Here is a 72,089-nt window from a genome sequence, read left to right as displayed (position 1 = left end):
CAATAGTATTTGGCAGTTCCATTCTTGGTGTTGTGCTCATTTACCATTTGGTGAAAGGATCTACACGGTTGGGTTGGTTTTTATATGCTGGGCTATTTGGTTGGTTCATAACAAAGCAACCTTCAAAAAGAAGATGATCAAGTCTCCTTTTAAAATTGTTTTCGTCTCATGTTCTCTCTTGGTGTATTGGGTAGGTATTCATAAGGGAGATGACGCGGAGGAGCTGAAGTAGGGAGCGGACCTGCTCAAGATCAATGCACCAACATACTGAGGCTTTGCCAAGGAGCATTTCAAGGAACTTATGAGGATGGTGCACTGAGATACGTCATTCTAGAGTCTGGGGTCATTGTCGGGGCTGCTGTTTTTTGCTGATGGTGTCTCCTTGTTGGTTGTATGAACTATCTTGTTGTATATTATCTTTCTAGATGTTGTTAGGTCTAGATTAGTGTCTTCAGGTTATTGCCTGGTAGTGCAGGAGCTGATTGCGGGCGTGCGCGGCGGGTTTCTTGATGATGCCTCGAACTCGCACTCTCCCTTCTCTCCTCCGGTTTCTCTTGCTGTGTCATGATTGTTGTATTCTCTCCTTCTGTTTCTCTTGTCATGTTGAACTCACATTCTCCTTTCTCTCTCCTCATGTTTCTCTTGTTGTGTCGAGACTGTTGTATTTAGTATCTTTCTGGATGTTGTTAGGTCGAAAAAATTGTGCACATAACAACAGGGGGATTCAGTTATTTTGACTTGTAAGGATTTAGTTTATGTACTACTGCTCCTAGAAGGTGTATTTTAAGGACATGAAGGTGAGTGTTAATAACTTCAAAGGATGATCTCATTTTCCTGTGAGTGACTTTTTTGTTTCCATCTGATAGGCTTGATTACTATGAAAATACATGGTTAATGCTCGCAGTTTATGCATGCAAGGCGTTGTTTTGTCTTTGCATTTGATGGGCAAAGTTGTTTTTTGGGGGTAAAGTTATTGTTTTTATTAGCATGGTAACCTTCAGATGTTGATGCAAAAGACAAGTGTCGTGTTACCCCAATGCAGTTTCCATATGCGTCACGTTACCCCAATGCGGTTTCCATATGGTTTATTACTTCAAGCGTCGCATTACTTTTTGTCAATATCTCTCGGAGATAGTCGGTTCACTCATGATTGATGACAAATATATTCACTGAATTTTTACTTCGAGCTAGATTTCTTCTGTATTATTACAACAATGTTCATTATAAGTTTTTTTTATTTTACTAACATATTATTTTTCTAAAACGTATGATGATTATATTCACATGGTACTCATGAGTTGCACGTGCATGTTTACTAGTTAGCTCAAAGTGGTCTAAATTTATGTGTTTGGTCTCCTCCAACCTCTCATGCTATGTAACACTTGATCACTGGTAGAAAAAGGGCCTGTTGTCCCGGTTCGTAAGGGCCTTTAGTCCCGGTTCCTGAACCGGGACTAAAGGGTCGGTACTAATGCCACGGCGCTTTAGTCCCGGTTCAGTCCAGAACCGGGACTGATGGGCCTCCACGTGGCCTGTGCGCGGAGCCCAGGCAGGAGACCCTTTGGTCCCGGTTGGTGGCACCAACCGGGACCAATAGGCATCCACGCGTCAGCATTTCTGTGGCTGGGGTTTTTGTTTTTTTTGAAAGGGGGGGGGGTTGGGGGTTTTGGGGGTTTTGGGGGGTTAATTTAGGTGTTTCATATATTGTGTTAGCTAGCTATAATTAATAGAGATAAGTGTCCTCTCTTATGTCCGTGCTTGGTCGACGCTACGTACTATACATACGTATAGAGAGGACTAGACACGCTAGCTAGCTAGTAAGCAAACGAAGGAAACAGAAGATCGTCATGAACATATATGCATACAGAGAGAAGTGATATCGACCACCTCTCCTTCTCCGAGAGATTGGTCGAACAACAAGTTCTCGTATATCTATCCGACACTACCGGCTACATATATACAATAATTATCTCTTACAAATATAATCATACGGACTCATGGTCCACATAGTATTCTCCGTCTTCAGCGATCACGTGGTCAAGAAAGAATGCCGCCAATTCCTCTTGAATTGCTCGCATGCGAGCTGGTGCTAGGAGTTCATCCCGCTTCCGAAACATCTAATTTGAAGAAGGGGGTCAATACATATATATATGAATGAATGAAACTGAACACAATTGATGGTAATAAAATAAAATTGTGAATGTTGTTATTTATGTACTTCATATTGTTCGTCAGAGTACCCGCCCCGCTCACAGGTCGTGTGGCGGATGGACTCGCAGACGTAGTATCCACAGAAATCATTTCCTTGTTCCTGCCACAACCACTTTATAATAAATAGAGGTCAATCAAACTGATAAGCAAGAATGCTAAATGGTATTGATGAAACTAGCGCTTGAATCACTAGGAGATGCGCGGAATATGCTACTATAGTACTTACTTTCGGGTGTCTAAATTCCAGCTCCTTCGGCAGTCCCGGAACTTTTCTGGTGAATTTTCTCCAAACCCTGCCGGACAAAGAAAACAATTACTTGATATCAGGAAATGAACAAAGTTGCTGATATGGTGGATAATGATCGATTTTAACTTACTTCTTGAGGATTTCAGTCATGTCCGCATACTCCTGGGGATCTTTTCGTTTAGAGTCCAAGACAGTTACTACTCCCTGCTCAAGCCTAATCTCTAGGAGAATATAGTGGTACCTGCGCATGCATGCATAACTCATCAATTACATTACTATAACCTGGACTAATATATAAGGGAAACCGAATATGCACAAGACAGTAACACTCACTTGAAGTTGTAAGGAAAGAGTATTATATCTTTGTTTTCATTTTTTTGAATGATCGTAGCAAGTTGGCCTCGGTATCTTCGGGACGATGTTCAACCTCAGTTGCATCTATGAGATATGTGTTAACGAACCCAATATCACCGATTTGTCTTTTCTTCAATTCGGCGATCTTCAATCTGCATAATATAGTGAGGATAATTATAAATACATGCAATGAAAGAGATGAGCTATATAGAGAGACTTAATGACAGAAGTAGTAGTACTTACAGACAGTAGCATGTGACCGTTGTTTTATCGAGGGCCAATTGATTGAAAAACTGATAGAACTCCTCAAATGGAATAGGCAACAGTTCAATTCCAACGAGGTCATGCTCCGGTTTAACTCTCGCATACAAAGTACTCCTCCTCCCCCAGACTCTCTGCAGATTTTCAAGTACCAATCATGTAATCTTCGCATCATCGTTGTTAAAGATTTTTCATCTTTGACGAGAGGCTTCCCGTACTCGTATCTGTGTATCTGCACTTCCATGGGATCATAATGTACATCGTCGGTCAGGTAATTGTCAACATTGCAATAACCGGACACCATCCTCGGATCGACGATGTCGCTAGGCACCTTGAGCGGGGGGCACGATTGCTTCGCTTGTTCGCCGAGCTGGGCAATTTGTTTTCCAGCTGCTCATCGTTCTTTCAGCCTTTGATCACTGACTGTACTTCCCGACCGCTCCGCTTCGGCCCATGTCTTTGCAATAATGCGCTCATAGTTGCCTTTCGGCGGAGACTTGGGTGGTTTTGCCAGGGCAGCCAGAGTGCGCTTCACTTTCACCGGATCTACCTTCTCCTCCGAAGGTGGATGTCTCTTTGCTTTCAACCCTTGAAACCAGTCATCCACTTCGGTTCGCGCGATCTTCGCGTTCTCCTCCGGGGTCCTCTCGTATGGTAACTTCTGTGGACTCTTCAGAGAAGGACCGAATCTGTATGTCCTCCCGCCTCTGGTTGTACTATTAGACGCCGGCCGAGCAGACGGAGCGGTTGTCTTCTTTACTTGCTTACGAGGCGGAGGAGAAGGACTATGACGCGCCGGAGCAGCTGCCGGAGCGGCGGCGGGTCTCTTCCGCCCTTGCTGACGAGGCGGAGAAGGAGGAGGCTGGCTGCTCGGGCGCGCCGGCGCAGGCGGAGAAGGAGGCAGAGTGCCGCCACGCGCTGGAGAAGGAGCCGGCCGAGGGCCCTGATCGTCACTCACTGGAGGAGGAGGCGGTGGAGGAGGCGGAGTGCCCTAACTCGCCGGAGGAGGAGGAGGCGGAGGCGTCCAGTTCGGAAGGTTGATGAGCTCCTTCCGCCATAGGCATGGAGTCTTCAGAGCAGACCCCAGCCGAGTCTCCCCTTCACCGGTAGGGTGGTCAAGCTGGAGGTCCTCAAATCCCTCCGTTATTTCATCCACCATCACCCTAGCATATCCTTCTGGAATCGGCCGGCAGTGAAAAGTTGCACCGGGTTCAGTAGGATAAACAGAGCCAACAGCCGCCTTGACCTTCAAATTCATCCATTGCGTCATAAGGTGGCAATTTTGAGACTTCGTGATAGCATCCACGGGATAGCTGGCAGGAGCCGTCAAGGCATGCTCCGGCTGAAGCAGCTCGTTGGAAGCCACGCTGCTTCTGCGCTGAGATGGCGGGGTAGCTTCGGGGGAAGCTTCGGCAATACGTTTGCTGCGATTTGCTTCTCGTTCCTCTATCGCGTCTACCCTTGCTTGCAGCGCCTGCATTTGGGTCTGCTGCACTTTTTTACTCCTCTCATGGGATTTGTAACCGCCTGCGTTCGGAAACCCAACCTTCCATGGAATGGAACCTGGCGTGCCTCGTGTCCGTCCAGGGTGCTTAGGATTCCCGAGGGCCATTGTGAGCTCGTCGTTCTCTCTGTCTGGAAAGAACGTCCCTTGCTGCGCTGCTTCGATATACTGCTTAAGCTTCCTGACTGGTATGTCCATTTGATCGTTCGTCCAAATGCGCTTCCCTGTTACAGGGTCCAAGGTTCCGCCAGCCCCGAAGAACCAAGTCCGGCAACGGTCTGGCCAGTTAATTGTCTCTGGTTCGATCCCTTTATCAACCAGATCATTCTCAGTCTTGGCCCACTTAGGCCGGGCTACGAGGTAGCCACCTGACCCCGTGCGATGGTGATGCTTCTTCTTCGCAGCATTTTGCTTGTTTGTCGCCGACATCTTCTTACTCTTTTCCGATATCTTGTGGGCCACAAATGTGGGCCAGTGATCTCTGATCTTCTCATATCTGCCCTTGAATTCTGGTGTCTCATTATTTTCGACAAACTTATTCAGCTCTTTCTTCCACCTCCTGAATAGTTCTACCATCCTCTTAAGAGCAAAAGACTTGATTAATTGCTCTTTAACTGGGTTCTCTGGATTATCCTCTGGCGGTAGGGTGAAATTTGACTTCAGCTCAGTCCAAAGATCATTTTTCTGCATATCATTGACATAAGACACCTCAGAGTCTTCTGTAGCCGGCTTAAACCATTGCTAGATGCTTATCAGGATCTTGTCCCTAACCAGAACCCCGCACTGAGCAACAAATGCATTCTTTGTTTGGATGGGTTCAATCGGTTGGCCGTCGGGCGCGATTGCTATGATCTCAAACCTTTCATCCGAGCTCAACTTTTTCTTCGGGCCTCGTCTCTTTACGGAAGTTGTGCTCGATCCGGAGGGCTAGAAAAAAGAACAAAGACTTAATTAATATGTGTACATACCAAAACAATGAATGCATCAATCAGCTAGTCAGCACAGGCTTAACTAATATATATACCTGGTCGGACTCGGTTCGGTCACCGGAGCCGTCATCACGGTCTCCTTCTTGCACCGGCATTGGGTCATCGGAGCCGTCCTCATGTTCTTCTTCTTGCACCGGCATTAGGTCACCGTAGCCAGCTTCTTCACCCTCTCCTTCCAGACCATCAGTGTCGTTGAGAAACAACGAGACGGCATCACTTCCTTCTGCGATTATGTCCCTCAACAACGCTTCTTTTGCTTCGTCTCGGGCGGTGTCCATAGTTTCTACAAATATTTACAATATGGCAATTATTATTCAAACATGACAGATGGATATATTAGTGGCAAACGTAGAACTAGCTACCTAATCATAGTAAGGAATCATATGTATTAATTAGTGGCCTCGACACTGCTTCTCTAGGGTTTGGGGTGGCCTCGACAACGCTTCAAGGGTTTGGGGTGGCCTCGAGAACGCTTCAAGGAGGGGGTAATATCGACCCCCCCACATGTTGAAGCTATCGGGAGGGGGTATATATCGACAACGACGACACTACATCTATGTCCCTCGACGATCCTCGTTCCCGATAAAAAAAGAGGAAGAAGAAGAAAAAAAAGAGGATAAGAAAGAATAGAGGAGAAGAACTCCTCTATTCTTTCTTCTCCTCTTTTTTTTTCTTCTTCCTGTTCTTTTTTATCCTCTTCTTCCTCTCATGTTCGAGAGGATCGCCGAGGGGTCGGGAGGTTGCCTAGTGTCAAAGGATTCAACAAAACCATGTCTTCATCATTAGGCAAAAGTAACAGGTGCATGATGGTACGAAGCTCTCCAAAGTTATTTTGGAACGGAGTCCTAGATAGGATAATTCACTTTTTGGTACAAAGTTCAGCAAGAACCTTCCAAATATTGTTATTTGGAAGGCCTTTGCTGAAATTCATACAAAAATGCAAATTATTCTATCCGGGACACCATTCCAAAATAACTTTGGAGGACTTCGTCATGCCCTGGTTACTTCTGGCTAATGATGAAGCCATGGATTTCTTCAATACTTTGACACTAGGAAATCTCTCTCTCGACCCCTCGGCGATCCTCGACCCCTCGAACCCTCGACGACCCTGGAACCCTCGACCCCTCGGCGATCCTCTTCTTCCTCTCATGTTCGAGAGGATCGCCGAGGGGTCGGGAGGTTACCTAGTGTCAAAGGATTCAACAAAACCATGTCTTCATCATCAGGCGAAAGTAACAGGTGCATGATGGTACGAAGCTCTCCAAAGTTATTTTGGAACGGAGTCCTAGATAGGATAATTCGCTTTTTGGTACAAAGTTCAGCAAGAACCTTCCAAATATCGTTATTTGGAAGGCCTTTGCTGAAATTCATACAAAAAGAAAAATTATCCTATCCGGGACACCATTCCAAATAACTTTGGAGGACTTCGTCATGCCCTGGTTACTTCCGGCTAATGATGAAGCCATGGATTTCTTCAATACTTTGACACTAGGAAACCTCTCTCGACCCCTCGGCGATCCTCGACCCCTCGAACCCTCGACGACCCTGGAACCCTCGACCCCTAGATGACCCTGGAACCCTCGACCCTCGATCCCTCGACCCTATAGAACCGTCGAACACTCGACCCTGAAACCCTCGACCCTTGACCCCTTAACGACCCTCGACCCTCTACCCTAGTTCCCGACCCTCGACCCCTCGGCGATCCTCGACACCCTCGTTTCCGATAAAAATTAAGAAGAAGAAGAAGAAGAATAAGAAAAGAGGAGAAGAAGAAAGGAATAGCTAGAGGAGAAGATCGAAGAAAAAAAAGAAGAAAAAAAAGAGGAGAAGAAGAAAGGAATAGTGGAGAAGAAGAGAAAATAGAATATATTCTATTTTCTCTTCTTCTCCACTATTCCTTTCTTCTTCTCCTCTTCTTTTTCTTAGAATATATTCTATTTTCTCTTCTTCTCCACTATTCCTTTCTTCTTCTCCTCTTCTTTTTCTTCTTTTTTCTTCTTCTTATTTATTTCTCCTCTTCTTCCTCTCCTCTTCTTCTTTCTAAGTCCTGCTTATATACACAGAGTATTGGTCCCGGTTCGTACCCCTCTCGACCCCTCGTCCCTCTCTCGACCCCTCGACGACCCTCGTCCCTGATAACATTTTTTTCTCCCCTCGACCCCTCTCGACCTCTTGTCCCCCTTTCGACCCCTCATCATCATCTATCACCCCCCTCATTTTCTTTAGCATATATCCATGAACAAAAAAATAATTCATATATAGAAAAAATGCTATATGAACATACATACATATGAGCATATACAGAGAGCATATACATAGCCAAATCCATATACAGAGAGCATATACATACATACATACATACATACGACCATATACATACATACATAGCCAAATCCAAATACATATGAGCATATACATACACATATGAAAAAATTTATCACACACAGAGAGCAGCGGCGGCGGCGATGGTCAGAGCGACAGGGATCGATGGGAAGGGGGGAGCTCACTGGGGGCGTGATGGGGAGGAGGCCGGGGACGGGGAGGAGGCCGGCGACGGCGCGGGGAAGGCCGGCGACGCGGCGCGGGGCGACGGGGAGGGGGCCGGAGATGGCGCACGCAGCGACGAGGAGGAGGCCGGCGACGGCGCACGCAACGACGGGGAGAAGGCATGCGGCGGCGCGGGGCGACGGCGACGGGGAGCGGGCGACGACGGGCTCGAGGCGGCGACGACGACGACGAATGGCCTGGCGGCGTTGGGGGGGAATGGGAGCAGTTGGCGAAATTTTCACAAGTGCTACCTTATATACCCAGAGCAATGGTCCCGGTTCGTGGCACGAACCGGTACCAATGCACACCTATGGTCCCGGTTCGTGCCACCAACCGGGACCATAGGTCTCTTTTCAGCAGCTGAAAGGGCAGGAAGCAGAGGCCTATGGTCCCGGTTGGTGGCACGAACCGGGACCATAGGGGGGCATTGGTCCAGGTTGGAGCCACGAACCGTGACTAATGCACCCCTTTAGTCCCGGTTGGTGGCACCAACCGGGACCAATGGCCTTGTGCTGCCCCGCGCCCAAAAGTTTAGTCCCACCTCGCTAGTTGAGAGGGCTCGGGAGCCCACCCTCCCGAGCTCCTCTCAACTGCAGGCTTTCGGGCCTAATCTGTCATTGCAATGCCTGTGGGCCTATTAGGCCTACTGCGGGCCTGAATCCTGGCCCATGGTAGGGTTTCTAGTCGTATTCAGGCCGTGGTGGCCCAGTAGGTGGCATTTTTTTGTTTTTTGTTGCTTTATTTATTTTCTTTTGTTTTTTGCTTTATTTTTTAATTCTTTATGCTTTTAGTTTTAGAAAAATTATAAACTTTTTGTTAATGCCATTAGTTTTCAAATTTGAAAACACTTTTTTAGTTTTTTTGTTTTCTCTGTTACTTTATTTATTTTATTTTGTGATTAACTTTACTATAAAAATAGTTTTTCCTGTTTTTTGATTTGTTTTTTTGCATTATTTATTTTCTTTTGTTTTGCTTTAATTTTTAATTCTGTTTGCTTTTAGGTTAGCAAAATTATAAACTTTCTGTTAGTGCCATTAGTTTTAGAAAAATTATAAACTTTCTGTTAGTGCCATTAGTTTTCAAATTTGAAAACACTTTTTTATTTTTTTTGTTTTCTTTGTTGCTTTATTTATTTTATTTTGTGATTAACTTTACTATAAAAATAGTTTTTTACTATTTTTCTAATTTGTTTTTTGCATTATTTATTTTCTTTTGTTTTTTGCTTTAATTTTTAATTCTATTTGCTTTTAGGTTAGCAAAATTATAAACTCTCTGTTAGTGCCATTAGTTTTAGAAAAAATATAAACTTTCTGTTAGTGCCATTAGTTTTCAAATTTGAATAGTTAAAATTTGAATTCTTTGAAAATTGTTTGAATCACAAGTTTGTGATTAACTTACTAAAAAATGAGAATAGATGCGCTTATAGAGAAAATTCAACCTAAATTCCTAGTAAATTTTATGAATTTCAGAGAAATTCACTATGAATTTAGGTTAAACTTTTCTCTATTAGGGCATCTATTTTTCACTTCGAGAGGAGCTCAACAAGGCATAGAGGGAAGGGCTTATAAACCGGTGTGAGCCCCCTTCGGTTGGCGAGGTGGGACTAAACTCTGCCCGCAACGAGGACCAACCCTTTAGTCCCGGTTTGTGGCACAAACCGGGACTAATGGTCATGGGCCAGGGGCGAAACATAAGACATGAAAGCATTTCAAATGAACTCTGAAAAAGTTGAAAGTTGGGATGGTATCATAATTTCACCCACATAACATGTGCATGTACAAAACGGACAATGGTAGCATGTTCGTGTGTTACAAAGTTGGCATGGTATCATCATAATAGTTGCGGGAGAAAGTCTTCACTTTTTCTTCACTTGTGTCATTTTCTTATTGCGCCGTAACCATGGATAATCTTCATTATTTATCAGGATGCTTGGGTTAGCCTTGACATTGAAGGGAGGAATTTCATGAAACTTTTCATAATCTTCAGACATGTCTGTCTTGCCGTCCACTCCCAGGATGTCCCTTTTTCCTGAAAGAACTATGTGGCGCTTTGGCTCATCGTATGATGTATTCGCTTCCTTATCTTTTCTTTTTCTCGGTTTGGTAGACATGTCCTTCACATAGATAACCTGTGCCACGTCATTGGCTAGGACGAACGGTTCGTCAGTGTACCCAAGATTTTTCAGATCCACTGTTGTCATTTCGTACTGTGGGTCTACCTGTACCCCCCTGCCTAACAGATTGACACATTTGCACTTAAACAAAGGGACCTTAAAATCAGGTCCGTAGTCAAGTTCCCATATGTCCACTATGTAACCATAATATGTGTCCTTTCCGCTCTCGGTTGCTGCATCAAAGCGGACACCGTTGTTTTGGTTGGTGCTCTTTTGATCTTGGGCGATCGTGTAAAATGTATTCCCATTTATCTCGTATCCTTTGTAAGTCAATACAGTCAAAGATGGTCCCCTGGACAACAAGTACAACTCATCACAAACAGTGTTGTCACCTCTGAGACGTGTTTCCAACCAACTGCTGAAAGTCCTGATGTGTTCACATGTAATCCAGTCGTCGCACTGCTCCGGGTGTTTGGAGCGCAGACTGTTCTTGTGTTCATCGACATACGGGGTCACCAAGGTAGAGTTCTGTAGAACTGTGTAGTGTGCTTGAGACCAAGAATATCCGTCCCTACATATTATTGAGTCTCTTCCAAGAGTGCCTTTTCCAGTCAGTCTCCCCTCATACCGCGATTTAGGGAGACCTATCTTCTTAAGGCCAGGAATGAAGTCAACACAAAACCCGATAACATCCTCTGTTTGATGGCCCATGGAGATGCTTCCTTCTGGCCTAGCGCGGTTACGGACATATTTCTTTAGGACTCCCATGAACCTCTCAAAGGGGAACATATTGTGTAGAAATACGGGCCCCAGGATGACAATCTCGTCGACTAGATGAACTAGGACGTGCGTCATGATATTGAAGAAGGATGGTGGGAACACCAGCTCGAAACTGACAAGACATTGCGCCACATCACTCCTTAGCCTTGGTACGATTTCTGGATCGATCACCTTCTGAGAGATTGCATTGAGGAATGCACATAGATTCACAATGGCTAATCGGACGTTTTCCGGTAGAAGCCCCCTCAATGCAACCGGAAGCAGTTGCGTCATAATCACGTGGCAGTTATGAGACTTTAGGTTCTGAAACTTTTTCTCTGGCATATTTATTATTCCCTTTATATTCGACGAGAAGCCAGTCGTGACCTTCATACTGAGTAGGCATTCAAAGAAGATTTCTTTCTCTTCTTTCGTAAGAGTGTAGCTGGCAGGACCTTTATACTGCTTCGGAGGCATGTCGTCTTTTTCGTGCAAACGTTGCAGGTCCTCCCGTGCCTCAGGTGTATCTTTTGTCTTCCCATACACGCCCAAGAAGCCTAGCAGGTTCACGCAAAGGTTCTTCGTCACGTGCATCACGTCGATTGAGGAGCGCACCTCTAGGTCTTTCCAGTAGGGTAGGTCCCAAAATATAGATTTCTTCTTCCACATGGGTGCGTGTCCCTCAGCGTCATTCGGAACAGCTAGTCCACCGGGACCCTTTCCAAAGATTACATAGTGTAAATCATTGACCATAGCAAGCACGTGATCACCGGTGCGCATGGCGGGCTTCTTCCGGTGATCTGCCTCGCCTTTGAAATGCTTGCCTTTCTTTCGACATTGATGGTTTGTAGGAAGAAATCGATGATGGCCCAGGTACACATTCTTCCTGCATTTGTCCAGGTATATACTTTCAGTGTCATCTAAACAGTGCGTGCATGCGTGGTATCCTTTGTTTGTCTGTCCTGAAAGGTTACTGAGAGCGGGCCAATCGTTGATGGTCACGAACAGCAACGCCTTAAGGTTAAATTCCTTCTGTCTGTGCTCATCCCACGTACGTACACCGTTTCCATTCCACAGCTGTAAAAGTTCTTCAACTAATGGCCTTAGGTACACATCAATTTCATTGCCGGGTTGCTTAGGGCCTTGGATGAGAACTGGCATCATAATGAACTTCCGCTTCATGCACATCCAAGGAGGAAGGTTATACATACATAGAGTCACGGGTCAGGTGTTGTGATTGCTGCTCTGCTCCCCGAAAGGATTAATGCCATCCGCGCTTAAAGCAAACCATACATTCCTTGGGTCCTTTGCAAACTCATCCCAGCACTTTCTCTCGATTTTTCTCCACTGCGACCCGTCAGCGGGTGCTCTCAACTTCCCATCTTTCTTTCGGTTCTCACTGTGCCATCGCATCAACTTGGCATGCTCTTCGTTTCTGAACAGACGTTTCAACCGTGGTATTATAGGAGCATACCACATCACCTTCGCAGGAATCCTCTTCCTGGGGGGCTCGCCGTTAACATCACCAGGGTCATCTCGTCTGATCTTATACCGCAATGCACCGCATACTGGGCATGCGTTCAGATCCTTGTATGCACCGCGGTAGAGGATGCAGTCATTAGGGCATGCATGTATCTTCTCCACCTCCAATCCTAGAGGGCATACGACCTTCTTTGCTGCGTATGTACTGTCGGGCAATTCGTTATGCTTTGGAAGCTTCTTCTTCAATATTTTCAGTAGCTTCTCAAATCCTTTGTCAGCCACAGCATTCTCTGCCTTCCACTGCAGCAATTCCAGTACGGTACCAAGCTTTGTGTTGCCATCTTCGCAATTGGGGTATAACCCTTTTTTGTGATCCTCTAACATGCGATCGAACTTCAGCTTCTCCTTTTTACTTTCGCATTGCGTCCTTGCATCGACAATGACCCGGCGGAGATAATCATCATCGGGCACATCGTCTGGTTCCTCTTGATCTTCAGCAGCTTCACCCGTTGCAGCATCATTGGGCACATCGTCTGGTTCCTCTTGATCTTCACCAGCTCCCCCCATTGCAGCATCACCGTATTCAGGGGGCACATAGTTGTCATCGTACTCTTCTTCTTCGCCGTCTTCCATCATAACCCCTATTTCTCCGTGCCTCGTCCAAACATTATAGTGTGGCATGAAACCCTTGTAAAGCAGGTGGGAGTGAAGGATTTTCCGGTTAGAGTAAGACCTCGTATTCCCACATTCAGTGCATGGACAACACATAAAACCATTCTGCTTGTTTGCCTCAGCCGCATCGAGAAACTCATGCACGCCCTTAATGTACTCGCGGGTGTGTCTGTCACCGTACATCCATTGCCGGTTCATCTGCGTGCATTATATATAATTAAGTGTCCAAATTAATAGAAGTTCATCATCACATTAAAACCAAAGTGCATACATAGTTCTCATCTAACAACATATAGCTCTCCAGAGCATCTAATTAATTAAACCATACATTGAAACTATGTAAAACATTTCAATGCGAAAACAAATGCGATCATAATCCCAACCAAGGTAACAATTGATCCAACGGCATAATGATACCAAGCCTCGGTATGAATGGCATATTTTCTAATCTTTCTAATCTTCAAGCGCATCGCATCCATCTTGATCTTGTGATCATCGACGACATCCGCAACATGCAACTCCAATATCATCTTCTCCTCCTCAATTTTTTTTATTTTTTCCTTCAACAAATTGTTTTCTTCTTCAACTAAATTTAACCTCTCGACAATAGGGTTGGTTGGCATTTCCGATTCACATACATCCTACATAATTAAAATCTATGTCACGTTGGTCGGCATAATTTTCATAAACAATAAGTGAACCAATAGTTATAAAGATAATATATATACCACATCCGAATCATAGACAGGACGAGGGCCGACGGGGGCGGATACCAAAACCATCGCACTATATAAGATGCAATAATAAAAGTAAGAAAATAATACAAGTATCTATATAAACATACGAGTAAGAATATTTTTCCTTTCAGAAAGAAGATAAAACAAGAGGCTCACCATGGTGGTGCCGGAGATGAGCTCGGCGCGGGTGATCGACAACGGTGAAGACGGGGACGGGGCGTGACGGACCGCTAAACCTAAACAAATATTATGGAAAATGGAGTTTGGAGGTCGAGCTTGGAGAGGAGAAAGCTTAAGTAGTGTGGCTCGGGCATTCCATCGAACACCTTGTGTGCATAGGAGGTGAGCTAGAGCACCACCAAGCCCTCTCCCCCTCGGCCAGAGAAAAACAGAGCACTGGGGTGCTCTGCTCGCGAGCGAGGGGTATATATAGGCACCTCATTGGTTCCGGTTGGTGGCATGAGCCGGGACTAAAGGGGAGCCTTTGGTCCCGGTTCAAGCCACCAACCGGGACCAATGATGGTGGGCCAGGAGCGAGGCCCATTGGTCCCGGTTCATCCCACCAACCGGGACCAAAAGGTCCAGATGAACCGGGACCAATGGCCCACGTGGCCCGGCCGGCCCCCTGGGCTCACGAACCGGGACCAATGCCCACATTGGTCCCGGTTCTGGACTGAACCGGGACTAATGGGCTGACCCGGCCTGGACTGAACCGGGACTAATGGGCTGACCCGGCCTGGACCAAAGCCCTGTTTTCTACTAGTGGATATGTACGTGTGTCGCTTCTGCTTTGTCATATATGGGACCGTGCAATTTGAAATGCATGTTTAGTTATGATTTGAAGTGGATGGATTAATTTTCCCACATACTAGAATATTTTGTGATGATGTTTACATAATTTTTCATGACCAACATGTTCGGATTTCTTCTATGATTTGTGATGTAGCAGAAGCTACTAAAGAAATCAAATATACATCAAAAGTGCTAATCTGAGCTTGGGCACAGATGCACACTTTATCTAGGCGGTTCGTTTGCTCTGAGATTCGATCTGCTCATTCCTGTAGGCAAAAAGATGTCCACATCTTGATCATCCTCCGTAACCCTGATTGGTTTCTCCAAGGCGATCGCTCTACTTGCCCACGGTGTCCTCCTGCTAGCCCTATCCTAAACAATACAAAAGCAATTACATATTGTATACAGGTAGTAGGTTTCCACTCCAGTGTGACTGACTGCATAATGTACTGATTTATCAGTTTGGTAGGAAAAGCCACCCATGCGTTCTATTTATGTAAGACACTTTTTACACTACATTAGAGTCAAAAAAACGTCTTACATTATGAGATGGAGGGAGTAGAACACCAGTACTAGTCTTGGGCGTTTTGATGGATGGGGCAACCAGCGTCTTCTTCTCAGGGAAGCATGGGTTGGCATGCATTTTTTATGACAAGTTTAGTGACAGGGGATGTTAACCTCTTTTCGAATGACAAGTTTAGCTTTTCTTTATGAACTTTAGTTGTAAAAAGCGTCAGATCCGAAGTGCTGCGTGTCACACATGTGACACTTATTATTTATGTTATTTTTTTCGGTTACAATGCAAGGGCATATGTGCTAGTAAAAAAAAATCGTTGGATCATACGTGTGGCCTCCGTTTGATTTTTGCGCGTCTGCGCATGCTACCTGCCACGACGCATATTTTCTTGTTGACGCGCGCCTTAATCGGCCGGCGATACATTGATCCTACGTTGACGTACGCATGCATGCAATGTGCTCGACGCGCTCGCCAGACGGGGAAGCTCTCGTCCGGTACGACTTTCAAGAAGAGAAAAAAAACCGGTACGCACAGCTTTTTTTTTTGACTGCAAATAGACTTTACTAGCATAGCCCGCGCGGCGGCACGCCGCGCTCGTCGATACATTGTGTTCATATGAACTGTGTTTACTATTTGCAGTTAGTGTTATCTATCTCATATAGCAGATTATTGTGCGTAAAATTGTGGATGTAGGAAAATAAGTAGGAAAGAAGCTAATTTATCATGCATGTTGCATGTTGCTAAACACGGAAACACATCTTCATACATCTCTGATAGGGATCATTTATTCTAGTCGTGGCACGACTCTACTGCAGTAGGATGAAAGAAATATAGATAATTATTGCTAGATTCAATCATCCTGGTGTGGCCTCCTGCAGGATTAGTGTCCATGTTGAAGTGATAAAAAACTTTTGCAATTTGTTGCCTCCGGCCCATGGGCGGCCCACACTTGTGTATGTAATGATAGGATCTTCACGATGTGGGCGGTATCACATCGAAAAAGTTGTTGTGTATTTTGCTAGAATTCTTGTTTGTCTTGCAAATTCTTTCTGTTGGGTGGTTAGTAGGCCATGTTAAACTGCCATTGCATTGTTTGTGCTTTCTCCCGTGTTGTAAGCAGTTCCTCTTTTGTCACTTCAAGTGCATATTAGTTCTGCTCGTTGATGGTGATATTGTGGCTACCACACAAATGCACTCCACGACCACTTGAGCAGCCTTTTCTTCAACTTCATCTTATGTCTAGGCCTGCTCTTCTGTAAATGTCATTAGGACAAATGAGGACGCATGCTTCTATTATGACTCTAGGTTCGGCTCCAGTGGGCATGGTGTTGTATTTTTCTAGTTTGCCAGTTAGACCAACTACTTTAAGAAGTATGCGTCTTGGTACGTAGACTACCAACTCATCCATTGTGCATAAATGTATTGTAGTTAGTTCTTGCGTTGAATGAAAAGGAAAAGGGAGTTTAAAGCGGTGAATATGAATTAGTGCTTATTGTGTCATTCACAATGTTGTTGTCAGAGTGGACATGGTCTTGAGACGTGCCAAAGTCGGGCTCTTTCTTTTCTTACTAAATTGCTTCCCTTTTGGGAAGTTTTTGTGGTGCGTGGATTATTCGTGCTCTTTGGTTTGCCTATGCACTTAAGGTTGGACGCTTGTTCGTGTGCTTCTCCTTGTAAACTTCTAGATGGATATTTAGTAGAAGATAGGGTGGATGTGTCACTGCTATCTTATTTTGATCTTGCCATGTGGCTCGCATTATTTGGATGCGGCCGCCTGAGCGGGACGTTGATGAATACATGGTAGTCTGAGGGTAGATGGGCGTGAGGGTGGATGGGTCACGCTTGTATCTTCCTAGGCTTGCAAAGTGGTTCGGAAGTATACATATGGGTTGCCTAGTTGACGTGTGACACATAGTTAGCATTTTCTAAAATCTATTGTCTAGGCGACGGTGGGTTTGTATGAAATGGAAATTAAAATAAAGTACATTAATGAGTTTTTGTTACGTGCTAAATTAGGAAATTATGTTTTCCTTTTCTATTATGACTGCATTAAGTGGATAAAAGGAAGTTTGTCAATTGGATATGGGTCGGGTCTTTTTTTCTCCATGTACGTGATTGTATCTTGAAACTTCATGCGTGTAACCACGTTCTTTTCAAAACTACGTGTCGTCACCGCGTGTAGTCAACAGATAGCTTTTTGATCAGAAGGAACTTAGTTGCTTTGTAAATCGCTACTGCCATATTTTTGCATGCAGTTCATGCTCATACTTCTATTGCTTTGAAATCTGTGTCTGGGTAGTGCAGATGTGGGGTGGGGGGGGGGGGAATATCATATGATACCAACACTTATATGCTCCCATGATACCGATTTGAAAAATTCAAATTTAAGCTTGTCAAAAATTTCCGAAAAAAATCATGGATGTTCTTACCGTATGTGTCTACATGCCCTAAGAAATCAGATCTAAATTCAAATTGTGCAATGAGTAACAAAAAAGACAAATCCAGCATGAATAGTGTAATATTTGTACGGATTGTTACGCCCTTTCTTACGTGCATGTGCATGCACGTAGTCACATCATATAGTAGTATTTTATTTTATTTTCAGCAAAGGATGGCGAGTGGATGTTATGTAGATTAGGGAAAATATGTTAGAAGATTCGTTGCTCGTGCCATTCAAGTGGGAGGAGTAGGCACCATAGCTGTAGCGAGGTGTAGCAGAATAGAGATATGTTCATGTTGTATACAGTAGGTGTAGCAGTGTAGAGATTTGTTTATGTAGTATACAGTGAATGGAAACTTGTGTTAGGAAATTAATTATGTCCAATGTAGAATTTGATCACCTGGGCTATAACAGCAGGGCATGAAGCATGGGAGTTGAGTCACAAATGAAGCATAAGGACAATGTCGTAGGCTCGTGGCCACCATAGTTGAACCCGACCGTGACCGTGGAGCAAGCAGGTTGCGTAGGATCTACCGTCCTGAGCACGCACACCTACCCGCATCCAAATCACGCACCACATGAAGCACGCACGCATGCAACGCAGCTATGCAAACTGACACACACGAACCCAGCACACACAAACACACACACTACACCAACGCAGCAGCATCACGCTAGCCGCAAACATGTCCGCGGGAAACCACAAGGGGCTGCAGGGTGCACAACAAAGAAAGCGAGAAGAAGGCAGGCATCGTACGACCAAGGAGCGAAATCCGACGGCGACTGCTTCATGAACCAGTGGAAGGAGGCTCCTAGAATTCCCTCACATCCGCCACCTCAACGCCAGTGAGTAGTCGAGGAGCAGCGGGAAGAGGTGCGGTCCGGCGCGGCCATGCTCATCATGCATCACACATGCTACCGTTGGAGCTCTCGGAGCTGCACCTCGCAGCTGCAGCCCCACTGGCCGAACACCACCGGCCGTGTCCAGCGATACCGAATCCCTCTACGGGAGGCACTACAAAATTGCCCTCTCGGACGATGCCGGCCCCATCAAGAGCAGCGGCGAAGGCGAGATAGCTAGCCACGGTGACGTTGTGAGCGCCGCCGCGCCTCAACATGGAGATGGGGCAACAGATAACCGGAGTGCCTCCTCGCGTCATCTTCGAAGGGGCCCCGGCGGCCTGGCTGGCATGAGGTCGACTCAGCGGACGCAAGCTAGAACACCCAGCAAGGTGGATGAGTTCAAGGCGCCGGCCAGCTCGGGTCAAGAACACCGCGGCATGTACCCATGCCGATAGCGAGAAGACCGGCGTGACGAAGAACGGCAGGGTCGTGAGCTACCCACGGCCGGCTGCAGACGTGCTGGCTTGGACCACGCGAAGGCCACCGCGTGCGGCCGCAGAAGGTCGAAACGGCGACCCATCACGCACAGTATATTCGGGGGAGGGCGCCACCGAAACAAGAGATGGGTTAGAGGAGAACGGGGAGAACATACTGACTTGCCCGCAGTCGTGATTGAAGAGACTCACGCGATGAGGAGGTTTTTATAGGCACGTACGTCGGTTGTGATCTTTTAAGATAGAGAAAGAAAGAATGAAGAGAAACCTGGAAACTGCTACAGACAAAATTTTAGAAACCGCTGCATGCATCGGTGACCAGATCAATCGAGAGAGCCCATGAGCAGTCGGCGCATGCCCATGCACGTGGTCACATCAGAAAAAGCCCATCCCATCGCTGCGCTGCGAGCTCCACCTGCTGCAGACAAAGAAAATCACCGCTCGACAGATTGGAGATGTGGTTGACCAGGAACTGCTCACCACCAAAATTGCAAGATCCACCCAAAGTACACATGAAAAAATGCAAATCAGTTAACAAAATTTTCACTTGCAGCCTACAGTTACCATGCAAATGTACACCACAGCCTACCAATTTAATGCACGTGTCCACACCCCATATGTTCTCATGTTGCTTTCAACCAAGTGGTGAAACGTCAAGGCAAAAACTCTGCCTGGAATATAGACTTTATTTCTCAAATAATAGACATATCATTTACAAGCAGATGAAAAATAAAATCAGGGATCTCATCATCCCAAGAACTAGAAGATCTAGTAGTAAAAAAGTTCTTTGCTAATTCATCTGCCACCTGATTGGCCTCTCTATAGCAATGTCTGAAGGATATGGACGCAAAGTCCATCATAAGTTGTTTACACTCTATGATGATAGCTACCTCCGGGCCTAAATAATCATCAACTTGGTTCAGCGAGTCCACTGCGAACGAACAATCTGGTTCAATTTCTATGTTGTTGCATCCAATGTGAGTTGCCAAGTATATCCCGTTTCTGATGGCAGTTAGCTCAGCTGAGTCAACTCCACTGATGTTTGGAACAAACCAACTTGCTGCAGCAATAAAATCACCCCGGTAGTCCCGAGCCACAGCACCACAAGCACCTGAAAGTGTTTCATACTGAAAGGAAGTATCAACATTTATCTTCACGATCCTATATCCTGGTTTCCTCCACATGTGGTCGTTCTTACGATATTGGTCCTTTGGGTATAGTTGACCTGAGGAAATTTGTCGCCAAAACCTTGATGGCTAGTGCAGTTTTTTCCGGCGTTTGGACTTTGACTCCCTTTACTATCCGTCGGCGCTGCCACCATATATACCATGCTGCTACAACAGCAAGCTCCGCCGTTGGTACCTCCGCATCATTGCCCTGAAGCTTTGATAAAATTTCCATCGTAATAGATCCTGATCTGTCCTCGGCGACAGCTTTCCGTATGACTTGTAGCAAGCCCAGCCGCTCCCAAACATCCGTCGCTCGTCAGCACCTAAATAAGCAGTGTTGAATGTCTTCTGCTCCGACTAAACAAACTGGACATTGAGCTGAGCATGGGATGTGTCGGCTTGCTAATACACCAAAGCATGGGAGGGCGCCATGCAAAACTTTCCATGCAAAATGTTTTATCTTCCATGGTATTTTCTATGGGGAACGTAGTAATTTCAAAAAAATTCCTACGCACATGCAAGATCATGGTGACGCATAGCAACGAGAGAGGAGAGTGTTATCTACGTACCCTCGTAGATCGAAAGCGAAAGCGTTAGCACAACGCGGTTGACGTAGTCATACGTCTTCACGGCCCGACCTATCAAGCACCAAAACTACGGCACCTCCGAGTTCTAGCACACGTTCAGCTCGATGACGATCCCCGGACTCCGATCCAGCAGAATGTCGGGGAAGAGTTCCGTCAGCACGACGGCGTGGTGACGATCTTGATGTTCTACCGTCACAGGGCTTCGCCTAAGCACCGCTATAATATTATCGAGGATTATGGTGGAAGGGGGCACCGCACACGGCTAAGAGATCAATGATCAATTGTTGTGTCTTTGGGGTGCCCCCCTGCACCCGTATATAAAGGAGCAAGGGAGGAGGAGGCCGGCCCTAGGAGGGGGCGCGCCAAGTGTGGAGTCCTACTAGGACTCCCTAGTCCTAGTAGGATTCCACCTCCCATATGGAATAGGATAAGAGGAAGGGAAAAGGAGAAGGAAGGAAGGGGGCGCTCCCCTTCCCTAGTCCAATTCGGACCAGACCAAGGGGAGGGGTGCGGCCACCCTTGAGGCCCTTTTCCTTCTTTCTCCCGTATGGCCCAATAAGGCCCAATACGTATTCCCGTAACTCTCCGGTACTCCGAAAAATACCCGAATCACTCGGAACCTTTCCGATGTCCGAATATAGTCATCCAATATATCGATCTTTACGTCTCGACCATTTCGAGACTCCTTGTCATGTCCCCGATCTCATCCGGGACTCCGAACTCCTTCGGTACATCAAAACTCATAATATAACTGTCATCGAAACCTTAAGCGTGCGGACCCTACGGGTTCGAGAACAATGTAGACATGACCGAGACACGTCTCCGGTCAATAACCAATAGCGGAACCTGGATGCTCATATTGGCTCCCACATATTCTACGAAGATCTTTATCGGTCAGACCGCATAACAACATACGTTGTTCCCTTTGTCATCGGTATGTTACTTGCCCGAGATTCGATCGTCGGTATCTCAATACCTTGTTCAATCTCGTTACTGGCAAGTGTCTTTACTCGTTCCGTAATACATCATCCTGCAACTAACTCATTAGTTGCAATGCTTGCAAGGCTTAAGTGATGTGCATTACCGAGAGGACCCAGAGATACCTCTCCGACAATCGGAGTGACAAATCCTAATCTCGAAATACGCCAACCCAACAAGTACCTTCGGAGACACTGTAGAGCACCTTTATAATCACCCAGTTACGTTGTGACGTTTGGTGGCACACAAAGTGTTCCTCCGGTAAACGGGAGTTTGCATAATCTCATAGTCATAGGAACATGTATAAGTCATGAAGAAAGCAATAGCAACATACTAAACGATCAAGTGCTATGCTAACGGAATGGGTCAAGTCCATCACATCATTCTCCTAATGATGTGATCCCGTTAATCAAATGACAACTCATGTCTATGGTTAGGAAACATAACCATCTTTGATCAACGAGCTAGTCAAGTAGAGGCATACTAGTGACACTCTGTTTGTCTATGTATTCACCCATGTATTATGTTTCCGGTTAATACATTTCTAGCATGAATAATAAACATTTATCATGATATAAGGAAATAAATAATAACTTTATTATTGCCTCTAGGGCATATTTCCTTCAGCCTCCCACTTGCACTAGAGTCAATAGTCTAGTTCACATCGCCATGTGATTTAACATCAATAGTTCACATCACCATGTGATTAACACCCATAGTTCACATCGACATGTGACCAACACCCAAAGGGTTTACTAGAGTCAATAATCTAGTTCACATCGCTATGTGATTAACACCCAAAGAGTACTGAGGTGTGATCATGTTTGGCTTGTGAGAGAAGTTTAGTCAACGGGTCTGCCACATTCAGATCCGTAAGTATTTTGCAAATTTCTATGTCAACAATGCTCTGCATAGAGTTACTATAGCTAATTGCTCCCACTTTCAATATGTATCTAGATTGAGACTTAGAGTCATCTGGATCAGTGTCAAAACTTGCATCGACGTAACCCTTTATGACGAACCTTTTGTCACCTCCATAATCGAGAAACATATCCTTATTCCACTAAGGATAATTTTGACCAATGTCCAGTGATCTACTCCTAGATCACTATTGTACTCCTTTGCCAAACTCAGGGCAGGGTTTACAATAGGTCTGGTACACAGCATGTCATACTTTATAGAACCTATGGCTGAGGCATAGGGAATGACTTTCATTCTCTCTCTATCTTCTGCTGTGGTCGGGTTTTGAGTCTTACTCAACTTCACACCTTGTAACACAGGCAAGAACTCCTTTTTTGACTGTTCCATTTTGAACTACTTCAAAACCTTGTCAAGGTATGTACTCATTGAAAAAACTTATCAAGCGTATTGATCTATCTCTATAGATCTTGATGATCAATATGTAAGCAGCTTCACCGAGGTCTTTCTTTGAAAAACTCCTTTCAAACATTCCTTTATGCTTTGCAGAATAATTCTACATTATCTCCGATCAACAATATGTCTTTCACATATACTTATCAGAAATGTTGTAGTGCTCCCACTCACTTTCTTGTAAATACAGGCTTCACCGCAACTCTGTATAAAACTATATGCTTTGATCAACTTATCAAAGCGTATATTCCAACTCCGAGATGCTTGCACCAGTCCATAGATGGATCAATGGAGCTTGCATATTTATTTAGTACCTTTAGGATTGACAAAACCTTCTGGTTGCATCATATACAACTCTTCTTTAATAAATCCATTAAGGAATGCAGTTTTGTTTATCCATTTGCCAGATTTCATAAAATGTGGAAATTGCTAACATGATTCGGACAGACTTAAGCATAGATACGAGTGAGAAACTCTCATCGTAGTCAACACCTTGAACTTGTCGAAAACCTTTTTGCGATAATTTTAGCTTTGTAGATAGTAACACTACTATCAGCGTCCGTCTTCCTCTTGAAGATCCATTTAATCTCAATGGCTCGCCGATCATTGGGCAAGTCAATCAAAGTCCATACTTTGTTCTCATACATGGATCTTATCTCAGATTTCATGGCCTCAAGCCATTTCGCGGAATCTGGGCTCATCATCGCTTCCTCATAGTTCGTAGGCTCGTCATGGTCAAGTAACATGACCTCCAGAACAGGATTACCGTACCACTCTGGTGCGGATCTCACTCTGGTTTACCTACGAGGTTCGGTAGTAACTTGATCTGAAGTTACATGATCATCATCATTAGCTTCCTCACTAATCGGTGTAGTAGTCACAGGAACAGATATCTATGATGAACTACTTTCCAATATGGGAGCAGGTACAGTTACCTCATCAAGTTCTACTTTCCTCCCACTCACTTCTTTCGAGAGAAACTCCTTTTCTAGAAAGGATCCATTCAAAGCAACGAATATATTGCCTTCGGATCTGTGATAGAAGGTGTACCTAACATTTTCTTTTGGGTATCCTATGAAGACGCACTTCTCCGATTTGGGTTAGAGCTTATCAGGTTGAAACTTTTTCACATAAGCATTGCAACCTCAAACTTTAAGAAACGACAGCTTAGGTTTCTTGCCAAACCATAGTTCATACGGTGTCGTCTCAACGGATTTAGATGGTGCCCTATTTAACGTGAATGCAGCTGTCTCTAATGCATAACCCAAAAACGATAGTGGTAGATCGGTAAGACACATCATAGATCGCACCATATCTAATAAAGTACGGTTATGACGTTCGGACACACCATTATGCTGTGGTGTTCCAGGTGGCGTGAGTAGTGAAACTATTTCACATTGTTTTTAACTAAAGGACAAACTCGTAACTCAAATATTTTACTTCTGCGATCATATCGTAGAAACTTTTATTTTTGTTACGATGATTCTCCACTTCACTCTGAAATTCTTTGAACTTTTTCAAATGTTTCAGACTTGTGTTTCATCAAGTAGATATACTCATATCTGCTCAAATCATCTGTGAAGATCAGAAAATAATGATACCTGCCACGAGCCTCAATATTCATCGGACCATATACATCAGTATGTATGATTTCCAACAAATTTGTTGCTCGCTCCATTGTTCCGGAGAACGGAGTCTTAGTCATGTTTCCCACGAGGCATGGTTCGCAAGCATCAACTGATTCATAATCAAGTGATTCCAAAAGCCCATCAGCATGGATTTTCTTCATGCGCTTTACACCAATATGACCTAAACGGTAGTGCCACAAATAAATTGCACCATCATTATTAACTTTGCATCTTTTGGTTTTAATATTATGAATATGTGTATCACTACGATCGAGATCCAACGAACCATTTTCATTGGGTGTGTAACCATATAAGGTTTTATTCATGTAAATAGAACACCAATTTATTCTCTTACTTAAATGAATAACCGTATTGCAATAAACATGATCAAATCATATTCATGCTCAACGCAAACACCAAATAACACTTACTTAGGTTCAACACTAATCCCAATAGTATAGGGAGTGTGCGATGATGATCATATCAATCTTGGAACCACTTCCAACACACATCGTCACTTCACCCTTAACTAGTCTATGTTCATTCTGCAACTCCCGTTTCGAGTTACTACTCTTAGCAACTGAATCAGTATCAAATACCAAGGGGTTGCTACGAACACTAGTAAAATACATCAATAATCTATATATCAAATATACCTTTGTTCACTTTGCCATCCTTCTTATCTGCCAAATACTTGGGACAGTTCCGCTTCCAGTGACCAGTCCCTTTGCAGTAGAAGCACTTAGTCTCAGGCTTAGGACCAGACTTTGGCTTCTTCACTTGAGCAGCAACTTGCTTGCCGTTCTTCTTGAAGTTCCCCTTCTTCCCTTCGCCCTTTTCTTGAAACTTGTGGTCTTGTCTACCATCAACACTTGATATTTTTCTTGATTTCTACCTTCATCGATTTCAGCATTACGAAGAGCTTGGGAATCATTTCCGTTATCCCTTGCATATCATAGTTCATCACGAAGTTCTACTAACTTGGTGATGGTGACTAGAGAATTATGTCAATCACTATTTTATCTGAAAGATTAACTCCCACTTGATTCAAGCGATTGTAGTACCCAGACAATCTGAGCACATGCTCACTGCTTGAGCTATTCTCCTCCATCTTTTAGCTATAGAACTTGTTGGAGACTTCATATCTCTCAACTCGGGTATTTGCTTGAAATATTAACTTCAACTCCTGGAACATATCATATGGTCCATGACGTTCAAAACGTCTTTGAAGTCACGATTCTAAGCCGTTTAAGCATGGTGCACTAAACTATCAAGTAGTCATCATATTGAGCTAGCCAAATGTTCATAACATCTGCATCTGCTCCTGCAATAGGTTTGTCACCTAGCGGTGCATCAAAGACATAATTCTTCTATGCAGCAATAAGGATAAACCTCAGATCACAGATCCAATTCGCATCATTGCTACTAACATCTTTCAACTTAGTTTTCTCTAGGAACATATCAAAAATAAAACAGGGGACCTAAACGCGAGCTATTGATCTACAACATAGATATGCTAATCCTACCAGGACTAAGTTCATGATAAATTAAAGTCCAATTAATCATATTACTTAAGAACTCCCACTTAGATAGATATCCCTCTAATCCTCTAAGTGATCACGTGATCCAAATCAACTAAACCATGTCCGATCATCACGTGAGATGGAGTAGTTTCAATGGTGAACATCACTATGTTGATCATATCTACTATATGATTCACGCTCGACCTTTCGGTCTCCGTGTTCCGAGGCCATATCTGTTATATGCTAGGCTCGTCAAGTTTAACCTGAGTATTCCGCGTGTGCAACTGGTTTGCACCCGTTGTATTTGAACGTAGAGCCTATCACACCCGATCATCACGTGGTGTCTCAGCACGAAGAACTTTCGCAATGGTGCATACTCAGGGAGAACACTTATACTTTGATAATTTAGTGAGGGATCATCTTATAATGCTACCGTCAATCAAAGCAAGATAAGATGCATAAAATATAAACATCACATGCAATCAATATAAGTGATATGATATGGCCATCATCATCTTGTACTTGTGATCTCCATCTCCGAAGTACCGTCATGATCACCATCGTCACTGGCGTGACACCTTGATCTCCATCGTAGCATCGTTGTCATCTCGCCAATCTTATGCTTCCACGACTATCGCTACCGCTTAGTGATAAAGTAAAGCATTACAGCGCGATTGCATTGCATACAATAAAGCGACAACCATATGGCTCCTGCCAGTTGCCGATAACTCGGTTACAAAACATGATCATCTCATACAATAAAATTTAGCATCATGTCTTGACCATATCACATCACAACATGCCCTGCAAAAACAAGTTAGACGTCCTCTACTTTGTTGTTGCAAGTTTTACATGGCTGCTACGGGCTTAGCAAGAACCGTTCTTACCTACGCATCAAAACCACAACGATAGTTTGTCAAGTTGGTGCTGTTTTAACCTTCACAAGGACCGGGCGTAGCCATACTCAGTTCAACTAAAGTTGGAGAAACTGACACCCGCCAGCCACCTGTGTGCAAAACACGTCGGTAGAACCAGTCTCGCGTAAGCGTACGCGTAATGTCGGTCCGGGCCGCTTCATCCAACAATACCGCCGAAACCAAAGTATGACATGCTGGTAAGCAGTATGACTTATATCGCCCACAACTCACTTGTGTTCTACTCGTGCATAACATCAACGCATAAAACCTGGCTCTAATGCCACTGTTGGGGAACGTAGTAATTTCAAAAAAATTCCCACACACACGCAACATCATGGTGATGCATAGCAACGAGAGAGGAGAGTGTTGTCTACGTACCCTCGTAGACCGAAAGCGGAAGCGTTAGCACAACGCGGTTGATGTAGTCGTACGTCTTCACGGCCCGACCTATCAAGCACCGAAACTACGACACCTCCGAGTTCTAGCACACGTTCAGCTCGATGACGATCCCCGGACTCCGATCCAGCAGAATGTCGGGGAAGAGTTCCGTCAGCATGACGGCGTGGTGACGATCTTGATATTCTACCGTCGCAGGGCTTCGTCTAAGCACCGCTACAATCAATATTATCGAGGATTATGGTGGAAGGGGGCACCGCACACGGCTAAGAGATCAATGATCAATTGTTGTGTCTTTGGGGTGCCCCCTGCACCCGTATATAAAGGAGCAAGGGAGGAGGAGGCCGGCCCTAGGAGGGGGCGCGCCAAGTGTGGAGTCCTACTAGGACTCCCTAGTCCTAGTAGGATTCCACCTCCCATATGGAATAGGAAAAGAGGAAGGGAAAAGGAGAAGGAAGGAAGGGGGCGCCCCCCTTCCCTAGTCCAATTCGGACCAGACCAAGGGGAGGGGTGCGGCCACCCTTGAGGCCCTTTTTCTTCTTTCCCGTATGGCCCAATAAGGCCCAATACGTATTCCCGTAACTCTCCGGTACTCCGAAAAATACCCGAATCACTCGGAACCTTTCCGATGTCCGAATATAGTCGTCCAATATATCGATCTTTACGTCTCGACCATTTCGAGACTCCTCGTCATGTCCCCGATCTCATCCGGGACTCCGAACTCCTTCGGTACATCAAAACTCATAAACTCATAATATAACTGTCATCGAAACCTTAAGCGTGCGGACCCTACGGGTTCGAGAACAATGTAGACATGACCGAGACACGTCTCCGGTCAATAACCAATAGCGGAACCTGGATGCTCATATTGGCTCCTACATATTCTACGAAGATCTTTATCGGTCAGACGCATAACAACATACGTTGTTCCCTTTGTCATCGGTATGTTACTTGCCCGAGATTCGATCGTCGGTATCTCAATACCTAGTTCAATCTCGTTACCGGCAAGTCTCTTTACTCGTTCCGTAATACATCATCCGCAACTAACTCATTAGTTGCAATGCTTGCAAGGCTTAAGTGATGTGCATTACCGAGAGGGCCCAGAGATACCTCTCCGACAATCGGAGTGACAAATCCTAATCTCGAAATACGCCAACCACAAGTACCTTTCGGAGACACCTCCTGTAGAGCACCTTTATAATCACCCAGTTATGTTGTGACGTTTGGTGGCACACAAAGTGTTCCTCCGGTAAACGGGAGTTGCATAATCTCATAGTCATAGGAAAATATATAAGTCATGAAGAAAGCAATAGCAACAAACTAAACGATCAAGTGCTATGCTAACGGAATGGGTCAAGTCAATCACATCATTCTCCTAATGATGTGATCCCGTTAATCAAATGACAACTCATGTCTATGGTTAGGAAACATAACCATCTTTGATCAACGAGCTAGTCAAGTAGAGGCATACTAGTGACACTCTGTTTGTCTATGTATTCACACATGTATTATGTTTCCGGTTAATACATTTCTAGCATGAATAATAAACATTTATCATGATATAAGGAAATAAATAATAACTTTATTATTGCCTCTAGGGCATATTGTTGGAAATATGCCCTAGAGGCAATAATAAAAGTATTATTATTATATTTCTTTGTTCATGATAATTGTCTTTATTCATGCTATAACTGTATTATCCGGAAATCGTAATACACGTGTGAATACATAGACCATAATATGTCCCTGGTAAGCCTCTAGTTGACTAGCTCGTTGATCAACAGATAGTCATGATTTCCTGGCTATGGACATTGGATGTCATTGATAACGGGATCACATCATTAGGAGAATGATGTGATGGACAAGACCCAATCCTAAGCATAGCACAAAGATCGTGTAGTTCGTTTGCTAGAGCTTTTCCAATGTCAAGTATCTTTTCCTTTGACCATGAGATCGTGTAACTCCCGGATACCGTAGGAGTGCTTTGGGTGTATCAAACGTCACAACGTAACTGGGTGACTATAAAGGTGCACTACAGGTATCTCCGAAAGTGTCTGTTGGGTTGACACGGATCGAGACTGGGATTTGTCACTCCATATAACGGAGAGGTATCACTGGGCCCACTCGGTAATGCATCATCATTATGAGCTCAAGGTGACCAAGTGGTTGATCACGGATCATGCATTACGGTACGAGTAAAGTGACTTGCCGGTAACGAGATTGAACAAGGTATTGGGATACCGACGATCGAGTCTCGGGCAAGTAACATACCGATTGACAAAGGGAATTGTATACGGGGTTGATTAATCCTCGACATCGTGGTTCATCCGATGAGATCATCGTGGAGCATGTGGGAGCCAACATGGGTATCCAGATCCCGCTGTTGGTTATTGACCGGAGAGTCGTCTCGGTCATGTCTGCTTGTCTCCCGAACCCGTAGGGTCTACACACTTAAGGTTCGGTGACGCTAGGGTTATGAAGATATGTATATGCAGTAATCCGAATGTTGTTCGGAGTCCCGGATGAGATCCCGGACATCACGAGGAGTTCCGGAATGGTCCGGAGGTAAAGAATTATATATAGGAAGTGCTGTTTCGGCCATCGGGACAAGTTTCGGGGTTATCGGTATTGTACCGGGACCACCGGAGGGGTCCCGGGGGCCCACCGGGTGGGGCCACCTGTCCCGGGGGGCCACATGGGCTGTAGGGGGTGCGCCTTGGCCTATATGGGCCAAGGGCACCAGCCCTACTAGGCCCATGCGCCTAGGGTTTCCACCACGGAGGAGTCCAAGTGGTGGAAGGCACCACGAGGTGCCTTGGGGGGGAGGGAAACCTCCCCTTGGCAGCCGCACCTAGGAGATTGGATCTCCTAGGCTGCGCACCACCCCCCCTTGGCCCTCCTATATATAGTTGAGGAGAGGGAGGACTTCAAACCTCAGCCTTTGGTGCTTCCTCTCTCCCTGTTACGTCTCTCTCTCGTAGTATAGGCGAAGCCCTGCTACTGTGACGCCCTGCATCCACCACCACGCCGTCGTGCTGCTGGATCTTCATCAACCTCTCTTCCCCCCTTGCTGGATCAAGAAAGGAGGAGACGTCATCCGTTCTGTACGTGTGTTGAACGCGGAGGCATCGTCCGTTCGGTGCTTGATCATCGGTGATTTGAATCACGTCGTGTTCGACTACATCATCCCCGTTCTTTGAACGCTTCCGCTCGCGATCTACAAGGTACGTAGATGCATCTAATCACTCGTTGCTAGATGAACTCCTAGATGGATCTTGGTGAAACGAGTAGGAAAATTTTTGTTTTCTGCAACGTTCCCCAACAGACATTTCCTTCATTTTCAGCTTCCACGTATCCTCCCAAACTGAGTTTATATTTTCTGTACCTTGCCCATCAGCTCGCACCCACTGTGCCCCATGTTGATGTTCAAACTCCTTATGATAAGCCGATCGCACGGAAAACGTGCCTGATCGTGTATAGTTCCAAGCCACAAAGTCTTCCGTCAAGTGATAATTCAAGGGGATTTGTAATATCCTATGAACATCAACAAGAGAGAACACATCACGAATTAGATCCTCATCCCACTGGCCTGTGTACGGATTTATTAACTCATCAACCTTTGAAAGCATTGTTGCACCCCTATTCATGATTACTTTCCTTGTGACACTTGATGGAATCCATGGATCATGCCAGATATCAATTTGAGCTCCACTTCCAACACGCCAAATGCAACCCCGCTTAAAAGTCTGAATACCTGCGACAATACTCTGCCAAGTATAAGAAGAGCCTTTTTTTGGTCCAGCTTTCAATATGTCACCATCTGGGTAATATTTTGCCCTCAGAACTTGCGCACACAAATAATCCGGGTTTTGGATTAGTCGCCAACACTGTTTTGCTAACATAGCAAGATTAAAACTATGCAAGTCTCTAAAACCCAATCCCCCTTCCTTCTTCGGAATACACAACCTCCACCACGCAAACCAATGCATTTTCTTTTTCTCCTAATTGTCACCCCACCAGAACCCAACAATTTCATCAGTGATAGACTTACAGATTCCTTTAGGTAATTTAAAAACTGACATTGCATAAGAAGGTATTGCTTGGGCTACCGACTTTACCAGTACCTCTTTACCTTGCATCGAGAGTGTTTTCTCCTTCCACCCCTTCAACCTCTGGCAAACTCTATCGATCAAGTGCTGGAAACAGCCAGTTCTGTCGACTCCCACCATTGTAGGGAGACCCAAGTATGTGTCGGATAGAGCTTCTGTCTCAATATTTAATTCTGTACACACATTCTCCCTGGTATTGACATTAGTATTAGGACTAAAAAATATACTCGATTTAGCATTACTAACTAGTTGCCCAAAACTAGCACAATATGTGTCAAGAATCCTTTTGAGTGTACTTGCATTATGTGAGTCCGCCTTCATTAGGATCAAGGAGTCATCTGCAAACAGTAAATGTGAGATAGGGGGAGCATTTCTACAAACACGAACCCCTTCCAGACCTCCAATTTCCTGTTCATGAGCTAATAAGCTTGAAAGACCCTTAGAGCACAAGAGAAATAAATAAGGTGATAATGGGTCGCCCTGTCTGAGCCCTCTCGTGGGAGCGAATTCTTCAGTTTCTGTATTATTGAACCGGACCCTATAGCTTACTGAAGATACACACTCCATGATAAGCTCCACCCAATGTGCATGAAATCCCATCCGCAACATTATTTTTTCCAAGAAGCCCCACTCAACACGGTCGTAGGCTTTGTTCATGTCCAGCTTCACGGCACAAAATCCATTTGATCCATGTGTTTTTTTCTTGATTGCATGAAAACACTCATAAGCTACCAACACATTATCAGTAATAAGTCTACCTGGGACGAAAGCACTTTGTGTTGGAGATATAATTTCAGGAAGGATTCATTTTAGTCTGTTTGCAAACATTTTTGAAATTATTTTATAAACCACATTGCAAAGACTGATTGGCCTGTATTGCGTAATTACCTCTAGACTATTGACCTTGGGAATTAGCACTACATTTGTTGAATTCCATCCTGAAGGGATATTCCTTTTATTTATAGCATTGAGCACTTCATCAGTCAACTCGTCGCCTACAATGTGCCAAAATCTTTTAAAAAAGATAGCATGAAGTCCGTCCGGGCCAGGAGCCTTCAAATCTCCTATTTGAAATAAAGCTTGGCGAACATCCTCCCTCGTGTACTCAGCCAAAAGCATATTATTCATATCGACGGTCACCACGGGTTTTACAGAGTTCAGCAATCCTTGGTCCACCACACCCATATCGGATGTGAAGAGGCCGTGGAAGTAGTCCCTAATTAGGGGCTTAAGATTATCATTACCTTCCACCCAGGAATCACTACTACTCTTGAGCTTTTTTATTAAATTCTTCTGTCGGCGTGCCGAGGGAACTGATGAAAATAAGCCGTGTTCCAGTCGCCTCGACGTAGCCAGCTTACTTTGCCTCTTTGTGCCCAATATATCTCGTCTTGCTCCAGCAAATTTTCTATAAAAAGAGACAACTCCTTCTGCTGCATACGAACATCCAATGTCGGGCTGGCTTTTATAAGCGACTCAAGTTCCCGTTGTGCCTTCCTGAGTCTTGAACGAGGCTCCTTCAGGACCATACGGTCCCATGCATGCAGGTCTCACTAGTGCAGAACCGGGCAATAGCACCGGTTCGTAAGGCCCTTTAGTGCCGGTTTAGTAACCGGCACTAAAGTGTGGGCACTAAAGGCCCCCCCCTTTAGTACCGGTTCAGCATGAACCGGTGCTAAAGGGAAACCACGTGGCATGAGCCAGCTCCGGGGGCCGAGAGCCCTTTAGTACCGGTTGGTAACACCAACCGGTACTAAATGTTTGTGGGTTTTGTTTTATTTTTTATATTTCAATTAAATTTGTGTTATCAAATTAATTTAGGATTGTTTTACGTTATAATGAGTTGTAGTCGTCATCATCATCATCATCATCATCATCATCGCATATTAATAAATAAATAAACTCTAGCTAGCTAAAAATCATCGTAGTCGTCATTAATTACCACTATTTAATCATCATATATAGTCATTACCGCTAGCTATCTAATCATCACCAACACTGGCTAGCTTAAAGAAGAAACCTTCACTTTGTAACAGAAGCAAAGATATCATCGAGTTCAACATAATCATCACCAACATCGAAGTTCAGGACAATACGGACATGAGAGAGGACAAGTACTAATTAAGAGCATGAACTAGCTACTCCTGCTGCTCCCTCTCAGGTAGAATAGCATAGAACATGTATAGCTCTCCTAATTCATCATACTGGAGCATGCAGATGAATCTGTCTACTAATCTTGGGTTGCGCTTCAGCTTGCTGCCCCCTAGTACTTCTCTGCGATCGTTAACAATTTTGCTCCAATCTTTCACTATTAAGCATTCTTCGCTTTCAGAAATCCTGAATGCACTCATGTGCAATGTAGGAAATCTTGGTCGTAAGCTAACCATTGACATGTGACCTTTTGTCTCGATCCACTGAGGCACAACTGTCATCGGAAGTCCCTGTTGAAGAACATCGTATAGTAATTAATATACTAAGCAATGAAAGTTTAACTTCAAAAATAATGTATGCAAAAGATGCACTAATTAAGGACAAATAGTTAAAATCTTACCATCTTTCTATTATAGATGTGACCGTAGTTCAATAGATCACCATTGGTCGCACGTTTTGAGTACTAACATTTCTAAGTTCAGGGAAAAAATTTGTCTTGACAGTATTAAGATCCTCAAGCCATGAAACATAATGACTTATCTCCTCGCAGTTTAGTTGAGCCCCGGGGCAGTAGTAGGTCCTGTCTATCAAGCACCGGGCATGTTTGCTTGAACCGAAATAAGCTGACAATACAAATTAGTCATCAACTATTTTTTAATAAACTGTATCAAAGACATAAATATATGCATGCATGGTTGAGAGAAACTCACATAATGGTAGAACTGGAGGCGTTTGCACATCGACCCAGATGTCTATATTACCTTCAATATCATCTTCCGGACGAATATCAAAGGTGATAACCATATCAGGCTCAAATGCATAAGCCTTGCATAGTGCTTGCCAAGTTTTGCATTCAAAATGGGTGTATGTGTCTCCATTATATAATTTGACGTTGAAAGTATACCCATGCTCCGTCTTCAAGTAAAATCTCTTTACCTCCATATCATTTATAGCACTAAAACCTATCTTATCCAAGACAAAAATTCTTGCATGGCAGGGGATGCGCTAGTAGAATAGTGAAAATTTAAAATTATAAGTTGAAGCAAATGAAGCATAAGTCATGCTTTAAAATTATAAGTTGAAGCAAATGAAGCATAAATTTTGCATTCAAATAATAATTGCCGTTGTGACTTACTGTATCCACTTCAAATGTCTCATTCAGCTTGATGCTGAAACGCCTACCATCAACAAGGAAATTTCTGTCGCACAGGCCGCGCTGGTCTTCACAGTGTTCGCACATAATGAAATCTTTTTCGTCGTCAGATGACATTTCCTATATGTTCATATAGGTGAAACATTAAATACCTAAATAAACTAGTTCGACAATTTTCTTACTAAAAATAAACTAGTTATATTAATTATTCTACTAGTTCAAATCTTATATACCTAAATAAACTAGTTCGACAATTTTCTTGCTAAAAATAAACTAGTTATATTAATTATTCAACTAGTTCAAATCTCATATACCTAAATAAACTAGTTCGACAATTTTTCTTACTAAAAATAAACTAGTTCTATTAATTATTCAACTAGTTCAAATCTCACATACCTAGCTAATTAATATTTAATTAAATTTTCTAATAAACAGAAAACAGAAAATAAGTAAAAAAATGTGTGTGTGTGTGTGTGTCTGTGTGTACGTGTGTGTGTATGTGTGTGTATATATGTGTGTATGTGTGTATATATGTGTGTGTCTGTGTACGTATACGTATGTACACTGCAGTGCGCGGCCTCGTACGCAGCCACCCCGTACGTACGAGCGGGGGCGCCGGCGTACGGGGCGGGGGCGGCGGCATACGTACGGGCCGGGTGCGCGCGCGGCGCGGGTACGCGAGAGCGAGAGAGTGTATACGTACGTACGGGCCGGACCGTAGCGCGAGGACGACGGGCGGCGGGCGGCGGGCAACGGGCGGCGGGCGACGGGCGGACGACGGGCGCGGCGGGCGACGGGCGCGACGGGCGGCGACGACGGGCGCGTCGCGAGAGGTTGGAGACGAAAGAAGTGGGGAGATCTAACTGAATTTTCGTAAGTGTTGTATATATAGGAGAGGCCTTTAGTACTGGTTGGAGCCACCAACCGGTACTAAAGGCCAACTTTGGCCAGGCCAAGAGGCGGGAAGAGCAGGCCTTTAGTACCGGTTGGAGCCATCAACCGGTACTAAAGGCCTCGCGCTGCCACCCCAAAGTTTAGTCCCACCTCGCCGGGCGAAGGGCAGCCGCACTAGTTTATAATGTTGGAAATATGCCCTAGAGACAATAATAAAAGCATTGTTATTATATTTCCTTATTCATGATAATTGTCTTTATTCATGCTATAATTGTGTTATCCAGAAATCGTAATACATGTGTGAATAACAGACACCAACATGTCCCTAGTAAGCCTCTAGTTGACTAGCTCGTTGATCAACAGATAGTCATGGTTTCCTGACTATGGACATTGGATGTCATTGATAACGAGATCACATCATTAGGAGAATGATGTGATGGACAAGACCCAATCCTAAACATAGCATAAGATCGTATAGTTCGTTTGCTAGAGTTTTTCCAATGTTAAGTATCTTTTCCTTAGACCATGAGATCGTGTAACTCCCGGATACCGTAGGAGTGCTTTGGGTATACCAAACGTCACAACGTAACTGGGTGACTATAAAGGTAGACTACGGGTATCTCCGAAAGTGTCTGTTGGGTTGACATGGATCAAGACTGGGATTTGTCACTCCGTATGACGGAGAGGTATCACTGGGGCCACTCGGTAATGCATCATCATAATGAGCTCAAAGTGACCAAGTGTCTGGTCACGGGATCATGCATTACGGTACGAGTAAAGTGACTTGCCGGTAACGAGATTGAACGAGGTATTGGGATACCGACGATCGAATCTCGGGCAAGTAACATATCGATTGACAAAGGGAATTGCATACGGGGTTGATTGAATCCTCAACATCGTGGTTCATCCGATGAGATCATCGTGGAGCATGTGGGAGCCAACATGGGTATCCAGATCCCGCTGTTGGTTATTGACCGGAGAGTCATCTCGGTCATGTCTGCTTGTCTCCCGAACCCGTAGGGTCTACACACTTAAGGTTCAGTGACGCTAGGGTTGTGAAGATATGTATATGCAGTAACCCGAATGTTGTTCGGAGTCCCGGATGTGATCCCGGACGTCACGAGGAGTTCCAGAATGGTCCGGAGGTAAAGAATTATATATAGGAAGTGCTGTTTCGGCCATCGGGACAAGTTTCGGGGTCACCGGTATTGTACCGGGACCACCGGAAGGGTCCCGGGGGTCCACCGGGTGGGGCCACCTATCCCGGGGGGCCCCATGGGCTGAAGTGGGAGGGAACCCAGCCCAAAGTGGGCTGGGGCGCCACTCCCCTAGGGCCCATGCGGCTAGGGTTGAGGGGAAACCCTAAAGGGGGCGCCCCCTTGCCTGGGGGGCAAGCCCCCCACCCTTGGCCGCCGCCCCCCCTAGGAGATTCCATCTCCTAGGGCCGGCGCCCCCCCTTAGCACCCCTATATATAGTGGGGGAGAGGAGGGACTTCATACACCAGCCCCTGGCGCCTCCCTCTCTCCCCGTTACGTCTCTCTCTCGTAGTATAGGCGAAGCCCTGCTACTGTGACGCCCTGCATCCACCACCACGCCATCGTGCTGCTGGATCTTCATCAACCTCTCCTTCCCCCTTGCTGGATCAAGAAGGAGGAGACGTCTCCCGTCCCGTACGTGTGTTGAACGCGGAGGTGCCGTCCGTTCGGCGCTTGGTCATCGGTGATTTGGATCACGTCGTGTTCGACTACATCATCACCGTTCTTTGAACGCTTCCGCACGCGATCTACAAAGGTATGTAGATGCATCCGATGACTCGTTGCTAGATGAACTCCTAGATGGATCTTGGTGAAACGAGTAGGAAAATTTTTGTTTTCTGCAACGTTCCCCAACATATAAACCCAGCCGCGGCTACCTCTTTGAACTCCTCTATATATAGCAGGCTTGTGGGCCTAAATTCTGTGCGCTGCCCTGTGAGTCTGCTGGGCCTTTAAGTCATGTAATTGCACGCCCGTGGCCTAGTAGGCCCACAGGGCAGCGCCCCAATTTTTTTATAGTTTTTTCTTTTCTGCTTTATTTTCTTCTATTTATTTCTGCGTAGTTTTTTATATAGTTTTTTTTCTTTTCTGTTATATTTATTTTCTTCTATTTATTTGTGAGTAGTTTTTCATCTAGTTTGCCAAAATTCAACATTTTCAGAGTTCATTTTGTAGTGATTTTCAATTTCACGGTCATTTTGTAAACGATTGAAAAATAGCAAATATTTTTTCTTTTCTGCTTTATTTTTCTTCTATTTATTTCTGAGTAGTTTTTTCTTTTCTGCTATATTTATTTTCTTCTATTTATTTTTGAGTAGTTTTTTTATATAGTTTTTTTCTTTTCAGCTATAGTTTTTTTTCTTTTCAGCTATTTTTTCTTTTCTGCAAAACTTGATGGTCAAAGTCTGGAGTTATAACCAAAGTTAAAAAAAAGAAATACCGACGTGCAATTAGTTTTTGCCATAACAGAAGAAGTCCAGAGTTGTAATAAGTTATTAAAAATAAAAAAGAGGTGCAATACTCGTTAATTTGCTTCAAGCCTTTCGGAATAGTGTAAACTGCACTGCGCATAGCTCCGTGTAGTCTACCATATATTCCTGAAGGCTTGAAGCTAAGCAACGTCAGCATTGAGCCTCTTCTTCATCGTCTCTACACTCAGGGCTTATAAACCGCTTCTAGTCCCTCTCTCTTCGCGAGGTGGGACTAAAAACAGCTTGCCATAACCTCATTAGTACCGGTTCGTGGTACGAACCGGCACTAAATGGTGATGGTGGGGCCATAGCCTGACCGCAGGCTGACACAGCCTCTTTAGTACCGGCTCGTGGCATGAACCGGTACTAAAGGTTCGCCACGAACCGGTACTATTGATCGCCGCCACGAACCGGCACTAATGTACACATTAGTGCCGGCTCTAATTCAAACCGGCACTAATGTGCTTCACGTTTGACCCTTTTTCTACTAGTGTCTTGGTGCACCACTGTTAGCTTTGTCCCTATATCTGGTCCAATTCCCCGCTGAGCAGCCTTGCGCCATGCTGTTTTCACTACTTCCTCAACAGTCTCCTCTGCCAGCCACCTCGCCTCAAATTTCCTCCCATAGGAAGGTCGTTGTTCTGCAATTCCAGCCAGGTGATATGTATCCAGGCAGATCGGTTGGTGATCTGATTTTCCTAATTCCAGGTTGCAAAGACCAGCCAAAGGATGGAGCTGCATCCATCCAGCATTCGTCACTGCCCGATCGAGTCTTTCCCGCAACCCTCCACGGAACCACGTGAATATGTCTCCCTCATAACCCAAGTCTTCAAGGGAGCAGTCAGACAAGGCGTCCTGAAAAGCTTGTAGACGGGATTGATGTCGAGGGGCCCCACCATCTTTCTCTGATGAGAATAGAATCTCGTTAAAGTCGCCAATTACTATCCACGGCAACCTGGATTGGGCATGAAGATCCCGTAGTAATTGATACGTACGGTTTTTGTTATCCCAACTTGGTTCACCGTATATTCCAGTTAACCTCCACATGTCTCCATTATCCTCTTCCACAGAGACATCGATGAAATCCAAGGTAGCAGCCCGGGAGTAGATCCTCACCTTCTTCTTCCAAACTAGTAGCAAATCACCCTTTTTTCCATCTAGACTAGGAACCACAATCCTGTGATCCATACGTAATTTTTTCATTAAACTTTCTGCCCTTGATTCATCCAAATGAGTCTCAGACAGAAAAAAATGCATCTGGTTCATGTCGCCTCTGTATATCCAGAAGTGAACGAATCGTCGGGGCACCAAGAATACCCCGACAGTTCCAGCTGACCAATTTCATTGCTCCCGTCCATCGGGACGACGAGAAAAAACGCACGGTCGACAGTAGCCGCCGGAGGACAGCAAACCCTAGCTTATTGCTAGGGGACGAAGAAAACAGATCCGATCAAAACCTATACTTGCACGTACAGATCACGCTTGCACTTGCACGTACAGATCAGGTCTCAAGTAAGCAATCAGTGCAAAGACCAGCATCAATCCTAGCGGAAGAGCATGCAGCCGACCTGCCTAAGCAAACCCGGCTGGAAAGGCGACGACACCTGCCGCGAAGCAATTTCACGTAGGGATCAGACAAAGTACAGACGAACTGACGAGCAGGACGGCTGGAATAGAAGACGACACAGCTACCGCATGGCGGAGAGGTCGGACAGAGCTGCGGCGTCGCCGCCGCCGAAGTGGCGGCGGGCGGCGGCCGCAGACCTAGATCGCTTAGTCAGGGACGAGAACGCCGCCAACGATACACCGGTACGCAGTAGCTAGCAGCAGGTTTGCACCCGGACTCGGAGTCCACGCCGTTTCCAAACCGGATCCCAATCCAACCGACTCAGGCGCCCGGCCACATCTATAAATAATCTCCCCAGCCCCAGCTTTCACCTAAAGCGATCGATCTACCACGAGACTTCCTGCCGCCGCCGCCGCCGCAGCCGAGATGACGACCTCTGTAGTCCCCTTCAACCGGCTGGTGAGGCTAGCCGCGCGTGCTTTCTACGACGATCTCCCCGCCCCCGCCGGCGGCGGCCAGCAGCACGCGCAGGGCACGGCCGTCGTCGTCCTGGACGCCCTCGCCAGACGGGATGGGCAGTGGGTCCGCGAGGACGACCTCGCCGCGTCTCTAAGGATGCAGCCCAAGCCGCTCCGCCGCGTGCTCCGCTACCTCGAGGAGGACAAGATAGTGTTGAGGGACCACCGCAAGGAGCCGGCGCCGGCCAAGCCAGCCGCCGCCGCTGGTGTCGCCGAGGAGGGCGACGAGAAGGAGAGGGTGAAGCTGCACGTCAAGTCCTACTGCTGCCTGGACTACGCGCAGGCCTGCGACGCCGTCCGGTACCGGCTGCACCGCATGAGGAAGAAGATCCGGGACGAGCTGACGGCGGACAGCAGGGCCACGGTCCAGCACTACCTGTGCCCCGACTGCGGGAGGCGGTACTCGGCGCTCGACGCCCTCAGGCTCCTCGCCGAGGACTTCCAGAGCTTCCGCTGCGAGCACTGCAGCGGCGAGCTGGTTGTGGAGAAGGCTGCCACGATCGCGACCGACGAGGCCGGGGACGGTGGCGACGATGGCAGCCGCGCACGGAAGCGTAGGCGGCTTGAGAAGTTGCAGGACATGCAGCGGAGGATGGAGGAGCAGCTGGAGCCGTTGCAGGCGCAGATCCAGAGGGTGGAGGGCCTGCCTGCTCCAGAGTTCATGAGCCTGCGGTCATGGCAGAAAGAAAACAATGTCGCTGCAGCGGCTGCAGCTCCATGTCGCCAGGACCCGGAGGTTGAACTTGGAGTGCTATTGCACGATGCAGATCAGTCTGGCACGGTCAGTGATTCAGCACCGAAGGTCTTTCCTCCATGGATGGTAAAACTAGGCATGGATCAGACCGGTGGGAAGGCAAGATTGGAAGGAAAGTCGGAAGAAGGCGAGGACGATAAAAAGATGAACTCGAACGAAGAAGAAGAAAAACAGCGTATACTGCTGGAACAGGAATACGCCAAGGCTTATTATGAAGCCCTTCTGAAACAGCAGCAGCTGGGCGCGAATGTCAAACACGAGGAGGAACAGCAGCTGGGCACAAATGTCAAACACGAGGACGATCAAGACGTGGAGGAAGAAGCTGGGATCGAGTGGGAAGATGGCGATGCTGGGATCGAGTGGGAAGATGGCGAAAACTAAAAGACAGTAGTGGCAACATGAGAAACAGATTTGCTGTATATTTTTATGTCGCCTATTTTTTTCTACGACAATCTGGTTAATTGTTAGGGAAACGTTCCCACCCGGTGCGCCGGCCGAACTTTCGGCCGGCTCATGCGCCACGTTGGATCCTATGAGCCAGCCACGTCCACTCCCCACGCGTCATTTATGGGTCCAGCAAACCGCATCCATCTTCCTCCTCCCTTATCCCTTTCATTCAATTTTCCTCGAAATCAAACAGGACCTGCTCTGCTCCGACGACGTCCGCCTCCATCTGCCCCACGCATTTCCGGCGAGCGGCCGCATCCACCTCGCGCTGCGCTGATCCGGCGCCCTCCTCGCCTCCACCTGCCATGTGCTGCTCTGACGAGGGGCTGCATCTACCTACCTCCACATTTCTCCAGCCTTTTGACCTGCCCCACGCTGCTCCGGCGAGCGCCTCGCCCTCGACCTGTCGCCATGCCGCTCTGGCGAGCGTCGTCGTGCTCCACCCGTGCGGGAACGACGAGTATGTTGTGCACGAGCGGACGAGATGCTGGAATCGGTGTCGGCGGGAGCTTCAATCGGTGGTATTTTTTTGCTACATCTGGCTTCTTGTTTTGCTGGAATCAGCAGTATTTTTTGCTAGGATCCATCTTATTTGAGTGCCTTTTGCTGCAACCAGTCCAAAACTTTGCTACCATCATTTTGTTTTTTGCTACTACCGTTGCAGACCGCCTTTTGATATTTTTCTGCTTAATTAGATCCATCTTTTTTGCTAGAACCACTCTAGCCTTTTGTTACCATGGTCTTTGAAATTTGCTTCTGCCGTCTTAATTTTAGCTACCACCCTGTTTTTGACTTTTTGTTGGATCCATCTTTTTTGCTGGAACCATTCTTGCTTTTTGTTACCATGGTCTTTGAAGTTTGCTTCTGCCGTCTTAGTTTCTGCTACCACCCTGTTTTTGACTTTTTGTTGGATCCATCTTTTTTGCTGGAACCACTCTAGCCTTTTGTTACATTGTCTTTGAAATTTGCTTCTGCCGTCTTAGTTTTTGCTACCACCCTATTTTTGACTTTTTGTTGGATCCATCTTATTTTTTGCTAGAACCACTTTAAGTTTTGCTACCATGGTCTTTGTATTTTGCTACCACCTTCTTTTGTTTTTGCTACTACCCCATCAAAAGTGATGGAATTTGGGAGCGGCCATGACGCAAGCGCAAAAGCTGGAATCGTGCATGAAAAAAGCTCCAACCGTTGTGTGAAAAAGCTTCAACCATGGAAAAGCTTCAACCATGGCATGGTGGCTCCCGGCAACACCAGGAGCTCCAGTCGACGGCATGGCGGTGCTACGACGGCGACGACTAAGATGGACGGCGGCCAGCAGCGAGGACGGCGACCGACGGCGATATGGACGGCGACCGGTGACCGGGGGGGCGAGGACGGCGACCGGCGGTGAGCTGGTGATGCTTCAAGGTCAGCCCTCGGAGAGTCCATGGCAGGGTGTCCAGCACGAATAGCTGTTTTTGGATTGGACGTGATTTTCTATTGAGAAAAAAACGATTCAAAGACTGATCTGACGGTGTGCAAAAAACAATCTAACGTTCCAGATATGACCGGCCCAACAATTGGGCCGGCGCACCGGCGCAGATTACTGCCCTAATTGTTATGGTAGAAACGTGAGAAAAAACTATATATATCGCCCCTCGTGAGCACAATTGCTGGCTGCCATGTCCATTTCCTTTTTCCTTTTCTGGTTATTGCTGGTTTCTCTTCTCGGTTTTTTACCTTGTTTTTTTTTCTGGTTGCTGTTTCATTTTTCTTTTCATAAGTTTTGGTTTTTTTAATTTGCTAGTGTAGACCGGGTCATCGCATGCGAAGTTTATTCGCTACTGATCAGTCCCAAGCCTAGCTGGGCTCACAGATTTCACCGATCAGTCACACATGTTTTAGCTTTTATTTAGGGCAGAGTGTGTTTAACTTCTCTACACTATATATGCCCGTACCTATGTCTATTCACAGAGCCGAAATCAATATCAACAAAAAAACTTCAGTGCACAACAAACAATTAACATTTTCGAATTCATAAGTGCCTAAACGTGCTGACCATGTCTTCAGATACATTTAAATTATAGTTTCCCAACCTTCAGATGCCACAAGCAAACAGATCATGGCCATCAAATGCAGCACCCAGATCACCTCATACCATCCATCCACCATGGCCACTATCTGCACCATAGCTCCAGGATCAAGTAATAAATTAAAGAGGTTAAATGCTTTTTCTACAATGAGTACAATCAGCTATTGTAGACCTTCCGCAGGTATTCATTTTTCCAGTTACTACTAATTTATCTTTTTCTAGCCGTTTCTAATAGCATCACTTAAAACAGCATGTCCAAATCTCGGGATTCAGTTCAGCTAAATAAACACCTGGAATTCTTTCAGTCCAAGAATGACCTTGGAGTCCGTATTGGAGAGCAGTCCCACCCTGGACGCGTCGGCAATTCTTCTAGATCAGGAGCATGTTGGTGCCGCGGGAGCAAGCCGAGGGACTCGAGAGCACTGGGTTCATCGTCCATGGCGGACGGTGGTTTTTGGGAACGTGGGCGACAAGGCTGCAGGAAGAACTGGTGCGTGCTGCTTCGGCCGCCGCGCCCAGCAACTGGAGAAGCCACTGGCCATGCCCAGGAGCTCGAGCCGCCGCCACTGAAGGCCGGCCGACGGCGGCGGAACAACAGGAGCAGCAGCTCCGCCACGTGCAGCAGCCGGAACGCCCTCGAGCTCAGTCGCCAGAGCAAGGCCGGCGCCGCCGCCACTGAAGGTCGGCCGACGCAGCGAAAAAGCAGGAGCAGCAGCTCCGCCACGTGCAGCAGCCGTCACGCCCCCGAGCTCCGCCGCCAAAGCAAGGCCGGCCAACGCGCGCGGGTCCCTTCATCGGCTCCAGCAAGCTCATCGCCGGCGGGGCCCTAATTTTTCCTGCAGCACGCTCGCCCATGAGCCCACCCGAAGTTGTCGCCGCTGTCAACGCGCCGCCCCTCAACTTCTCCTGCTCCGCCGCGCCACCCATCAACTTCTGCTGCTCCGCCGCGCCGCCCATCAACTTCTGCTGCTCCACCCGCCCCTCAACTTCTCCTGCTCCTCCATGGCTGGAAGGGAAAGCGCCGGCGTCTGGATAATACGCAGTTCTTTTTTTTTTAACGAACCATTTTTCAGACCTTCACTAAAAGAGGGACTGCGGGTTGAATAATCAAAAACCACAGGGACTTTTTTAGCAAAAGTGCGACGACGGTGAGCAGACAGGCAGAAGCGATAATCGTTTTATTATTAGGGAAAGATTGACGTGTGGGTAGGTGCAAGTGTTTTCCTAGTAAACCATATCATATCAGCATCCCTGAATCAGTATGTACATTTCCTGAAGTTCTATAGGTGCACAGATTAATAACAGTGCACTATCAGCGACATAGCACTTCTACCGGCTAGCAAATCCAAGAGTACTCTCACACATCCACCCAGCCTAGATTACATCCAATCCAGCAACTTCCAAAATGCAAGACACATAGTTTTTGGAACGTACCTTTTTTAACAGCCCAGTGCTTGCGTTGCGGGTTCAATTTGCCGGTCGACAGCTCAGATAACTGGGGCAAGCTCTCCCGTCTTCCATCCACGCCTGCCTGTTCCTCACGAATTCCACCGGTAGTTCTTCTGCTGCCCTGAGCCGGAAAGACACCGCTATCCCGATAGCCAGCAGATGCATGGACGGTTGACTTTTGTCCAAATGGTCGACCAAAGGAACCTGGTAAAACACAAGAACAAAACAGTGAAGCAAATAAGGACGGAGCGTTCCCCCACCAGTTTCCGCTGATCCAGATTCATAGGTGCTTCTTACCTTCTGATCGGCTGCATTAAATTCCATCACCGGCAGCAGCAGTTATTTCTAAGGCAACGTAGGCATTCAAATTCCCACACTGGTTATAAGTATGATGACAACTAATTTGCTACAGTTTTACAATATACTCCCTCCGTTTCTAAATATAAGTCTTTGTAGAGACTTCACTATGGACCACATATGGATGTATGTAGATGCATTTAGAGGGTAGATTCACTCATTTTGCTCCGTATGTAGTCGATGCTGGAATCTCTATAAAGACTTATATTTAGGAACGGAGGGAGTATAAGGTAGTGACAAAATCATTTGATTTTTCATGCTGATGTAGTACTGGACTAAAATGGCCCACTACCTCCATGACTAATCTGTGCACAATTTGCTAATTAATCAGTAAAAAGCACACTACCTGCATGATAAAGAGCACACAACTAATTTGCTAATTTGACAGTTAAAACTTGAAAAGCACACTGCCTCCATGATAAAGAGCACACAACTAATTTGCTAATTTGTCAGTAAAGAGCACAGCACACTGATCTGTCACACTACCAAAATCATTGATTTTTTGCGCAGATGAACTACTGGACTAAAATGTGACACTACCTATACATGACTAATCTGTGCACGAGCTTATAAATTGGTGACAAGTTCCAGGACTCCTTACTTTCAGAGTTGTATGATGAAATTCAGATTGTACGACTGAATTCTGACATACCTTCAGGTCCATCCAGGAGCTTTAGTGTTCATCTGGCCTATCAACTGCCCGGATGCCTGCGGTGAGCCTTCCCTTTCAGCATCTGCCGCCGCCTGCGTCGCAGATCTGGCCGTTGACGCTCACTGCCTGCATCGACGCGAGCTGCTGCTCAAGAACCAGTGGGGCAACTTGGTAATGAAGCGGCTCCATCGGGATGTCGCTATTGTTAACCTCCTCTAGCAAGGTGAATCTGCTTAGCAACATGAGGTAATGGAAGATCAATCTTACTGAATGGAAACACAACTCAAATGGCAGTACATACCAATGGTTCAGATTCGCACCTTCTAATTGGCTGCATCAAGAACTTCATCTTCACCGGCAGCGGCGGTCTTGTTCCCGCTGAAGGTGCTCCACCGTGACGACCGCTCTTGCTAATGGAAGAATCCAGCCGCCTGAGGTAGGAGACGACACCACCCAGCCACCCACATTTACTACGGTTCTGTCCCAGTAGCCGGAAAGCGTGTTTCCTGATCCAAGGATCGGGAAGGGACATGACATCATGAGCCACGGCCCTGCTTCCAACCATCCACAGTGATTGTCCATCTGTTGCAATCCTGACCCACAGTCCAGAAGTCACGCCGTACGTATATGAACATTTCTATCATTATGAGCGGACCCGTATCTCGCCCAGAATTAAATGCAGCACACCCTGATGCTCTATTCAACCGCCCAGATAAAGGGCACATATGTGCTCGTGTGCAGAAACTTCACGTCCAATATACATGAAGTTTCATACAGTACATGTGTGCAATTTTTGTGTAAACCTAAAGAGGAGAGGGGCACCCGTACAGATCTGAAAAATTGTCTTATTTGTGATCGATACTCAGACTTGGTTCCTGACAGACTCCCCCAATCACACACACAAAAGTACCACTTCGGTGAAATGCAAAGTCAAAATTGAATAATTTTCCTGCTTACCCTTCGGTTCACTAAATTGACAATTGAGAAAGCAAAATGGAAAAGGCGCCATGTGAAAGAGATGGCCATATTTTGATATTCACTTCTTCTAAACAAGGACATTGCTCTGAGCTTGAGACCAAGTTATTTCTCTGATCATTGATACAACACAAAGAGCTGTACAGCATAGCTTGAAAACAAAGCGACATGAATAAGCGCCTGAGATGATTCAATGGAACAAAGATTCTGCAAGAATTTATAAATAACTCTCAATTATAATTCTCGTATCAGCAGGTGCATGTTTCTCTTTTCTTGAATTTACAAACGCTGCAACATATGTAAGTACAGTCCTTACCTTGAATTTATTAGGTCAGTTTGGCAGGATACACCATAAAGAATTTCTGCTGAATTGGGTGATCAAAAGAGGGGGAAATGAGGGGCAGCACCAAGTATAGATTCTATATTTGATAGACCAACAAATATAGCCAATAGCTGCAGTACCTTACTAATTCAGTATCAGTAAGGTTTATGGTAGGGCAAACAAATTTGTACATTGTTTCCATTTCCAGCAGCAGTGCCCTAGTGCTTAATGAAAGCTTCTCTAGTGAGGCCAATCATTATTCAAGGTCATATTGCTTCTGAGCCTGCAAATAATAATATGAAATTAGTATTCACATAGAAATGGGTGAATCAGATAGGAACATCTCTGGTATTTTTCTTAACCGGAAGAGCATATCTGGTATTGCCATAGAAAAATAATATCAAAATAGCTAGCATTAATTTTAAACATGACAAGTTGTTCCCTGAGACTTCAAACTTAATGTAACTTCCAAATGGAAGCCAAATACCACTTATGCATGTGATGGAAACCATCCAGAGATTCAATAATTCTCGATTAGATTTACTCATGAGATACGTAGATTCACATGATTCTGAAAATATAGAGGCCCACTTTCCAAGCTTCCTTTCTGACATCCTGTCCCCTTAAATGCGTAACCAGATAACTAAGGCTGGTCATAGTGGGGAGTAACTTAGACTAGTGTCATGCATATGACACTAGCCTAAGTTTGTTATGACCGGCCAGGTCTATGGCCGCAAGGGGCCCACTGGGCAAACTTAGCCCTCAAGTTATCTTAGTTTTATTTCATATCGTGGTTATATATACGACTTGTAAGACTATTTTGAGAATCAAGCAATAAGACTATTTCTATTGCCCGGCTCCCAGAGGAGCCGGAACCCTAAAACCCTAGCCGCCTCCTGCCTCCGCTGCCGCCCCACGCGCAAGGACGGCGCCTCTCCCTCCTTCCCCTACAGCCTCCGGCCAAGACCGGGCAGAACCCTAGCTCCTAACACCTTGGTATCAGGTACCCGGGTTTCGACCATGTCTTCACCGCCTCCAAACCCGCCACCACCGCAGCCGCCGCTGCCTAACGCCTCCCCCACCACCGCTGCCACCGATTCCACCAACGTCGCCGCTGCGTCGCCGGGCACCACGGCCTCCCTATCGGCGCCGATCTCCCCCGCACCCGGCACCACGCTGGGCCAGGGCCAGCCGCAAACCCCCCTCCAGCAACCACCGCCGTCGCCTCCCCTAGCGCCGCCGCAGTTCACACCGGAGGCCATGGCCGGCATGCTCAACGACCTGGTCGTCGCGGTCCAGGGCATCCGCCTCTACTTGGCGAGCCCGTACGGGCCGCCTCCACCGCTTCATCTGGCCGCATCCGCGGGCCAACAGGCGCTGCCGTGGTACTCAGTACCGGCGGCCACCACCGGCGGCTACCCGGCGCTTCCCCCACCGGCGGCTTCGACGCCGCCTTGGCCGCAGTGGCCGACGCCGTTCGCGGCGCCAACCGCGCCGCCCGCCACTACCCAGGGACCGCAGTGGCCGACCTGGGCCCCGCCGCCCGTGCCGTCCCTCCCGACGGCAACGGTGCAGGTTCCACCGCCGCCCCCGCCCAACCCTAGCCTGGGCCGGTCCTCGCCGAGCGGCCTTCCGATCCAAGAGGTCCGTTTCCCTTCGTCACCGTCGCCACTTCCTGGCTGGCTCCACGGGCCGCCGTCGGCTTCCACGGAGGCCCGGCCGCCGTCAGGGTTCCAGTTGCAGCCCGAGGCGTCGGGCGCCACAGGGGACTACGCCGGCCCTTCCACCCTGTACCTAGCTCCGTCATCAGCCCTCCGTACCGCCGAGGCAGTGGGCTAGGGCGCGCCACACCAGCAGCCGCCCCGGTTCGCAAAGATCGACTTCGCCACGTACGACGGTTCGGACGACCCGCTTAACTGGCTCAACCAATGTGACCAGTTCTTCCGTGGACAGCGCACGCCCGCGTCGGAGCGCACTTGGCTGGCTTCCTACCATCTCCGCGGGGCCGCCCAGACATGGTACTATGCCCTCGAACAGGACGAGGGCGGCATGCCACCGTGGGATCGCTTCCGCGAGCTATGTCTTCTTCGGTTCGGACCACCGGTACGCGGGAGCCGCTTGGCCGAGTTGGGCCGCCTGCCTTTCACCTCCACGGTGTAGGATTTCGCCGACCGCTTCCAGGCACTAGCATGCCACGCGCCTGGTGTGACGGCCTTACAGCGGGTGGAGCTCTTCGTCGGCGGCCTTCCCGACCACATCCGCGTGGACGTCGAGATGAATGGGCCACAAGACCTCCAGACGGCCATGTACTATGCTCGGGCGTTCGAGCAGCATGCCCAGGCTTTGACGCGGCCATCCGCGCCACGTGGGGGCCGCCAGCCCCCCCAACCGCCTCCGACAGCACCGGCGTCCTCTACCGCCGCCCCGGCAGCCACCCCAACACCGACGCGGCCGTTCAGGCGCCTTACTCAGGCGGAGCAGCTGGAACGCCGGCGCTTGGGCCTATGCTTCAACTGCGATGCGCCCTATGCGCCGGGCCATGTCTGCCCGCGCCTCTTCTACTTGGAGACGACGGACCAGACCGAGGATGACACCCCGGAGGTTGACCTCGGCGCCCAAGCCCTTGCGGAGCCCGCAGCGGCACCCGCACCTGCCCCGGCTACCGCCCTCGTGGTGTCACTTCACGCGCTGGCCGGCAACCGTGATGAACGGACGATGCTCGTACGGTCATGATCCATGGCGAGCGCCTGGTGGCCCTCCTGGACACAGGTTCCACGCATAATTTCCTGCCGGAGGCCACCATGCGGCGCCTTGCACTACAGCCGACCGGAGGGGAGCAGTTGCGGGTCACTGTCGCTAATGGCGACCGTCTACGCTGCCACGGGCTCGCCCGCGATGTGCCCATCACTATCGGTGACGAGCACTTCACCATCACCTGCGCCGGCATCGATTTGGGTTGCTTCAACTTCATCCTCGGCGTCGACTTCTTGCGCACGTTGGGTCCCATTCCCTAGGACTTCGACGCGCTGACGATGACCTTCTGGCGTTTGGGTCGTCGCATTCGGTGGGACGGCATTGGGGGGGCCGCACCCGCACCCCCTCTTCAGCTGGTCGCGACGGCCGCCGAGGCCGAGCATCCGCTCTTGGACGACCTCCTGCAGCAGCACCGGGATCTCTTTGAGGAGCCACAGGGCCTGCCACCGGCCCGGATCTACGACCACCGTATTCACCTCCTTCCGGGATCGGCCCCTGTGGCCGTACGGCCTTACCGGTATCCGCAGCTGCAGAAGGACGAGTTGGAGCGGCAGTGTGCACTCATGCTTGCCGCCAGCATCATCCGCATCTCCACGTCACCATTCACAGCGCCGGTCCTCCTTGTTCGTAAGTCGGATGGCAGGTGGCGTTTCTGCATCGACTACCGCGCCCTTAATGCTCTCACATTGAAGGACAAGTTTCGTATTCCGGTTGTCGATGAGCTTCTCGACGAGTTGCACGGGGCGCGCTTCTTCACCAAGCTGGATCTCCGGTCCGGGTATCATCAGGTGCGCATGCACCCGGATGACATCGCCAAGACGGCGTTTCGGACTCACCATGGCCACTTTGAGTTCTTAGTGATGCCCTTTGGCCTCTCCAACGCCCCGACGACCTTTCAGGCCTTGATGAATGATGTCCTACGACCCTACTTGCGTCGGTTTGTGCTCGTTTTCTTTGATGACATTCTTATCTACAGTGCCTCGTGGGCAGAGCACCTCCAGCATGTGGCTATCGTCTTCAACGAGCTTGGGGCGCATCATCTTCATCTTAAGCGCTCGAAGTGCTTGTTCGGGATGCCTTCTGTCGCTTACCTCGGCCACGTCATCTCGGCCGAGGGAGTGGCCATGGACGCCGACAAGGTGGCGGCCGTCGCCGCCTGGCCGATTCCGCAGTCTCAGCTGGCTCTTCGCGGGTTCCTTGGCCTCGCGGGGTACTACCGGAAGTTCATTCGGGAATTTGGCCTAATTGCGAACCCGCTCACGCGTCTTCTCCGTCGCGACGCCTTCTCTTGGGATGAGGAGGCCACTACAGCGTTCGAGGCCCTCAAGGGGGCCCTCACGACGGGACCGGTCCTGCAGATGCCGGATTTCGACCTCCCATTCACCGTCGACTGCGACGCCTCCGGTGCGGGGTTCGGTGCGGTCCTTCATCAAGGCGATGGACCCCTCGCTTTCTTCAGCCGCCCCTTTGCCGCACGCCATCTTAAGCTGGCGGCGTATGAGCATGAGCTCATTGGGTTGGTGCAGGCAGTACGCCATTGGCGGCCCTATCTTTGGGGTCGTTCCTTCTGGATCCGCACGGACCATTACAGCCTCAAGTTCATGCTGGATCAGAGGCTCTCGACGGTACCCCAGCACCAGTGGATCAGTAAACTCTTTGGCTTTGACTTCACCGTCGAGTACCGGCCGGGTCGCCTTAACACCGTCGCCGACGCCCTGTCTCGGCGTGACGCCGATGTGGACGACGGTGCGGCGGAGGGGGCGGCCTTCTGCATCATCATCGGGCCCTCCTTCGCCCTCTACGCCAACATCCGACGGGCGACCGCTGTCGCGACCGACTCCCTCCTCCTGCAGCAGCAGCTAGCGGCGGGAGAGCTGGAGGAGCCGTGGCGCCTCGCCGATGGCCTGCTCCTCCATGGGCACAGGGTCTTCGTTCCGGCGCACGACGATCTTCGCCAGCAGGTGCTGCGCCTCGCCCACTCGGCGGGCCATGAGGGGGTGTAGAAGACACTCCATCGTCTCCACGCCGACTTCTACATTCCCGGTGATCGTGCCCTTGTCCGTGACTGGGTACGGTCTTGTGTGACGTGCCAGCGCAACAAAACGGAGACTCTACGGCCGGCTGGCATGCTTCAGCCCTTGGAGGTCCCATCTCAGGTTTGGGCGGACATCTCCATGGACTTCATCGAGGGCCTTCCCAAGGTGGGCGGCAAGTCCGTCATTCTCACGGTGGTCGACCGCTTCTCCAAGTATGCTCACTTCATCGCACTTGGCCATCCCTATTCAGCGGCGTCTGTCGCGCGGGCCTTCTTCGATGGCATTGTCCGTCTCCACGGGTTCCCTTCTTCGATCGTCAGTGATCGGGACCCCGTGTTCACGGGACACGTGTGGCGCGACCTTTTCCGGCTGGCGGGCATGAAGCTACGCCTGAGCACCGCCTTCCACCCTCAGACGGACGGCCAGTCTGAGATCGTTAACAAGGTGATTGCCATGTATTTACGTTGTGTTACAGGTGATCGACCTCGCGCATGGGTGGACTGGCTCTCGTGGGCGGAGTACTGCTACAACACCTCTTATCACTCCGCCCTCCGTACTACGCCCTTTGAGGTGGTGTATGGCCGGCCACCCCCGCCGATCCTTCCGGTTGATCCGGCCTTGGCACAGACCGAGGCGGCCGGGGCTCTTCTGAGGAGCCGCGATGAGATGCTCGCGGAAGTCCGGCAACGGCTCCTACAGGCACAGCAGTTGGCCAAACATTACTATGATGGCCACCATCGCGAGGCGGAGTTCGCGGTGGGTGATTGGGTCTGGCTGCGTCTACTTCATCGCTCTACGCAGTCCTTGGACCCACGCGCGAGGAAGAAGCTCGGTCCTCGCTATGCCGGTCCCTTTGCTATCCTGGAACGCATTCAAAAAGTGGCTTACCGTCTTCAGCTTCCGGCCGGCGCGCGGATCCATGATGTCTTCCATGTCGGGCTGCTCAAGCCATTCCGCGGCGAGCCACCCGCGGCACCACCGACACTTCCACCGATCACGGACGGGCGTCTCCTTCCTGAGCCAGAGAAGGCGTTGAAGGCTCAGCTGCAACGGGGCTCCTGGTACGTGTTGATTCAGTGGACTGGACTACCAGAGGAGGACGCTACTTGGGAGCAGCGCGAGGAGTTCCGCCAGCACTACCTCGACTTTCAGCTCGAGGACGAGCTGTTTGCGCAGGCGGGAAGAGATGTTATGACCGGCCAGGTCTATGGCCGCAGGGGGCCCACTGGGCAAACTTAGCCCTCAAGTTATCTTAGTTTTATTTCATATCGTGGTTATATGTACGACTTGTAAGACTATTTTGAGAATCAAGCAATAAGACTATTTCTATTGCCCGGCTCCCAGAGGAGCCGGAACCCTAAAACCCTAGCCGCCTCCTGCCTCCGCTGCCGCCCCACGCGCAAGGACGGCGCCTCGCCGCCGGCCGCCGCGCTCGAGCCCTCGCCCCTCTCCCTCCTTCCCCTACAGCCTCCGGCCAAGACCGGGCAGAACCCTAGCTCCTAACAAAGTTACTATCTTCATAATGCAAAGTAACATAATAGTAGTAACTTAGATGGCTTCATTAATTATTTTGTAGACTCATCTTGTCTTGAAAAGCGCTATGTTACAGTAACATATTATGTTACCACCTCTCATTAATTACTTGCCACATAAGCAAAAAAATCTTGAAGTGCGCTATGTTACTAGCTAAATTACTCCCACTATGACTAGCCTAAGTGAAAGTTCAGGTCCGTTGGCACCTGAGACCCACTAGGTATTTCCATCCAATGACCTAACTATAATAATAGCATATGATTTGTACTCTCTCTTTATTGATTAGGTACATCAGAATCAAGGATATTATCCTTCTATTAGTTTCTTATACATTTAAGTGAGAAAATATTGAGAGCAAAAATAAGAGGATTATTAAAACTGATGCACGCCTTATACATTCAAATAAGACTGAAGAAGAAATTTGTCCTATACATTGAAACGAAAATGGTGCTTGGTAGAATTAACTTACTGGAGATCATCGATGAATCCCATTAATCATATGCATAGAGGCATGCAACCATTCGATACGTGGTTGAATTATAAGCTAATCTTGTATGTTGTGCCACTTGCAGTGATCTGTGCTACCAATTCGTTTACAATGAATTCACTAATGCAGGGAGCATGTATCATCTGAATGGCTTTGTTTTAATGATACCAGAGCAATAATGTTTTATCCGGAGATAGAATTCCTGGAAAGGCTAACCCCCCAAGTGCCAAGTGTCAACTATACAAGAATGGTGGACTGTGTCAGAACAAGCGCCGAAGAATTTGTGAAAAAACAAGGTTGCAACAACCTCTTACCTTTATACTAATGTTGAGGCCATATTCAGCGTCAATGAAATTCAAATACAATGCAACCTCTTGCTGAGGTATGTGATCTAAAAATATGATGACAACACTGTTCATACAGTTAGCTGGCTGTATTCCTATATCTGGAACATTTCAGTCTAGCCACCTGGCAGCCTCATTTGCCCAGCTGACTTATACCCGTTGAGTTTACCAATAATCTTCACAAGAGCAATTACCATTCTCAAACTTGTGCAAATACTTCGGATCCTTGATCAGTATCTGACGCCCATACTTCTCCGAAACTAACTTAGCGAAGGTGTGGCAATGGTTACACATCCTTGCAGTTTTGATTATCCGTATGCTTCTGAAGTGAGGGGAATTCAAAATCCCAACAATAATTGCTAATTTCTCACAATGGATTCTCGCAACTTCTTCCATCTCTTCTTCCACTTCTAGAGTTCCATTACCAGCGCTAAGCATAGAGGGTCCCATTTCAGTCATCATCAATTTTAATTCAGCTGCTTCATGCTCCGAGGCAACCTTATCACCAGTTGAGAACAAATATACCATATTTCTGATTTCTGTTGAACAACTCTCAACCCCACCCAACATTCTTTCCTTGCTGTGTACTGTCACCTTTGGCACATCAAAAGATTGTCCAGCAAGATCCTGAAGACTAGAAACCACTACTTGGATTCTAGGATCATTCGGTTCAATCATCGACATCTCTGTAGCCGCCAGTAGTGCCAGCCTTACATTTCCATGCATTCTTGCTGAGGTTAGTAATGACTCCCACAGTATTAAATTGGGTGTGAGTGGCATTTCATCAATAACTGCATATGCCTCTTGCAGTCTCCCAGACCGTCCAAGAAGGTCTACCATTGCTGCATAATGATCTAAATCTGGGGTTACATTATAGTCTTTGTCCATATTGAGAAATATTTCTCTCCCTTCAGATACCATCCCCTCCATACCATAGGCCCTGATAACAGCTGTCAAAGTCGTATGATCTGGCAGTACACCTTGTTGCTTCATTTTAAAGAAGTAGTCCACTACTTTAGTTGGAGACCCATGCAGCAAATGTGCAACAATGATGCAATTCCATGAAATAGTGTTCCTTGATGAGTGCCTATCAAAAACAGCACAAGCGCCAGCAAGATCACCAGATTTTGAATAGGCATTAATAAGTGCATTTGCGATTTTCCCATCCATTTCTAAGTTGTGGTGAAAAATACAGGCATGGATCTCCCGTACTTTCCACGCTGCCACCAGATTTGCGAATGCTGGGATGATACTTAGGATTGTAATGTAGTCAGGCTTTATCAGAACTGATTGCATCTGCCGAAATATTCTTAGGGCTCTATCAAAATATCCATTATGCACTGAACCAGCAATGAGTATGTTCCAGGAAGCTGTGTCCTTTTTTACTCCATAACTTTCCATGGTCTGGAATAGTTCAAAAGCTCTCTCGTCGTCCCCATTCCGTATGTACCCTGATATCATTGTATTCCAGGTTATCACATTGCGCTGGATACCATAACTTTCCATCTTGCAGAAGAGTTCATACGCCTTGCCACAGTACCCCGCTTGCGCATACCCTGCAACCATTGAATTCCAGGAGAAGATGTCCTTCTCGGGTATCTCATTAAATATTCTATATGCTGCGACTATTTCGCCACATTTAGCATACATGTCAACCAACGAGTTCCCTGACAAGACGTTGTTCACAGTCCCAATCTTAATCGCATGGCAATGGAGCTGGCTTCCCTGTCTCAATAACTTCAAACTCGCACAAGCTGAGATGGCACATGCAATTGTCATGCCATTTGGTTCCACCCCAGCCACACGCATCCGGATAAAACACTGGAGTGCCTCATCCCCTCTATCGCTATGAACGAAACCTGACACTAGGCTTGTCCATGTGACAACATCTGGTTCTACTCCACACTCTTCCATCTGTCCCAGCAGGTCCACGGCCACATCAAGATCCCCAGACCTGGCATAGCTCGAAATCAATGTGTTCCATGTGACAACCCCTGGCTCTGTCCCTTCCCGCCTCATTTCATCAAGAAGCCTCCGCGCTTCCTCCCACTGGCAAGACCTGCAGCACCCAAAGATCATCGAGTTCCACGTGCCCAGGTCCCGGCGCCTCATCTTGTCAAACACCGCACGCGCGCGCCCCAGCTCTCCACATTTGACATACATCACCAGCACCGAGTTCCCCACAGGCACATCCTTCACCCTGCCCATAAACCCTCTCCGGATGGCCATGGAGTGCAGCACGCTCCCGAGCCTCTGGTCCTCGGCGTAGGCGCACGCCTGCAGAATCCGAGTGATCAGGAACCTGTCGGGGAGCACGCCTTCCCCGATCATGCTCACCGCGAGCGCGAGCACCTCGTGGAAGATGCCCCTGGTGGCGTACGCGCCGATCATCGCCGACCAGGCGAGCAGGTCCCTGTGGCCCATTCCGTCGAACACCTCGCGGGCGGCGCCCAGGCGCCCCGCGGAGGAGTGGAACGTGATGAGCTTGGTCTCCGAGACGAACCGGGGCTCCCCGCGCGCGAAGGGGGTGGGCGGGCGAGCTCCTGTCTCTTGGACGGGCCGCGCTTGGTGAGGGACGTGGACGTCTCTCGCCTCGTCGAGCGAGAGCGCCAGCCAGGGCGGCGGAGCCTGGGCCAGCGCCATGGCCGGTTCCTGGAGGCGGCCATGGCGGGGCCGGGAGGGCGGGGGGGGGGGGGGGGGGGGGGGTTTGGGGGGGGGGGGGGGGGAGGGGGGGGGGGGCGAGCTCCATGGGGAGGGGAGGGAGAAGGAGCGGTTCTTGCGAGGCTTTGGTTTTTGCATGTTATCCTCTTTGGGTATTCTGTTTTTTCGCAAATGCAGACGCTGCAGGGAGGGCGCGCGCGACCGGTCACCGGAGCCGTTGGTTCCTTGTGGGGATTGCGCCACGTGGAGTCAACACCGGCAATCGCTAAATTATCTCACTCCTCTAGATTCAGTAGCAATAATTTCGCTTAGAGCATAGCTAATAGTATAAGTGCATATACAATGATTGATAAGATAGTCTTATCTTAAATCTTGCATGTAATTTAGAGATGACAAAAAACATGTCTCCAATAGAAGAGAATTGACTATTTATTATTAAGTTTGTCGGACTTTGATTATAACTATAAAGTTCATTTTTTTCTTGACAAAACATGGCTAGGGACTAGTTTGTGAGAGAAGATTAGTGCTAGGGAAAAAGAAGAAGATCCCACACGTCGTATACATGTACAAGTACAAGATTGGTGATCGGCCCATAACTATGGACATCGCTCCACGCCTCGGTCTATATCTAGCCGTCGCAACTCATCAGGCAGCGCCGCCGCCTCCTCAACCCTAGGCGACGAAGTCATCGTCTGGTGCGCCGGCCGCCGGCAAGTAGGCCCCCAGCAGATCCTAATGTTCAGGCGAACATCCCGCTAGCCGCTCACAATTCTTCTACGCTGTTTCTAATATCTCCATGTAAATACTCAATTGTACTAGGCAGTATATGCCGCTAGCCGCTCACAAGCCTGTCTAGTACTTATAGTATGCTAATCTCTCCATATACTTTGTAGTACTCGTAATCACAAGTCCGGCTAAGCCGCTCACAAATACGTAGCAGTATGCTAGCATGATGATCTAGTCTGCTTAGAGTATTTTGCTAGTCTTGATGCAACATAGTCCATATCTAGGAATCTAATTTGGTCAGAATATTTTACTATTGTTTGGATGCAACGTACTAGTTCATAGCAGTTTATTCGTCCAGCAAGTGCTCACTAATTGAAGGATTTGGATCCATACAACTTCGTCTTTACGCATGCATGCATCATGGTCATGGAACTAACTATTGCTTGCTGTCATCACTAGCTCGTTAATAAGGAGGCTAGCTCGTTTGATTATTTTGGTGGGGTTTGGTTTTCTAGTCCTAAGACTTTTCTAGTCACAACTAAAAAGTCCATAGTCCCTAAAAAGTCCCTCCTTGTTTATTTCCAGAGACTAAAAAGTCCCCAATCCCTTCCTAGAGGTTATTAAATGACCATGTTGCCCCTAGTTTATAGAAAATAAGTAATCAAACAACAGCATTGGGTGGCGGGCCAATGGATGCATGGAGGGGCATTGTTGAAAAAGTCCCAAAAAGACTCTCCTTGAGAGTCTTCTTCATTTAGTCCCAAAAACTTAGTTTAGTCCCTAAAAAGTCCCTCCCGTTTGATAAAAAAGTCTTTAAAAGGGACTTTTTCTAGTCCCTACACAAAAAAGTCTCTGGAAACAAACACCTCCTTTGTGCATTCTGTGCAATGCAAATCGCTGCTCATGAGACATAACATGCTTCTTCCAGTCTATCGTACGCCAACTGCCAGATTACTTGGCAAATCTAGATGCTGCTGTGTACGCTTGCTACCAGTCGGCATTGTTGGCCAGCGATCAGTTTGATCTTTTGTTTACTATAGTCGTAGCATGTCAATTGTCAAAAGTAAAAAAAATAAAAATTGTTGCACGTAAAATAGGATCATAGCATCTAGCACTGGGCACCATGTTTTTTTTTGTCTTGGAACGATGGATCAGTATGTGTTCTGTGTGTAGGGATCGATGTGTATACGACCTGTGTACACGTGGGATCTTTTTCATTTTCCCCTAGCACTAATCATCGCTTACGCTCTAGTCCTTGGTTAACGTTTTGTCAAGAAAAAAAATGAACTTTGTAGTTATAATCAAATTCCAACGAACTTAATAATAAATAGTCAATTCTCTCCTACAATAGATCATCTCTTAGCTTTATCTTCAATAACTAGTTATTCCTAAAAACGTGGTGAGACATATTGTGAGATCATCTCTTGTCTTTTCTTAAATAAGAGAAGACAAGCCTTTTCTTATGATTTCTCTCCCCTCCACCTCATAATTTATCCTATGTGGCATTTCTAAGATAGAACCATTGTACATGCCATAACCGACCAACTGTATAAAGTCCATAAGGCGAATGATTAATGATACTAGACACACAGGTAACCTTCAATAGACTCTACAAGATGAAGAGTGTGCTCTCATCCACGCGGAGCGGTCTAGCCCAAGTCTGCGGAGAGCATCCGGGTCGGCTCCGACATCGAATCATCTTCAGGCTGAGGAGCCAGAGAGTTGAGGGCGGATGATCAAGAGCCCCAGTTCGGTGTGCATTTAAAATAAACAATTCAAAAGGGCGACTCAGATTATCCGAAGACATGACGAATTCTGCATAGGAACTTACCTATGCGATATGAGTGGGCCACACTGTGGGCGATGTCATCCTTGTAGTCTGGGAAGTCGCTGAATTTTCCTCAGAACATGAGAACCTCCTTTGTGGATTTGCCCTCATAGAGGTTGCCCCGAATGGTCCGGGTGTGGTCTTGCTCTCGAGTATACATCCACATCGGATGTCCCCGGGCGTGGAGGGGATGGATGCCATGGCTGAGGGCCGCATGCATAACCTGATAGAGTGTCACCTTGTCATTGACAAGGCGAGCCACCCTCTTGCTCAACCCTGCCACCTCTTTGGTTTCCTCGACCAAGGTTGCTCCTCAGCCTCCAAGAACCAAGCTTGGACGAAGGTGTCGGCGTGAAAGGCATGGTGATCCCCGCCCGATGTGGATCCTCCAGGGGCACGTTTGTAATGTAGAAGCATTTTGCTTGTCATTTTCTTGTTGGTCTCTATGAAGGTTACATCTAGATATCCAAAAAAACCGATCTTGCTGATGGATGCGTTGCCGCACTCGCATGTCTCAGGGGCGTTGAACAAAAGCTTGACGCAAAAATATTTACACAAAGCACGAAGTGCGGCGCACAACCAAGAAATGCGTCGCACACCGTGACAAAACACACAATGTGTAGAATGGCATTAGGAGCAATATGTGGAATTGGTGGACATAGAGGTAGAGAAGTCCCTGAAGGAAGGAGTGGATTGGGAAACCAAGACCTCGAACAAGGTGGGGGGGGCAAAACATACCCGCTTGTTCTCATCCTCGCGAGGCTAAGGGACCATGACGGACCAGGAACTGTCGTTCCGGGTGATGAGCGGAGAGCGAGTGGCAGCACAATCCGGAGTCGGTAGGTGTTGGTGAACGTTGCAGAAAACAAAAAAAATCCTACGTTTCACCAAGATCAATCTATGGAGTCAACTAGCAACGAGAGGAGAGTGCATCTACATACCCTTGTAGATCGCGAGCGGAAGCGTTCAAGAGAACGGGGATGATGGAGTCGTACTCGCCGTGATCCAAATCACTGATGACCAAGTGCCGAACGGACGGCACCTCCGCGTTCAACACACGTACGGAGCGGATGACGTGTCCTCCTTCTTGATCCAGCAAGGGGGAAGGAGAGGTTGATGAAGATCCAGCAGCACGACGGCGTGGTGGTGGATGCAGCAGTGATCGCAGCAGGGCTTCGCCGAGCTTCTGCGAGAGGGAGAGGTGTAGCAGGGGAGAGGGAGGCGCCAAGACTTGAGGTGTAGCTGCCCTCCCCCCCTTTATATAGGCCCCCTAGGGGGGTGCACCGGCCCTAGGAGATGGGATCTCCTAGGGGGGGCGGCGGCCAAGGGGGTGGAGTACCCCCCAAGGCAAGTGGAGGCGCCCCCTCCCCTAGGGTACCCAACCCTAGGCGCATGGGGGGGCCCAAGGGGGGGCGCACCAGCCCACCAGGGGCTGGTTCCCCTCCCCACTTCAGCCCATGGGGCCCTCCGGGATGGGTGGCCCCACCCGGTGGACCCCCGGGACCCTTCCGGTGGTCCCGGTACAATACCGGTGACCCCCGAAACTCTCCCGATGGCCGAAACTGCACTTCCTATATATAATTCTTCACCTCCGGACCATTCCGGAACTCCTCGTGACGTCCGGGATCTCATCCGGGACTCCGAACAACTTTTGGGTTACTGCATACTCATATCTCTACAACCCTAGCGTCACCGAACCTTAAGTGTGTAGACCCTACGGGTTCGGGAGACATGCAGACATGACCGAGAAGCCTCTCCGGTCAATAACCAACAGCGGGATCTGGATACCCATGTTGGCTCCCACATGTTCCACGATGATCTCATCGGATGTGTTGGGGAACGTAGTAATTTCAAAAAATTTCCTACGCACACGCAAGATCATGGTGATGCATAGCAACGAGAGGGGAGAGTGTTGTCTACGTACCCTCGTAGACCGATAGCAGAAGCGTTATGACAACGCGGTTGATGTAGTCGTACGTCTTCACGGCCCGACCGATCAAGCACCGAAACTACGGCACCTCCGAGTTCTAGCACACGTTCAGCTCGATGACGATCCCCGGACTCCGATCCAGCAAAGTGTCGGGGAAGAGTTCCGTCAGCACGATGGCGTGGTGACGATCTTGATGTTCTACCGTCGCAGGGCTTCGCCTAAGCACCGCTACAATATTATCGAGGATTATGATGGAAGGGGGCACTGCACACGGCTAAGAATATGATCACGTGGATCAACTTGTGTCTCTAGGGGGTGCCCCTGCCTCCGTATATAAAGGCTCAAAGGGGGGGCGGCCAAGAGGAGGGGGGGAAAGAGGAGAGAGAGGAGGAAGGAGGGCCGGCCCCCTCTCCTTGTCCTATTTGGACCAAAGGGGGGAGAGGCGCGCGGCCCATCTCTGGCCACCTCTCCTCTCTTCCACTAAGGCCCATATACCTCCCGGGGGGTTCCGGTAACCTCCCGGTACTCCGGTAAAATCCCGATTTCACCCGGAACACTTCTGATATCCAAACATAGGCTTCCAATATATCAATCTTTATGTCTCGACCATTTCGAGACTCCTTGTCATGTCCGTGATCACATCCGGGACTCCGAACTCCTTCGGTACATCAAAACTCATAAACTCATAATATAACTGTCATCGAAACCTTAAGCGTGCGGACCCTACGGGTTTGAGAACAATGTAGACATGACCGAGACTCGTCTCCGGTCAATAACCAATAGTGGAACCTGGATGCTCATATTGGCTCCTACATATTCTACGAAGATCTTTATCGGTCAGACCGCATAACAACATACGTTGTTCTCTTTGTCATCGGTATGTTACTTGCCCGAGATTCGATCGTCGGTATCCAATACCTAGTTCAATCTCGTTACCGGCAAGTCTCTTTACTCGTTCCGTAATACATCATCCCGCAACTAACTCATTAGTTGCAATGCTTGCAAGGCTTAAGTGATGTGCATTACCAAGAGGGCCCAGAGATACCTCTCCGACAATCGGAGTGACAAATCTTAATCTCGAAATACGCCAACCCAACATGTACCTTTGGAGACACCTGTAGAGCACCTTTATAATCACCCAGTTATGTTGTGACGTTTGGTAGCACACAAAGTGTTCCTCCGGCACACGGGAGTTGCATAATCTCATAGTCATAGGAACATGTATAAGTCATGAAGAAAGCAATAGCAACATACTAAACGATCGGGTGCTAAGCTAATGAAATGGGTCATGTCAATCAGATCATTCAACTAATGATGTGATCCCGTTAATCAAATGACAACTCTTTGTATGGTTAGGAAACATAACCATCTTTGATTAACGAGCTAGTCAAGTAGAGGCATACTAGTGACACTCTGTTTGTCTATGTATTCACAGATGTATTATGTTTCCGGTTAATACAATTCTAGCATGAATAATAAACTTTTATCATGATATAAGGAAATAAATAATATCTTTATTATTGCCTCTAGGGCATATTTCCTTCAGTCTCCCACTTGCACTAGAGTCAATAATCTAGATTACACAGTAATGATTCTAACACCCATGGAGCCTTGGTGCTGATCATGTTTTGCTCGTGGAAGAGGCTTAGTCAACGGGTCTGCTACATTCAGATCCGTATGTATCTTGCAAATCTCTATGTCTCCCACCTGGACTAGATCCCGGATGGAATTGAAGCGTCTTTTGATGTGCTTGGTTCTCTTGTGAAATCTGGATTCCTTCGCCAAGGCAATTGCACTAGTATTGTCACAAAAGATTTTCATTGGACCCGATGCACTAGGTATGACACCTAGATCGGATATGAACTCCTTCATCCAGACTCCTTCGTTTGCTGCTTCCGAAGCAGCTATGTACTCCGCTTCACATGTAGATCCCGCCACGACGCTTTGTTTAGAACTGCACCAACTGACAGCTCCATCGTTTAATGTAAACACGTATCCAGTTTGCGATTTAGAATCGTCCGGATCAGTGTCAAAGCTTGCATCAACGTAACCGTTTACGATGAGCTCTTTGTCACCTCCATATACGAGAAACATATCCTTAGTCCTTTTCAGGTACTTCAGGATGTTCTTGACCGCTGTCCAGTGATCCACTCCTGGATTACTTTGGTACCTCCCTGCTAGACTTATAGCAAGGCACACATCAGGTCTGGTACACAGCATCGCATACATGATAGAGCCTATGGCTGAAGCATAGGGAACATCTTTGATTTTCTCTCTATCTTCTGCAGTGGTCGGGCATTTAGTCTGACTCAATTTCACACCTTGTAGCACAGGCAAGAACCCTTTCTTTGCTTGATCCATTTTGAACTTCTTCAAAATCTTGTCAAGGTATGTGCTTTGTGAAAGTCCAATTAAGCGTTTTGATCTATCTCTATAGATCTTAATGCCTAATATGTAAGCAGCTTCACCGAGGTCTTTCATTGAAAAACTCTTATTCAGGTATCCCTTTATGCTATCCAGAAATTCTATATCATTTCCAATCAGTAATATGTCATCCACATATAATATCAGAAATGCTACAGAGCTCCCACTCACTTTCTTGTAAATACAGGCTTCTCCGAAAGTCTGTATAAAACCAAATGCTTTGATCACACTATCAAAGCGTTTATTCCAACTCCGAGAGGCTTGCACCAGTCCATAGATGGATCGCTGGAGCTTGCACACTTAGTTAGTTCCCTTTGGATCGACAAAACCTTCTAGTTGCATCATATACAACTCTTCTTCCAGAAACCCATTCAGGAATGCAGTTTTGACATCCATCTGCCAAATTTCATAATCATAAAATGCGGCAATTGCTAACATGATTCGGACAGACTTAAGCATTGCTACGGGTGAGAAGGTCTCATCATAGTCAATCCCTTGAACTTGCCGAAACCCTTTTGCGACAAGTCGAGCTTTGTAGACAGTAATATTACCGTCAGCGTCAGTCTTCTTCTTGAAGATCCATTTATTCTCAATCGCTTGCCGATCATCGGGCAAGTCAACCAAAGTCCACACTTTGTTCTCATACATGGATCCCATCTCAGATTTCATGGCTTCAAGCCATTTTGCGGAATCTGGGCTCACCATCGCTTCTTCATAGTTTGTAGGTTCATCATGATCTAGTAGCATGACTTCCAGAACAGGATTACCGTACCACTCTGGTGCGAATCTCACTCTGGTTGATCTACGAGGTTCAGTAGTATCTTGTTCTGAAGTTTCATGATCATTATCATTAGCTTCCTCACTTATTGGTGTAGGTGTCACAGAAACAGGTTTCTGTGATGCATTACTCTCCAACAAGGGAGCAGGTACAGTTACCTCGTCAAGTTCTACTTTCCTCCCACTCACTTCTTTCGAGAGAAACTCCTTCTCCAGAAAGTTTCCGAACTTAGCAACAAAAGTCTTGCCTTCAGATCTGTGATAGAAGGTGTATCCAATAGTCTCCTTTGGATATCCTATGAAGACACATTTCTCCGATTTGGGTTCGAGCTTATCAGGTTGAAGTTTTTTCACATAAGCATCGCAGCCCCAAACTTTCAGAAATGACAACTTTGGTTTCTTGCCAAACCATAGTTCATAAGGCGTCGTCTCAACGGATTTTGATGGTGTCCTATTTAACGTGAATGCGGCCGTCTCTAAAGCATAACCCCAAAACGATAGCGGTAAATCAGTAAGAGACATCATAGATCGTACCATATCTAGTAAAGTACGATTACGACGTTTGGACACACCATTACGCTGTGGTGTTCCGGGTGGCGTGAGTTGCGAAACTATTCCGCATTGTTTCAAATGTACACCAAACTCGTAACTCAAATATTCTCCTCCACGATCAGATCGTAGAAACTTTATTTTCTTGTTACGATGATTTTCAACTTCACTCTGAAATTCTTTGAACTTTTTAAATGTTTCAGACTTGTGTTTCATTAAGTAGATATACCCATATCTGCTTAAGTCATCTGTGAAGGTAAGAAAATAACGATATCCGCCACGAGCCTCAATATTCATCGGACCACATACATCTAAATGTATGATTTCCAACAAATCTGTTGCTCTCTCCATAGTACCGGAGAACGGCGTTTTAGTCATCTTGCCCATAAGGCACGGTTCGCAAGTACCAAGTGATTCATAATCAAGTGGTTCCAAAAGTCCATCAGTATGGAGTTTCTTCATGCGCTTTACACCGATATGACCTAAACGGCAGTGCCACAAATAAGTTGCACTATCATTATCAACTCTGCATCTTTTGGCTTCAACATTATGAATATGTGTGTCACCACTATCGAGATTCAATAAGAATAGACCATTCTTCAATGGTGCATGACCATAAAAGATATTACTCATATAAATAGAACAACCATTATTCTCTGATTTAAATGAATAACCGTCTCGCATCAAACAAGATCCAGATATAATGTTCATCCTTAACGCTAGCACCAAATAACAATTATTTAGGTCTAATATTAATCCCGAAGGTAGATGTAGAGGTAGCGTGCTGACCGCGATCACATCGACTTTGGAACCATTTCCCACGCGCATCGTCACCTCGTCCTTAGCCAATCTTCGCTTAATCTGTAGTCCCTATTTCGAGTTGCAAATATTAGCAACAGAACCAGTATCAAATACCCAGGTGCTACTGCGAGCATTAGTAAGGTACACATCAATAACGTGTATATCACATATACCTTTGTTCACCTTGCCATCCTTCTTATCCGCCAAATACTTGGGGCAGTTCCGCTTCCAGTGACCAGTCTGCTTGCAGTAGAAGCACTCAGTTTCAGGCTTAGGTCCAGACTTGGGTTTCTTCTCTTGAGCAGCAACTTGCTTGCTGTTCTTCTTGAAGTTCCCTTTCTTCTTCCCTTTGCCCTTTTTCTTGAAACTAGTGGTCTTGTTGACCATCAACACTTGATGCTCCTTCTTGATTTCTACCTCCGCAGCTTTCAGCATCGCGAAGAGCTCGGGAATAGTCTTATTCATCCCTTGCATATTATAGTTCATCACGAAGCTCTTGTAGCTTGGTGGAAGTGATTGGAGAATTCTGTCAATGACGCTATCATCCGGAAGATTAACTCCCAGTTGAATCAAGTGATTACAATACCCAGACATCTTGAGTATATGCTCACTGACAGAGCTGTTCTCCTTCATCTTGCAGCTATAGAACTTATTGGAGACTTCATATCTCTCAATCCGGGCATTTGCTTGAAATATTAACTTCAACTCCTGGAACATCTCATATGCCCCATGACGTTCAAAACGTCGTTGAAGTCCCGGTTCTAAGCCGTAAAGCATGGCACATTGAACTATCGAGTAGTCATCAGCTTTGCTCTGCCAGACGTTCATAACATCTGGTGTTGCTCCAGCAGCAGGCCTGGCACCCAGCGGTGCTTCCAGGACGTAATTCTTCTGTGCAGCAATGAGGATAATCCTCAAGTTACGGACCCAGTCCGTGTAATTGCTACCATCATCTTTCAACTTTGCTTTCTCAAGGAACGCATTAAAATTCAACGGAACAACATCACGGGCCATCTATCTACAATCAAACATACATAAGCAAGATACTTATCAGGTACTAAGTTCATGATAAATTTAGGTTCAATTAATCATATTACTTAAGAACTCCCACTTAGATAGATATCCCTCTAATCCTCTAAGTGATTACGTGATCCAAATTAACTGAACCATGTCCGATCATCACGTGAGATGGAGTAGTTTCATTGGTGAACATCACTATGTTGATCATATCTACTATATGATTCACGCTCGACCTTTCGGTCTCCGTGTTCCGAGGCCATATCTATATATGCTTGGCTCGTCAAGTATAACCTGAGTATTCCGCGTGTGCAACTGTTTTGCACCCGCTGTATTTGAATGTAGAGCCTATCACACCCGATCATCACGTGGTGTCTCAACAAGAAGAACTTTTGTAACGGTGCATACTCAGGGAGAACACTTCTTGATAATTTAGTGAGAGATCATCTTATAATGCTACCGTCAATCAAAGCAAGATAAGATGCATAAAAGATAAACTTCACATGCAATCAATATAAGTGATATGATATGGCCATCATCATCTTGTGCTTGTGATCTCCATCTCCGAAGCACCGTCGTGATCACCATCGTCACCGGCGCGACACCTCGATCTCCATCGTAGTATCGTTGTCGTATTGCCAATCTTATGCTTCCACGACTATCGCTACCACTTAGTGATAAAGTAAAGCATTACAGCATGATTGCATTGCATACAATAAAGCGACAACCATATGGCTCCTGCCAGTTGCCGATAACTTGGTTACAAAATATGATCATCTCATACAATAAAATTTAGCATCATGTCTTGACCATATCATATCACAACATGCCCTGCAAAAACAAGTTAGACGTCCTCTACTTTGTTGTTGCAAGTTTTTACGTGGCTGCTACGGGCTTAAGCAAGAACCAATCTTACCTACGCATCAGAACCACAACGATAGTTTGTCAAGTTGGTGCTGTTTTAACCTTCGCAAGGACCGGGCGTAGCCACACTCAGTTCAACTAAAGTTGGAGAAACTGTCACCCGCAAGCCACCTATGTGCAAAGCACGTCGGGAGAACCGGTCTCGCGTAAGCATACACGTAATGTCGGTCCGGGCCGCTTCGTCCAACAATACCGCCGAACCAAAGTATGACATGCTGGTAAGCAGTATGACTTATATCGCCCACAACTCACTTGTGTTCTACTCGTGCATATAACATCAACACATAAAACCTAGGCTCTGATACCACTGTTGGGGAACGTAGTAATTTCAAAAAAATTCCTATGCACACGCAAGATCATGGTGATGCATAGCAACGAGAGGGAAGAGTGTTGTCTACGTACCCTCGTAGACCGATAGCGAAAGCGTTATGACAACGCGGTTGATGTAGTCGTACGTCTTCACGGCCGACCGATCAAGCACCGAAACTACGGCACCTCCGAGTTCTAGCACACGTTCAGCTCGATGACGATCCCCGGACTCCGATCCAGCAAAGTGTCGGGGAAGAGTTTCGTCAGCACGACGGCGTGGTGACGATCTTGATGTTCTACCGTCGCAGGGCTTCGCCTAAGCACCGCTACAATATTATCGAGGATTATGGTGGAAGGGGGCACCACACACGGCTAAGAATATGATCACGTGGATCAACTTGTGTCTCTAGGGGGTGCCCCTGCCTCCGTATATAAAGGCTCAAAGGGGGGGGGGCGGCCGGCCAAGAGGAGGCAAGCCAGGAGGAGTCCTACTCCCTCCGGGAGTAGGACTCCCCCCCTTTCCTAGTTGGAATAGGATTTGTGGAGGGGGGAAAGAGGAGAGAGAGGAGGAAGGGGAGCCGGCCCCCTCTCCTTGTCCTATTTGGACCAAAGGGGGGAGAGGCGCGCGGCCCATCTCTGGCCACCTCTCCTCTCTTCCACTAAGGCCCATATACCTCCCGGGGGGTTCCGGTAACCTCTCGGTACTCCGGTAAAATCCCGATTTCACTTCCGATATCCAAACATAGGCTTCCAATATATCAATCTTTATGTCTCGACCATTTCGAGACTCCTCGTCCTGTCCGTGATCACATCCGGGACTCCGAACTCCTTCGGTACATCAAAACTCATAATATAACTATCATCGAAACCTTAAGCGTGCGGACCCTACGGGTTCGAGAACAATGTAGACATGACCAAGACTCGTCTCCGGTCAATAACCAATAGCGGAACCTGGATGCTCATATTGGCTCCTACATATTCTACGAAGATCTTTATCGGTCAGACCGCATAACAACATACGTTGTTCCCTTTGTCATCGGTATGTTACTTGCCCGAGATTCGATCGTCGGTATCCAATACCTAGTTCAATCTCGTTACCGGCAAGTCTCTTTACTCATTCCGTAATACATCATCCCGCAACTAACTCATTAGTTGCAATGCTTGCAAGGCTTAAGTGATGTGCATTACCAAGAGGGCCTAGAGATACCTCTCCGACGATCAGAGTGACAAATCCTAATCTCGAAATACGCCAACCCAACATGTACCTTTGGAGACACCTGTAGAGCACCTTTATAATCACCTAGTTACGTTGTGACGTTTGGTAGCACACAAAGTGTTCCTCCGGCACACGGGAGTTGCATAATCTCATAGTCATAGGAACATGTATAAGTCATGAAGAAAGCAATAGCAACATACTAAACGATCGGGTGCTAAGCTAATGAAATGGGTCATGTCAATCAGATCATTCAACTAATGATGTGATCCCGTTAATCAAATGACAACTCTTTGTCCATGGTTAGGAAACATAACCATCTTTGATTAACAAGCTAGTCAAGTAGAGGCATACTAGTGACACTCTGTTTGTCTATGTATTCACACATGTATTATGTTTCCGGTTAATACAATTCTAGCATGAATAATAAACTTTTATCATGATATAAGGAAATAAATAATAACTTTATTATTGCCTCTAGGGCATATTTCCTTCAGGATGAACCACGATGTCGAGGATTTAATCAATCCGTATACAATTCCCTTTGTCAATCGGTACGTTACTTGCCCAAGACTCGATCGTCGGTATCCCAATACCTCGTTCAGTCTCGTTGTCTCGTTACCGGCAAGTCACTTTACTCGTACCGTAATGCATGATCCCGTGATCAACCACTTGGTCACATTGAGATCATTATGATGATGCATTACCGAGTGGGCCCAGAGATACCTCTCCGTCTACGGAGTGACAAATCCCAGTCTCGATTCGTGCCAACCCAACAGACACTTTCGGAGATACCTGTAATGTACCTTTATAGTCACCCAGTTACGTTGTGACGTTTGGCACACCCAAAGCACTCCTACGGTATCCGGGAGTTGCACAATCTCATGGTCTAAGGAAATGATACTTGACATTCGAAAAAGCTACAGCAAACGAACTACACGATCTTTGAGCTATGCTTAGGATTGGGTCTTGTCCATCACATCATTCTCCTAATGATGTGATCCCGTTATCAATGACATCCAATGTCCATAGTCAGGAAACCATGACTATCTTTTGATCAACGAGCTAGTCAACTAGAAGCTCACTAGGGACTGTTGTGGTCTATGTATTCACACATGTATTACGATTTCCGGATAACACAATTATAGCATGAACAATAGACAATTATCATGAACAAGGAAATATAATAATAACCATTTTATTATTGCCTCTAGGGCATATTTCCACACAGTCTCCCACTTGCACTAGAGTCAATAATCTAGTTACATTGTGATGAATCGAACACCCATGGAATTCTGGTGATCATGTTTTGCTCTAGGGAGAGGTTTAGTCAACGGATCTGCTACATTCAGGTCCGTATGTACTTTACAAATATCTATGTCTCCATCTTGAACATTTTCACGAATGGAGTTGAAGCGACGCTTGATGTGCCTTGTCTTCTTGTGAAACCTGGGCTCCTTGGCAAGTGCAATAGCTCCAGTGTTGTCACAGAAAAGTTTGATTGGCCCCGACGCATTGGGTATGACTCCTAGGTCGGTGATGAACTCCTTCACCCATATTGCTTCATGTGCTGCCTCCGAGGCTGCCATGTACTCCGCTTCACATGTAGATCCCGCCACGACGCTTTGCTTGCAACTGCACCAGCTTACTGCCCCACCATTCAAAATATACACATATCCGGTTTGTGACTTAGAGTCATCCAGATCTGTGTCGAAGCTAGCGTCGACGTAACCCTTTATGACGAGCTCTTCGTCACCTCCATAAACGAGAAACATTTCCTTAGTCCTTTTCAGGTACTTCAGGATATTCTTGACCGCTGTCCAGTGTTCCTTGCCGGGATTACTTTGGTACCTTCCTACCAAACTTACGGCAAGGTTTACATCAGGTCTGGTACACAGCATGGCATACATAATAGAACCTATGGCTGATGCATAGGGGATGACGCTCATCTCTTCTATATCTTCTGCCGTGGTCGGACATTGAGCTGAGCTCAATTTCATACCTTGTAACACAGGCAAGAACCCCTTCTTAGATTGATCCATATTGAACTTCTTCAATATCTTATCAAGGTATGTGCTTTGTGAAAGACCTATGAGGCGTCTCGATCTATCTCTATAGATTTTGATGCCTAATATATAAGCAGCTTCTCCAAGGTCCTTCATTGAAAAACTCTTATTCAAGTAGGCCTTGATGCTGTCCAAGAGTTCTATATCATTTCCCATCAATAGTATGTCATCTACATATAATATGAGAAATGCTACAGAGCTCCCACTCACTTTCTTGTAAACGCAGGCTTCTCCATAAGTCTGCGTAAACCCA

At 47.0% G+C, this 72,089-nt stretch overlaps 2 protein-coding genes across 11 annotated transcripts; one reads left to right on the top strand and one right to left on the bottom strand.

Annotated features, from left to right (window-relative positions):
• The first annotated feature begins 38,804 nt into the window (after positions 1 to 38,804).
• On the top strand, positions 38,805 to 43,443 carry LOC125519707 (general transcription factor IIE subunit 1-like). Its single transcript, XM_048684447.1, has one exon. It carries the CDS (start codon positions 40,339 to 40,341, stop codon positions 41,563 to 41,565), a length of 1,227 nt encoding a protein of 408 aa, XP_048540404.1. The 5' UTR covers positions 38,805 to 40,338; the 3' UTR covers positions 41,566 to 43,443.
• A 149-nt stretch (positions 43,444 to 43,592) lies between these two features.
• On the bottom strand, positions 43,593 to 57,338 carry LOC125519706 (pentatricopeptide repeat-containing protein At1g19720). Of its 10 annotated transcripts, none has more exons than XM_048684439.1 (8): positions 54,582 to 57,338; positions 54,250 to 54,504; positions 47,452 to 47,740; positions 46,481 to 47,342; positions 46,161 to 46,389; positions 45,449 to 45,496; positions 45,137 to 45,355; positions 43,593 to 44,730 (listed from the first exon to the last, which is right to left on the bottom strand). In XM_048684439.1, exon 1 carries the CDS (start codon positions 57,252 to 57,254, stop codon positions 54,777 to 54,779), a length of 2,478 nt encoding a protein of 825 aa, XP_048540396.1. In that variant the 5' UTR covers positions 57,255 to 57,338; the 3' UTR covers positions 43,593 to 44,730; positions 45,137 to 45,355; positions 45,449 to 45,496; positions 46,161 to 46,389; positions 46,481 to 47,342; positions 47,452 to 47,740; positions 54,250 to 54,504; positions 54,582 to 54,776. The 10 variants fall into 10 exon arrangements, with proteins under 10 accessions (XP_048540396.1, XP_048540401.1, XP_048540398.1 ...); XM_048684444.1 differs by having other exon boundaries at positions 45,449 to 45,459; XM_048684441.1 differs by having other exon boundaries at positions 43,593 to 43,791; positions 43,993 to 44,730; positions 45,137 to 46,389.
• Between the last annotated feature and the right edge of the window lie 14,751 nt (positions 57,339 to 72,089).

Source organism: Triticum urartu, chromosome 7 (genome assembly GCF_003073215.2).
Source record: "Triticum urartu cultivar G1812 chromosome 7, Tu2.1, whole genome shotgun sequence".
In the NCBI taxonomy this organism is placed as follows: domain Eukaryota; kingdom Viridiplantae; phylum Streptophyta; class Magnoliopsida; order Poales; family Poaceae; genus Triticum; species Triticum urartu.
The sequence above is the reverse complement of the archived record's forward strand: the minus strand, read 5'-3'. Positions and strand labels throughout refer to the sequence as shown.

What these genes read in the sequence shown, in the direction of transcription:
- LOC125519706 (XM_048684442.1), bottom strand. Translation starts at nt 57,254, where the DNA reads ATGGCGCTGGCCCAGGCTCCGCCGCCCTGGCTGGCGCTCTCGCTCGAC.
- LOC125519707 (XM_048684447.1), top strand. Translation starts at nt 40,339, where the DNA reads ATGACGACCTCTGTAGTCCCCTTCAACCGGCTGGTGAGGCTAGCCGCG.